Below are 50,996 nucleotides of genomic sequence, written 5' to 3' on the forward strand. Positions count from 1 at the left end.
GGGATATTGGCTGAAAAGCCTTTTTCCCGAAAACAAAATAGCTGGGCTTACTGTACATGTGGTCGCAGCCTCGGAGCTTCCCAAGAAGCACAGGGTTGTACTACACGTGGAAGACCCAGATCTAACCGCTCAAGAAGCACTGTGCTTCCTTGAGAAACAAAATGCAGGACTGCAGGCCAGAGAGTGGGTTGTCGCTCGGGGCAGTGAGAGCAGGGACGCGAAAAGTGCCCACTTCGTTGCGCTGATAGACGACCGATCACTCTCTGTTCTGAAAGCCTGCAACTTCAGACTGCACTGCGGGATTCAAAAAGCTACTGTCAAGCTGCTTGCGAAAGACCGTGGTGAAAGTCAGAAGAAGGGTACATAGAGGTACCAGGAAAGTAGTCATCATTATGGCTGCAACCCGGGTGCACATTGTACAGATAAATTTGCACCACAGCAAAGCAGCCTCGGCTACTCTAGTCAGGCTGTTAGCTGGGATGCAGACTGTCATAGCAATGATCCAGGAACCATGGATAGTGGACAATGCTATTAAGGGCCTCAGTGGTTGTGGCAGAATCTATCACGCAAACACTCAGGAAAAAATTAGATCTTGTATTGTTATTAAAGGACTAGACTCTTTCTTTTGTTCACAGGCTAATGAGGGAGACCTGGCTGTGGCACAAGTGGATCTGGGCCTGGGACAAGGCGAGGAAATGAGCTTGGTTGTAGGGTCAGTTTACATGCCCTATGACTCGGCTGAACCACCTCCTTCGAAAAAAGTAAAGGACCTATGCAACCATGTGAAGGAAAGGGGACTTGAACTCCTGCTAGGTTGTGATGCCAACTCGCACCATGTAGCATGGGGGAGCACCGGCATTAACGGCAGGGGGGAAAGCCTCCAGGAATTCATAATGGGGGCCGGTCTAAACATCCTTAATAGGGGGTCAGAACCTACCTTCATAGATCGGAGATGACAGGAGGTCATAGATATCACTCTGGGGACGGATAGAGTGGCAGACATGATTGGGGACTGGAGGGTCTCAAAGGACCTCTCAGCGTCCGATCATCAAACCATAAGAATGTCCATCCACACAGTGAAAGAAACGGAATGGGTGAGAAACCCAAGACGAACAAACTGGGGAAATTACCGAGAGAGTCTATCTGACAATCTCAGGGATATCATCCTCAGATTTAACAACAAAAAGCAGCTGGAGGAGGCTTCGATTGCCCTAAACCAGGCCATCATGGACTCCTTCGAGACAAACTGCAAGCTTATCCCGAAAGGGCAGTCTACTGAGACTCCATGGTGGTCAGAGAAACTCGGTGGACTGAGGGGCAAGGCTAGAAAAGCTTTTAACAAAGCTAAGAACATGAGAGCGGGCCCCCGTAAGGAAGACGCATGGAAAACTTACAGAGGCTTGCTCGCAGATTACAACAAGGCAATAAAGGCAGCCAAAGAGGACTGTTGGAGAGCTTTCACAAGCAACGTGGAGAGTCAATCGGAGACCTCGAGGCTGGCAAAAATCCTTGGAACAAATAAGACTCCATATCTAGGGAGCCTACAGGCACCAGATGGCAGCCACACGGAAACCATGGGAGAGACTCTGAAACTCCTAATGAACACCCACTTTCCAGGCTTCATACAGGCCCAGGAGAGAGATAAAGAAACAATGCAAAATCAGAGGGATGTCTACGAAACCCATGATTGGGCATTGGCAAATAAAGTAGTGCAGCCCTGGGGGGTCAAGTGGGCCATCAAAACCTTTGAACCCTTCAAGGCACCGGGACCAGACGGGATCTACCCAGCCCTATTACAGGAAGGGATAGAGACTATCACGGGACCCCTAACCAAGATACTCAGAGCTAGTATAGCCCTGAAACATGTCCCTAGTGTGTGGAATGAGACTAGGATAGTATTCATTCCCAAGCCTGGAAAAACCGGTTATATAAAACCAAAAGACTTCCGTCCTATAAGCCTCACATCCTTCATCCTGAAGACCCTGGAGAGGCTGGTGGATAGACACATCAAGGCCGGGCCCTTGGCTGACAGACCCCTCTCCCCCTGTCAATATGCATACATGGAGGGAAGATCAACAGATACCGCCTTACATCACCTGGTGGGACTGATTGAGGGACAACTGGCGGTCAAGGGTTTTGCCATAGGCGCCTTTCTGGATATTGAGGGGGCTTTTGATAGCACTTCGAATCCGGCTATAGAAAAAGCCATGGAAGAACGACAGGTGTCCAAGACTATCATTGCTTGGACACAAAACATGCTGAAAAGCAGAAGACTGTCGGCAGGACATGGGAGGGCATGTGTGGAGGGACGTCCGACTAGGGGCTGTCCGCAGGGGGGAGTTCTCTCGCCCCTGCTATGGAACCTGGTTGTAGATGGACTTCTAAATCAACTAAGTGAGGCCGGCTTCCACGTCATCGGTTTCGCCGATGATGTGGCAGTTGTTGTGAAAGGCGGATTTCTGAGGGTGCTAAGGGACCTGATGGCAACAACCTTCAATATCATTTCGGACTGGTGCAGGGAAACTGGCCTATCGGTAAATCCAGCCAAAACAACAGTCCTGGTTTTCACCAGAAATTATAGACTGGAAAAGATCCAACCTCTGAAGCTAAATGGCTCGGAGATAAACTACACCAGCAGAGTGAAATATCTGGGTGTCCTCCTGGATAATAAACTCAGCTGGAAAGAACATATCTGTACACAGAGAAATAAAGTGTTTGCCTCTATGTGGGCGTGCAGAAGAGCTGTGGGCAGGACATGGGGACTCAATCCTAAAATGATGCTCTGGCTCTATCGAATGGTTCTACTTCCGAGACTTGTACGCTGCGGTCGTCTGGTGGCCGAGGGTGAGTAAGACGGAAACAGGGAACCTGTTGAAAAGCCTACAGGAAACCTTCCTGAGGGCTGCAAAAGGAGCCATGAAATCGACACCTACCGAGGCGGTAGAAATAGCACTCAGTATCCCACCCCTCGACCTTAGAGTTGTGAGTTGTGCTACCACAACTGCATATAGACTAAGGTGTCAACAAGAATGGAAGATGACGGGCCAAGGCCATACAAGACAGCCTAATCAATGATCGACCCTTCATAGGTAAGACGGATAGAATTCTTAAGAAGTATCAGATGAGGAAAACTTTCAGAACGAGTATACCACCCAGACAGGAGTGGCTAAACTCGGAACTTAAACCAGGACCAAGAGAGGATTACTGGTTTACGGANTTCAATGAAAGTTTTGGGGCAGGCATCTACCGTCTGAAAGATGACTTTGGAGAGAGTTTTCCACTGGGCCACCATTCAACCGTCTTTCAAGCAGAAATGCTGGGCATACTTAAGTGTGCAGAGTATCTGAACGCGAGAGACACAAAAAGGGTGAAAATATTCATCTGCAGTGACAGCCAGGCGGCGATTCACGCCCTGGAAAAACCCACTACAGAGTCACAGGTGGTGTGGGAATGCATGTAGGCATTGGACACACTGGGTAAAAACAACCATGCTACCGTAACCTGGGTACCAGACCACCATGGGATTCTGGGTAATGAAGAGGCAGATAAGCTGGCCAAGGAGGGTACAGAAAGGGTGCCCTCACACGGCCTGCTTGGCATGCCCTTCACAGTGGGAAAAACTCTTATTAAACAACATTTTCGGCGAGATCATGTCAGGCGTTGGGAGAAAGTTGCGACCTGCAGACAAGCGAAACTGCTTATGAGGGGGCAACTAAGAGATAGAACCAGAAAGCTTCTGGAGCTGCACAGAGGGGATCTGAGGGTAGCAATAGAGCTCCTCATGGGTCATACAGCTCTCAGAGCTCATCTGTTCAAGATGAAACTTGCAGAACAAGAAGACTGTAGACTGTGCGGAGGCGATAAGGAGGGCGTCATCCACATTTTATGTGAATGCCCCCTATTAGCACTTCGTCGCTATAAAATCTGGGGCCAGGCTTTCCTGGAACTAGAGGACTTACAACAAGCGGCTGTCACCAGCCTTATTAGCCTAGTGAGAAACACAGGGCTGGGGCTGTGTGACTGACCGAAACTAAGGCGGATGTTACAAAAGATCGTATGATTTAGGTGACTCTGGGCGCTTTAAGTGACCAGCCGCGCATATTTTAATTCTAATAATTCTAAGGATATCGAAGTACTTTGTTCAAGTTAGCAACTTTTTTCGAGCAAGAGTTCAGTTTTGCCGAAAATCTTGGCTTTTCCGTACTTTTTCGGATTTGTCATTGTTGAATACTTTTTTTTAGGAATTTCTTCAATGAATATTATGAATAATATTTTATTCAATTTCACACTTGACTCTCGTTGGTCTAACCTCTAACCATCATACGGCAACGCTGTACATGTCTTCCATAAAACCTCATAAATTCGGTCTGAGTAGTTACTTGAGCGGACCCTTGTTACAATAGACGTTGGGAACGCGCGGATCCAAACCACCCAATGTGGCCGTCGTACCAATCAGGAAATTTAATTTCATTGTTTGCAATTATCGGTCCGGAAACTTATGGTTTTTCATTTCGCAAAAAATACTAGAGAGTATAACGAACAAAGTCATAGACGGTTATGCGTTAGAGAAAACGCTTCAAGACAATTATTGGATTGAATCTGGGAGTATACAGCTCTTATGGACGCAAATTTTAAATTTCATTCTTTCAAAAATCAGTTTCTAGAAACAATGTTCGGAAAATAAAGTTGATATTGTGCCTAAAAAATACTCTTAGTCTATTTTGCAAGCTGTGAAGAGGATTTCCCTCAGAAAAAATTGCCTGAAGTCCTTGCATACCCTTAAACCGTTTTACTGCTTTTCTACTGAAATGGGAGTGGAACATGACAAAAATGGGATTTAGAAGTACCAATCTGTCGCGCATTATTTATTTCAAAGAATTGAAATAGTCGTTTTTCCACGAAAGGGAAAAATCGAGTTGGGAGAAATCCATAACTAATATCCAGTTCTTACATAACGCTCTAGAAAGCCCTGATTTTACTGAGAGCTATCCCATGAGCTGCCTATTACAATCAATCACAATTTCTTTGAGCCGCTGCAGAACATTAATTTAATACAAACAAACTAATAAGTAATTTCTAAGAGAAGCCTTATTGCACCAACGTCCTTAAACAAACTGAATAGAGGGAAAAGTTTTCCCCAACGCCGCCAATCCACATGCCCCATGTTGACAGATTCTGCTCATTGATTGGATGTTCCCGTCACTGGACTCAAGGCATCATTGGGGCACTAGCAATTTACTCTAGTCCATTTTGTTTTCAGTGATTCTCTGTGACCTGTCAAGTATTATGCGTTGCTGACCATTAATTTTACAGTTTCTCCCTAGGAAGTGTCATATTTGATGATTTTCATATCGCGAGGAAGAGTTATCTTCGTGACTGATCTGTTCACCCTGTTACCTAATTATTATTCTGAATTGCGTATCATTTTGGTTCTTGAATTCTCATCGAGCGAGGTTGACGCTTCTCCATCGCAATTCAATGGAAATATTCAATGGAAAAAAAATCATTGAAATTCCTTGACGCACCTCTGGGAATTCGTTCTATGATAAATGAAAATAGCATAAGTTGGCAGTTTGTACCAAAAACTCACGAATCATAATTCGAACTGAGCATTCTTTAACAACGGAGGAAACAACCACAAGATAAGCTATTCGTTTCTTGAATCCACTAGTCAATGATACTGCCAATCATGAGGTGAGTAGAAATTTGAAAAGAAAATGTTTTTTTTAACATTGCATTTCATTAACTAAATAAGATATTTTTTTCGGGGAATGGGAATTGGTTGATGTGGGACCCTAAGAATATAAGCATATTGATCATCCAAACTATTCCACGATAATTCGTGATATTTATTGTTGATAATGCGAGCGATATTCGAGACGGGAATTTAGAAAAAAAATCTTGAAGGGAAATGTTGAGTCTTTTTGTCCGTATTCTTTAACTTATAATATTAAAATATTATAAATTGTTCTGAACAATCATTACTGATGATTGTGTCATTTAATACGTGATAAATGACGTGATTTCTCTTATCAACGGCCCAGACTTTGAATCTCTACCAGTGACAATCGATTAATTTTACAATACTATTGGATTATGGTTGTCTAGGTTTTCTCTTAATGTAGTTCTGGGCTGTTTGAGGTGATTCGAGCTATTGTATGTAGATATTTATTTGTGGGGGTGTACATGTGTGTATTTGCGGGTACATATGCATTTTGTAGTAGGGAAAGTGGTGCCTGTACCGCTCACCTAAGGAATAATGATAATTTTCGCATCCCAAATCATCATTTCCATTCTTTGGCAATTCAGCTAGATATTTATAAGTCTTGGATCCTAAATTCTTGTTTCAATTCCGATAAATTATTGAAAAATGAAGACAGAAGCTGAGTGAGCTGTACTGGCCGCACACAGCTAATACCGCTCAGTCTGATTCCTACATCGCTCAGTACCTATCGTCTCGTCAATAGCTGTCAAAATGAAACTATCTCCGATGATGGATGATTCAATGAAATGAATGAAATTCAGATTTTATTTTGAAATCCACAAGAACAAAATGATATTGCGCAAATGTGAAAATGGTGCTGCAATCATTATTCCATATTTTTTAAAGACAATAATAATAAAGTATTACGGCTCGATTTCGTTTGAACATTTTATTCTCTTTTAGAACAAGTTATACATTTGAGTATTTATTCATAATAACCATCCGAACGAGTTGCCGAACGTCTCAAACATGTATTGACGGATTATATAGGATGTCACATTCTCATTTTCAAATTCTTCTTTCATGATCCGAAAATATCTCTTAAAATAGATTTCCATAAGAGGAATGACTAATTATGTTGTACTTACATGATTCTGACCGGCTACAAACAATCAATTTTTTTGAAGACTAAATGTATTGTTGTAATTAAAATTTTCAGTCTCGTCGCACGCTTCGTATATTTGACACAAAAAAATCCTTTTTTGATAATGTTTAACAAACGATTTTTTTGGCACAAGTAAGACTTGTTTAAAAACTCGGTTGTTTTTCTCTCAGTGCAAGGCCCTGACAATTATAAAGTGCTATTTTCATCATTTGAGAATTACATACTGGTAATTGAGTTATCAGATTGAGTCAGAGACTGTAGTAAATATAAGTGGTTGTAGAAATTCAGGTGAGCAATATTGGCTTCTGAGCGGTACGGGCATCGCCTCCCCTACATGTTCACGTGGCGTCACGTAGGAAGATTTGTTGTCATCAGCAGAAAAACGCATATAACGTTACTTTTGGGTTGTCTTCGGGGATAAAAATGAACGGTACGAAGAGAGCAACACTGACAATTAATGGAAAAAAAGAATAGACTTAGAAAATTGAAGAATTCTTGCCACAAACTTTTTTTTCAAGTGATCGGGTGAAGGATTGCCTAGAAGATTGAAGCTAAGTGAAGCAATTCTCGGACAAAAATTAATAACTTGATGAGCACATATAATGATCTTTGATTCTCACAAGAATATATTGTTTATATTGTTACATGTTTGTATTCAATACAAACTTGAACAAGTTATTTCGCAAATTCTTCACTATCTGAAGAACCTTCGAATCTGCTTCAATCTTCTAAACCATGACCGCATTCATTGAAAAAAAGAATTTAGCAGCAAGTTTTTTTTTTCATTCTAGAAACTCGGGTCCTTACTTACTGCATAATACTAATGATAAAGAAATAAAATAGTTCCAAACGACGCCGCCACATTATCAATTCTTGCAAAATATCACAGATTCTAAAAAGAATAGCGAAATTTATGTATGGCTCGTGTTGTAGGTCTCCTTTTCCTCTACAAAAATCATTTTGGCAAATTATCTTAAATACCGGAATAATACCTGAGCGACTAGAATCGTTTTCCAAAATGACCACAGATCTTTTTTTCCAATAGAAGACTTTTTACAAAAAGTCCTGTCGCAAAATTGATGGTTTGGTAATTAAGAATTAACTAATCTAAAAATATTATAATCCCCTGAAATTATTTTTTCAATTGGGTTACAACACTAATTTCTTTTCCGTCGAGTGGAATGATAGAATACAAAAATTGATCCAAAAAATTTGCGTGCGTTTTCTTTTATCATGTAAAACCATGAAAAATCCAAAAGTTGTCGCCAATTGTGAAATCGTCTGCATTAAGGTATATCCCTAGACAACAGGTTTTTCTTACGGTTGTCCCCATATTTTTCATAGATAATGCTTATAATGCTCCCCAGCTGTGGAAAAAAATTCTAACTAGCTGTACTACATAGTTTAGAAGATAATAAATAATGATGCGGGTTTCTAACACACGAGACATCGGCCAAATGGGGATTATGAGGTCCCCTTGAACTCAATTTTTCCATCTTATGTCTGTTTCTTATGAATCTTCTAACCCTTCAGTGGTCGCGCCATGGAAGAATCCCAGCAGTTTTTGGATTTTTTTTTCTCACATGAAAACCCTGTAACTCAAATATTTCTGAAAATTTATTTTCCTATTCTCAACTAAACCGAATGCATTGATTATTTTTTTTGGTCCATACTCGCACCATTCAATTATCAAAATCTTCTGAAAACTCGACTCGCAGAAAATCTCCGTGTTTAACCTCTAAAAGTCAAAATTTTGTACCTAATGAAATTGAGTTGTAGGATTGATGTCCACTATTCTTATTTGATATCCCCATTTGTTTTTCCTTGAAGCTTCGAAATTACCCGTAAACTACAAATAAACCATTTTTTCCAATTTGTTTTCCAAAAAGTGTAAGGTTCGGCGCTGCGAATCGCACACCATGTGACTAACAATGTTCGGTGAAGAGCTGCGACTACTCGAGGGTTAAGGATATCCTAGTGTTTTGCCTATTTTTTTCTACAGTGAAATGCTTTTCTACTTTTTTAGTCGAACCTCAGAGCGTCATTTAAACCTCATTTCAGTCCAAGTTTCCAGACATTTTGCAATGATTCTATTATTTAAACTGTGCAGGTCTGAACTTAAATCTCGATATTGAACCGTTGAAAAATATTTTTTTAATCTGAAAAATAATTAGGAGTTTACTTTTGGATCAAGATTGAGAAATAATTGAAAAATTACAATTTTTTAAAATTACGAGTATTTTCTATAAATGATTCATAAACACTCAATTTTCCACCATACAAATCATTTGTTCGGAATCTTAACTACCTTAACTGTATTTATATAAAAAATTTAACCAAAAAGCGATTTATTGCTTAAAAAAAAGGTTTTTGAAAGTTTCAAAATAATTGAAAGGATGATTTCAATTATTTATTTACAAACAACGAGTGTTTTAAAAAAATTATAATTTTGTGCAAAATGCAATTTGAATCACGTTGAATATTCATGATTTGTTTTCTCACGCAATTTAATTGACAAAATTTGATTATTGAAAATGTTTGAATCTATAGTGTGGTCTGTACCAATCTGTCAAAGACACTTGGATATCCTTAAAAACATAATCCGTGGTAGATGGATAAATTCCGAATACGGTGAATTTTTTATAAAATTTTATAGTACACAGTTTCTGCGATATTCAACTCTAAAAAATGGAAATTTCGCGAAATCATTTGCTCTTTCATTCAAACAGTTATTGTTGCCTTCATCAACAACATATGAGGATAGAAAAACTCAATAACTTATGAAAATACAATATATTAAGTAATTTACAACTTTCCGGAAATCCATAGGGACTAATTTTTGGGTGGTACTGTCTTGGGATATACCTTAAGACCTGACAATGCTTCGTATACGCGCGGTATACACTACAATGTAGCTTATACTCATTAATTAGTCATTATTTATTCAAATTAAAAAATACGAGTCTAATATTTTTCATCCAATTTTCATACCCGGCAATAGAAAAAAATCATGCAAAACCTCAGATCTCGGTAAGGACTCGTCCTAAGTAAAAATGTCAATATACCTTTTCTGTAAAATAGAAAATTCCGCACAAAAATTTACCTAATCAACAAAACGAGAAATATTCTTTTCTCTTCTTTCAAGACAACGATTCATACTTACGTATATGGAAACGTATCAAGGATTTTATTCTGGGGCTGGGGGACATGTGTAATTATTACTTTGATAAGATGCCGTCGGTTTGGCAATATCTTCTGCTCCGTCTTCCGTCGCGAGTTATTTCTGTGTCGGGGAAATTTAGAAATTTATCAATTATGGATTAATAAATTATCATTCACTTTGATATCGCAATTGGTTTGATGTGAAATTTAGATCATTCACTTTGTCAGTTATTCAGATTTTGGAGGAGATTTTACGAGTTTAGAAATACGTGGAAGTGGTAAGGGAGTTTTTTCTCATATTTTATTCTGTATTACAGTGGGTAACGGTTACTGGCTGAAGGGGAGACGAAATTCGTAACTGAATTGTTGAATTTCTACCACTGGACCCCGTGAAAACTCGGTGAGGCAGCTTTTGGAGGATTTAGATTTCCCATCAGGTAAGAATCTTGAGATGCATAAGGGTCATTTTACTATATTTTTGTCATTCCGGCCGTAAGGCAGTGTTTCACGGACGCGGAGCAAAGCGGAGCTCTGCCTACGGCCGTCATGACAAAAAATATTGTTCGCCATACGGCCAAAAAAACTTTTGTGACGAATATGATTGCAGCCCTCGCCTTCGGTTCGTGCTGCAAACCTCATATTCGCCAGAAAAGTTTTTTTCGGCCTAATGACGAAATATACTATTATCTTCTATGAAAGTCGAATTGAGATATGTTGACCTAATTTGATTTTAGAAATTCGTACAAAAAAAATTGTTTTTTTTTTTTCACTTTTTGCTCCCGAATGGAAGCTTTGATTTTGTAATCGCTCAAATTTCAGTTTCCAATTTTTGTGTAAGGGTAACTAAATATATTCTAAATAGTCCGAATATGCGATTTTTTGGTGGTGTCTGTATGCATGTATGTATGTGGTATTTTTTCTTCAGTTTTTGTCTCGACATTTTTTATAAGGGATTAATCGAATTTCATGAATTTTTTCATGAATATAGACTTCAATAAGCTCTATGCATTGACACCAATTAAAATGTAATTTTTCATAGAGATTCGAAAATCTTCATATGTTTCCAAAAATCGATTTTTCAAGATTTTTAAGTGAATAGTTAAATAAGATTTGAAAAAAAAGAGAACCCATTCGGAAGCAAATTGCTAATTTATTAGCTACAATTACTATAGTCATAAAAAAATGCCATTACCCACTTGTTTTTATTGAAAATGTTCGTTTTTGGAACGATTATCCAGTTGAAGATGACGGAGATCAAGAAAATAAATAATTTTTCTTACAATTAGATGAAGATTTATTTGAAAAATTATCTGTACATGGAGAAAATGTCAAGAAATCGTTTATTTATTCGATGCAAATTTTTATAAAAAGTGTTTTCAATCTTTGAATTAGACAGATAACATTAGAAAATAATTTGTTAATGATGATCATCTTTGGGGGCTGAGTCACATTGATGTCAATTTTCCCAACGTTCTTTTGAAGAACTACTCTATCAATTTCATTTCAATTATCTTTTCTTAATTTATACGTGGTGCATAATTCATTTCTGTGGATCGAATTAATGTTTTGTTCCTTTTGATTACAGGTGTAGAATCTCTATGGAACTGTGGCCGTTCTTTGATGGAGTGTTACAGACTATGAGGAATTCCTAGGTAATTGTCTGCTCCAATCATATTTTATTGTTGAATAAGAGCAAAAATTTTATGGAATCTTGTGAATATAAAATGATGATCTCATCTTTCGGGACTGATTAATATTGATGTAAAATATCCCAACGTGTTCTGATAAATTCACCATACATTCATCAAATTGCAATTGCATATTCTGTACTGAAGTTCTGGAAATAATTTGGTTCTTCTAAAATTATTTCACAGGAGAGAATCCACAACGGAACTCCAACCAATATTGGAAGTTTCAACATTTGAGCTGGAGATATGAGGGATTTATTGGTAAGGCAATTGGTATTTCAATAAAGAGCAAATGTAGATGTTTCGAGAAAATTACCTGATGATCCCATCTTTCGGGACTGACTCACATTGATGTTAAATATCCCAATTTATGCTGATGAATGATATCTCATCATTTCCGTTGAAGTAATTTTTTTTTTAATTTTTAATCAATTCATATTCATGTCTATGTTACAGATTCGCGAGAGGAAATTTCACAAGTGCAGATTGGTCAACTTTTTCAGTAAGAACCTAGATTAAAGATTATTTTGTCACCGATTTACCATTGAAGAATCGGTATAAAATTAAGTGTTGAAATTTTTTAATGATGATCCCATCTTTCGGGGCTGATTAACATTGATGTCAAAATTCCCTTTTGTTACTGATAATGCAAACAATTTTTCAAATACATATTCATGGATCGAAAGAACCTATAATAACTGTTCAATGTTCTGTATTGCAGAATCGAAAAGTTTGGAGAGTTCATCAACGTTCAAGTGTCTGCAGAAATTGAGTTCTTTGGTAAGAAATTCTTCAACGAATTTATCAAATTAATTCCATAATTTTTTTCCCTCATTTCTGTATTGGAGTGATTTCGAGAGATTTAGATCGAAAATACTGTCATTTATTAGTGAGAAATTTCTGCTGGTAAAATATTTTGGCACTGGCACGCGAATTTTCATTCCTCCGACTTAGAGAAATTCTTCCATTTATTCAGTTCATCTATTCCACTCAATATGATGATCTTTGGCTAGAGTCCTGAATTGAGGATGACAACCCATTCGTTCAAAACCTGAAATTAACTTTGACAACAAGGAACGATTTTTTCATTTGTAATGAAATTATCTACAACCCAAATTTTCTTTTGTTATAGGAACCACAGACTCCAGAGTCCAAAGGAGAGGAGAGGAAACTATAATTACTGCAAACTCTCTTCATACTTGAATGTATTTGAAATGAATAAAGAAAGAGTAATTCTTTTGTTCATATGAATCATTTTTTCATTGAAAAAATCCAGTGAAACGTTTTTTGACGCCTCTATTCTAGTAATCTAACAATGTTATTTAATGCTGTATTATAGAATATACAGTAGGACGTAGCAGTTCGCATAAGGGCATTCTATGCTCTTATAAAAAATAGTATATTGTGCCCCTAGGGAGTAAAAGTATTTTCTGACTCATGTGATTATAACCCTCGCCTTCGGCTCGGGTTATAACGTCCCATTCGTCAGAAAATACTTTTACTGCCGTGTGGCACACGATATTTTATGCCTCGAGGACTGAAAATCGCGGTTTTCCGTCCCTAGAGGCATAAAAAATATAATTTTTTCATTGAAAATTGCATCCATCACAGAAGGAAACCGACGACGGTAGCCGAAGTGGTTAAATCTCTGGGTCGAATGGCGGGACCCGTAGGGAGCGGATTCGAGTCGGGCTTGGGGTAAATTGGGATTTTTAATCTTTTGGAAACCGTTGATTGGAAGTGTCTAGACACCGGAAATCATCAAGATTGAATGGTTTGGAGAACATTCTCCGATGGTATTCGGTCGATGGACGTCCATGTCGGCCAAGGTTTTCCATGGTTTCCCTTGGTCACCAGGAGAGTCTGTAGATAGAGTACAGCTCCTAGGCGGTACAGTGCGACATGGTGGGGGAGGAAGTTGGCCCATGATACCGCAACAACGGGTGGGCGGTGGGATGGGACCATCAAAAGCCTAATCGACTATATGGGCATGGAACGAAAGAAAAAAAAATATCACAGAAGGAGCACCAGAAATACTATTAACGGCCCAATTTTTTTTGTTAGAGTTATAACAATAGTAAAATTCCAGCGAATAACGAATAGACATACTTTCGAATATTTACATCTCAAAAATTATGCATTTGATCCAAAAATTGCAGAAGGGCTTTCTTTCTTAATTTAAAAACGAACACCGATAAGAAAATAATTGATAATATAATTTATTAAACAAAGTATTCACGTATTGTATATTTATTAGAATCTAGTATCACAATGAATTATGTCATAAACTACATTACTAATGACGAATGCAGTAGGATTAAAATTAAAATTCACACAACAAAATATAATTCAGGAATACAGAAATGACCAATCCTCAGAGTAACTTTGAGGAATTTGACAGTTTCTCTCTTCGATCAATCGGAATACATTGAGTTTGCGGGACATCATTAACGTGTTTGTTGAGAATTTTCAGCTGCCGACAAATTTATTATTCATATGCACAAACGGGACGATAAAATCACTCATTAGAAAAAAATTCTGCATTTCTAAAGGGAATAGTTCAATAGCTTCATAGTTTCTCATAATGCAATGCATCGACTTTGAATCAAATTTGAAATACCAGATGTGCTCATTAAGTTATGCGTATGTCTCAGAATCAGATGATTAATTACAGCACGGGCAAGAGGTTGGTTTGTAATATGCGAACGTCTAGAGCGAAAATATGCAAACAACTAGGTTCTATGCGTTTTGCCAGTTTGTGAACTGCTGGGGTTCTCATTCGCTTATTCATATTACAAGTTATTTTTCTCAGCAAATTAGAAATATTATGGCGTATTTTTGCGGTCCCAAAAACAATTAAAAAAATGTTCATAAATAATGAAGGACTTGTGACTGCGGTGGTAACAGTTGAATTTTATCGGACAACATCGCACGCTTCGGCTAGCAGTGGGGTTGTAACAATGAGATGAATGTTGTGTGTTATACGTATGTCCATATGCTTCCAGCACTGAATTATCGTCAACGACTTTACCGACCTCGATCAGCTGTTGGTGATGTCGCGTTTCTCGACTCATAATGGCGGTCAAATTTTTTTTAGAGCAATTCGAAAATCAATCGAAGATATCACGCCTACATGGCCCGGTCCCCTACTTACTCTTGCCGGCGATAGATTCTCCATAGTCTAAACTAAATGGCTTGTGATTTTTCGTCAATATCTTGAGTCACTAACCGATGCAACATCTCGATCAAAGTTCACACGGTCACGTTTCTTCCCTAAGCGTAATATTACAAGAAGTGTAACATTACGAATTTTCATAAATTAATTTCTCACTAGGATGCCCCGATGGCAGGATTACGATTATTACTAACGTGTGGCTCAAATATGAACCTGACATATGAGACAATGTCAAAATTATCGTGAATAATATGGATTTCGACTAAATATGCTTAATCCAATCTGAAAGATTAAGAAACAATTAAATAAACTAAAGAAAATCAACAGGATCTGATCTTCTAAAATTACATTCTTCGCTAGTTTACTCATTAAATTAAAAAAATTTATCGATTTTCTGGCATAATGCTAGCTGACAAAAATGAAAAATTTCTTAATTGAACTAAATTAATGGTCAATTGTAAAGAAAATCGTTTGGACATTATGTTAATTAGTAACATGAAGAATATTCTTCATGATTAGTATAATTATATAACTCTCAGCGCAACATTAATGTTTCCTGCCTTATCGACAATAAGGTTTAGTTCAGTTTGCCTACTAATAGAGCTACAGGGGGGCATCGCATTCAATGGGACAGACGAGGATAACACCAATCTGACCATCTTCGTCTAATGCATTTAACCCTTCAGAACTCGCGCTCAGCCACCGACCTTCGTTACTCGCGTGGTGAGCGCTGCGCCGCCCGTGCTTTCAGTAACGCAGCGTTGTCACGTTATTAGGTACGCGCCAAGCGTGCGGCGAGCGGGAAACAGCAACAGCGGAATTGAAAATTTTACATCCTTCGTTACTCGCACTGGGCGGCACGGCGCCGCTTTTGCGTATGAGCCTCAACAATTTATTATTTTTCGTAGCCTTGATGGATTTTCAGCGGATAAGAACCTTGCTAATACATTCTAAATGATTCAAGCTAGGCATTCTAATTTTTTCAATTTTTTGAAAGCTCAATTTTGCAAGAGGCAAGCGAAAATTTGAAAAAGGCGGCGCGGCGCTTATAGCGCGAGTTCTGAAGGGTTAAGAAATGGGCAACGTTGCCCTCTGCTGCCATCAGTTTGAGCTTTGAAAAATGATCGTAATTGACACTGATTGTAGGAAACGCGCGGATAGAGCCTCGATTACGAAGACTTGTGCACACCGTGCACACGGCCGTTCTGGTTTGTGGATGGTTGATTATCTTTTATTATGTGTCAATCAACCAATCACTAATGAAGCTACAAATTTAGAAGAGTAAAAAATAGCACAGGTTGTTAGGAGAATTTCAAACACGAATCCTTCACAATCACCAAAGAAAAAATGGATCAAGTAAGAGTCGATAAGGGCTTTGGATACTTTCAATGGTTTTACAAAAAAGAACGAAAACCATCGTTCTACGGGCATAATTAGCCGCGTAGAACAGTGACTTATTGAATGAATCACGCAATAGCCAATCATTACAATCTGGCGAGTTCTCTTGCCAGAATTATTGCTTCTCCAGAGGGTACGTATGGGTGACTTGACGAGGACTTGAATCACGTTTTGTAGCAATGCCCAATCTATTATGATGAGCGTCTAGAGCAAGGGGCCATTCATTTGGAAATCCGGTGATGATTTCATGGATTGATTTCAACTGATTTCAGTCATGAGTGACACAGTGATTTTAAAAACAAATGGCTTGAATTCGTCTGGAGCTTGTTGGTAAACTAAAAGTTAAGGTAATGTTTTCCACCTTTCGACCTAAACGGTGTCCTCCGTACACTCGACATCAGAGCAATTATGGCTTTTGATTTATTTTTGAAAAAAATTAAGTAAATCTATGAGATACGTAATTGATCTATTCTTTCACGTTTGTATTACGATCATTATTTCTCAGCAAAGTAAACCTATTAGTTTAGAATGCTTGAGGACATCCAAGTATCTTTTACAGTTTGGTACAGACCACACTATAAATTCAACCATTTTCAGTCATCAAATTTGTCAATTAAATTGCGAGATAAAAATTTGAAAAAAAATCCTGAATATTCAGTGTTATTCAAATCACATTTTGCACAGATTGATTATTTTTTTAAATATTCGGGGCTTATAACTAAATAACTGAAATAGTTTAAACTTTCGGAAACCTTATTTTTTTAGGCATGCAATCGATTTCTGGTAAAATTTAGAATATGAATAAATTTGTTAGGATTTCGTAAAAATGAATTATGTGGTGGAAAACTGGTTGTTTATTAAGTATTTATAGAAAATACTGATACTTGAAAAAAAATGCAATTTATTAAAGTACTCCATGAATCTTCCTCCAAAAATAGACTTTCTGTTTTTTAGATTTTAAAAATGTTTTCTAACGGTTCAATATCGATATTCGAAGTCAGACCTACAAAGTTTAAATAATAAAATCTATACGGTCTAGTGGGACTCAAATGAAAGCTCTGATATTCGACTACGAAACTAGAAAATCATTTCACTGAAGAAAAATAGCCAGATAAGCGGAAAAATAGCCGAAAATGACTGGTCATTTTGTCGTCTACCGTACACGACGCGTGTTAGTACCCATCGGCAATTTTTTCATACATTCAAACAGCACAAGTACTTGGATATCCTTAAATAAAAATAATCAACCAATCATAATCAAGAATCGCCGTGCGCACGGTGCACGCCGGTTGAATTCTATAGTCAATCAGAAAAAAGCCAGGATAAGTCGTGAAGGATCAATAGATACTGTGAAAAAGCTTGACAACATTTTATTATTGAACCGCAGAAAAAAGCCGTTTACACGTTTTTCCACTTGACGAGAAAAAAAATAAACAGTCCAACCATTCGTTGACAATTAACGGTAAAAAATCATTTACAATTAATTAATTGATGAAGTTCATGAATGTTGTACATAAATATAAAGTTGAGACAGCGTTACACGTGTCGCATATGTGCCAAAGCAGTACAAAAATTATTTCATATAGTTTTTTTCTTTTTTTATTAACACTCATCAAACAATTTGTTCAGTGGCGGTGGCATTTTTTTATGTTTATTTACTGTTAGGTGCGTTTTATTGAAGTCTTGTAAAAAAAATGTTCCACATCATTATTACAATTTTTGTCTATCTGACCGATTCATCGATTTGATCAAAATAAAACAAATCGAAATAATTGATTGATTCTTTCTGCTTGAATTTGACATGAAACGCAGTCTAAACCAAGTGGACAATTAATTAGACGGCCGGAGCGGGTGGAAGGAATGATTTATTGGTGTTTATTTGTTCAATTTTTTTCCGTTTCTATCAATTTAATTAATCCCTAAAATTTGTTTCATTTATCGTGATGGAAAAGTGCAACTTTTATGGTTTTCGTTTCAGCAATTTATTCAGCGCAATGAGCACTCGTCCTCTTTTCACTTTGCAACGTAGCACAGACCTAATAACAGCAGTGAAAAGATGTTTATTTATTTTTATTCTTTTTATTAATTTCAATTATCTCTGTCATCGACAGATAGAACGTATCAAGTTGATTTGTCTTATTTTTCCTCAAGTGTGAAACAATGTCGAGACTGAGTGATTATGAGAGGAAATGTTGAAAAACACTTCAAAATTTGTTTTGTTATAAATTTCATCTTTTGGCATCTCCCGGTGAAATCAATAGTTTCTGAGATAACTCCACAATTAACGGAAATATATTCAACTTGTTACGTTTTACAACTTTACTCCTGACTTTTTGTCTTCATAATTTTCATTAAATTCTCTTTATACTATTAAACGAGGCGTTTGATTCAAACTTCTATGTATACTTTGTCACAAGATTTTTCCACTCGGTATCTTTGTTCTCCTCTTTAGCATCAAAGTCATGATGCTAATTCAAAATGAGTGACTCCATTTCGATACGTCGTTTTTCTGGTGGACTTCAAGACTGAATTAATGTACATTATCAATTATTATAATATATGTTTTTTACTTGTCAATATTTTTTTATATATTCATTTTTTTCAATTATTGTAGATCACAGACACCTTGTTCTTAATTCATAAAAACAATTCAATCAATTTTTTATTTGCTTCATCTTGTTTCAGGTGGTTTTTTGCGTAGAACCTATTTCACGGATTTCAGGTGTTTCTATCTTTATTGTGTACGCTTGGGGATTTAAATTCTTCTCTGTTCCATTTGTTTTTGGGGATTTAGCGACTGTCATGTTATGAATTCAAAGCCTATTGTAGGGATGATGAATTTGAACTGCAGATGTTAGACCAGAGATTCTTTCCCAGTGTTTTTTGATCCTTTGGTAAGTACAACTCTGATTTATCAGTTGCAATGAAGATTGCATTGGATGAATAAAAAAATGCAAATTAATGTATTCTTGTCGGCGACAGTCTGGTGATTGGACGGCGATAGAGAATACAGTAGACTCCCGTTATAGCCGCACTCATGGGGGAACAGGGGAAGCGAATTCGAAGAATGGGACTGTATATTTCGCTACCCCCACCACGCGCTCACGCGGGGCGACATTTGTGAGACCTGGCTGCCAGAAAGTGAAAATATTAAGGATTTAATGTTCGTTTCATTGACTTTAACGACTTATTAAATAATTTTAATCATTACGTTGATATTTCAACGCATATTTAATTAACTTTTTTTGTAATCAACGGAATTTTTTTTTATCAAGAAACTTTTTTTCGAGTCAGGTGTATGGCCAAGTCGGTAAGGTGTCCACCTACAAAGAGAGATCCTGGATTCGCCAGTTGGCACCGGCAAATTATTTCTGGATTATTTGATTTCGTCAAATAATATAAGGACACCATTAAGAATGTTTGAAATAAAACGTTAAAATACCGAGAGAAAATAGAATTGAGCATGTTCGAATCATGTACATGCAACCTATAGTTTCACGTGTCTCGAGAACCTAACTCACTACAGTTGATCCTCACCATCATGTGTGATTGCATTCTGTGATTGCATTCTGATCATTCACCTGAAGTACCGTCATAACATCGTAAGCTATAAGTTACAGAGGAAATAGTCGTGGGCTCTAACGTCAAGAAAGAGTCGAGAGCCCGTCACTAATAATCTAGCTGTTGATGTGACGTTAAACCCCAACAAACAAACAAACAAACAAACAAATTTTTTTTCTTATCAAAGTGGTTTTGGTTTTCTAGTTTTAGTTGTAAGATTCACTTTAGTTCTCTTTTTTTGCAACTGTTATTGGTAACTGTTATTGGTAATCTTGCTGTTATTTTCTTTATTCTGATTCATTATCTAATTCACCTTATCCCAAGAAAACTAGAACCTCTCGCCATGACAGTTTAGAGGGAACTGAATTCCATGATCAAAAATTTATAATTAAAGTATTGGGAACTCTGAAGGGGGCGTGTCCAATGCCTTGCCCGCCTTGCGGCAGAAATTCGAACTAGAGTGAGCAGGTAATCACCAGTACGTTCGTATAATCTCCCTTGTAAACAATTGGAGTAAATCAATTCGAGTAATGAAAAACTGTAAGGTTTTCGTTGGAATTCCACGGGTCGTTTGATCATGCGAGAGTTGTGTCGATTTACCGTCTTTTTGGCAAATTACAAGATGGGACACTTATGGGTTTTAAGTGATCAGCTTTACGATTTTCAACTATAATTGAAACGAACAAAGTCAATTTATTTCACGAGTGATCACAGAAAAATCAACTGGCAATAGAAAATTGAATAATTTCATTACATTGTCAGCTGAGCTTTCATTGAGTGAAGAAGTCATCTTTGGTAAAATGTAATGAACACACTTTCATTGATATTGTCACTGGCTTTGCGATTCTCAAGATTTTTTTTCCAAATAATTAGACGCTCAACTGTTTCCTCTTCACCGAATTTCCTCTTTAATTTTACGAAACTCTTGTTTTTTTTAAAGGAAATCGGAAGAATCTCACTGTAGGATTACGATAGGCTGAACTATTGCAGTTGGGCACACTACAAAATTCTTTGTTTTTTGTTACTCTGATGTCGAACTCCATTTTTTAATTGAAAAATAGTATTCTCTTTGCTTTTAGGATGATTTTGAAACAGTGTTGATATGCACAAACAATATAAATCACGAGAAATTTAATAATAGCCATAAAAAAACAACTCTTTTGTATACATAAAGCCATTCAGTGGCTCCACGTTACGGCCAGGTATTTTTCGGCTTTTTTGCAATTGAGAGATAATGCCTCTCCGAAGATAACGCCGGACTGCTTACTCCGGGGTCCGTGGGTAGTAGGGTGAACAGGTCAATAGTTGGACTCCGTCTAATACCTAGACAATTTCACATTTTACTGAATATTCGATAAATAATAGAATGAAAACTGTACGGATTGTTATCATTATCAATAATAACACTTGTGTATAATCATGTGATTTTTTTCGAAATATCACATGATAAATATTTTTTGCCATCAATACATTGATGGCGGGTTTCCGAATGGTCTGAAATATTGAAAAAGTTTATAGCTTCACAGTACTAACTAGCAGCAAAAATTTCCGATGGTTACTGCCACCTCCATGGGTGCTATCAAAATTCCAATGTTTCGAATACTTCGTATGAACAGGTATACATATTTTCTGCCCAAATTTCAAGTTGATATCTCCATTTTTGCACAAGCTAGAATGTTTACAAAGTTTTTTTATGAAAAACCTAAAAAACGCGAATATCTCGAAAACTTGGTATGAACGGGTGTATATGTTTTGATTGATTTAGGTAGAAGGCATTGAAGCGAATATTTGGAAAACAAAAAAATCGAAATCGGTCTATTAGTTTTGAAGATATTTGCGGAAGACGATTAAAAAATGAATCGCTTTTTCTTAAAAACTATTAGATCGATCAAGCTGAAATTTTGCAGAGAGTTAGTCCTCATTAAGACCTATAATCTGACAAAATTTTAGATTTTTTGGACTTACTTTAGCCACTTAATTACTCAATTTTCTAAAAATCGACCACCGGGAAGGTGGTCATATATAAACATAGTTGCCAAACTTCGAATTTTTACGTTTTAGACTATTTTACATCATTTCCAATCAAAATTAGAGAATGTGAAAATCGAAGGATTGCAATGCTTCCATTCGGAAGCAAAAATATTTGGGAGTAATTTGCTAAGCCTCAGTGACAAAGTGTCGTGGAGAAAAAAAAAAGTTCTCTTTCGAAAGAGGCAGATGTGGGGAATGGCACACTATTTTCAGGAGAAGAATCACATCACGAAGATGAAGAATCTCTTTGGCCTTGTACTTCTTTACATTCAATAAAACAAAATTCACATGTTTGTATGAACTGGATGAAAATTTTATATTCCTCCAGACCATTCATGTATTGGCCATCCACCGATATTCCACTTTTCCCTCGTTTAATTATTCTTCTCATAATTTTTTCCACTTCGAATTATTGCTTTTTCCTAATTCACATATTTTTTCAGGTCTAGAACTCATTTTTGCATTCATGTCGCTACTTCATCGATTTTAAATCCTTTAACGAAGTTCAACATTTCCTTAACTGTCCAGCTATTGGCCTATTTACCCTAGAGTGGGGGAAGCGGCCGAGCGACGAAAAATGAGAATGAGGGAAAATACGACGGTAACGAGTGCGACTATAACGGGAGTCTACTGTAAAGTAGCATTGGCGAGATTATCTGGCAGAGCAGCACTCGAGATCTGTGACGAAGTGATAACAGCAGATAAATACGAATTTCCATATCGATTATTTCGCATATATCCCTGGAATAGGTGGATAAATTATTCTAACAAAATTTCACGAAAACATGTGAGTTTGAAGTTGTCAAATCCAACTAATGATTTTTTTTTTCGAATGCTTTTAGCATTCTCAGAATTGTGAATAGAGAAACTGAATTTCTGATGAATGGATTCAACTGAACATGATAAATATTTACGAAAAAATTCGAGAGATATTGTTTGCGCAATTCATCAACCATAGAAAAGGCTTTCGTGACCTTTTCCTCTAAAGTTCTTCCTTGCAAAATGAGTAACAACTACGTTGGCTCGATTTAAAATTTCATGGCTATTGCATTGCATATATAAAAATTGTAACACAAACAATAAGACTTTCTGCGTTCACGTCAATTTAGAAGTTTTGTTAAGTCTTATTTGGTTTTTTTAACCTCAATTGTTGCTTTTTTTATATCAACGTGGGACGGGTGAAAATTGTGTATTACGGCGACTACTAAAATGCAATCGTGTAGATGCGTCATGATAACACAATAAGCGAATAATTTCTATTATTTTCTCCATTATCATGTTTGCATTATTAAATTTCTCACCTTCATTCATTTAGTTTGTCTCATTTATAACTAGAAATTTTTATCAACATTTATCCTACTTTGTGGCTCCCAGAGGGCGAGTCCATCCTCCAATATTTGTTGTTGTTTTTCATCATTTATTATTGTTAGATTTATTCCACTGAAGTGAACCAGAATTTTTTATCCATGAATTTCTATCATTTTTTATATATTCTATCTTTCTGTATTGAAATAATTTTATAATTGAATTCCGATCTTTATTCATGAATTTTCACGCAATTAAAATGAATAAAATCATTCTTTTTCCAGAGGGTAAAAAATAAAGCAACTGGAAAATTTATCCAGTAGGAGTTTTGTTATAAAGAAAGAATATTTTGTTTTAATGTTTCAATTTGGACATAAAATAGATGTTTAATCTATTGAGCATTTGTTACTCTCGAGCCTTACGTATTTTCGAGAATTTCTGATTCACCCTGACGGTCGTTAGTAGTAAAGAGAGTCAGGGGCCTGTGTAGTATTGATGTAAAAAGTGGTAGTAGTCGCAAACAAGACGGTGTTGATGACCGTACATTTCCTGATTGCGACTTGTAAGCGATGATCATCTAGTGGGGCCTCCACGATATATTGTTCAACCCCTGAAAATGTCGTTTCAGACTGCTGCTGTCGGCCCAGGGGGAGTCAAGATACTCGTCGTCATCGTCTTGCTCAAGTTTCTGAAAAAAAAAAACGGAATATCCATGGTTATATTGTATAGTATTAGGCAGAGCGCGCGCATGCTTTCGTCCGCGCTCATTCTTTCCTGTATTCCAATCATGAAAATTTCATTATTATTTAATTAATGTGAAAATAAAAAAGTGAAATCCATTACACTTTATACACTCCGGAATCTCTCCATTTTATAAAAATCCAAATCGACTTCTGGTGATAAAAATTTGGTACTCGAAATTAAAACTCCACAATTAAGGGTCACAAGGGTCAAAATAAGGGTTACGAAGGTCAAAATCGTGGTCATGAGGGACAGAATAAGAGTCACAAGGGTTAGATTAAGAGTCATAAGGGCTACGAAGATCAAATTAAGGATCATAGGGGTCAGATTAAGGGTCATATGGGTCAGGTTAAGGGTTGCGAGGGTCAGAATAAGGATTACAAGGGACATATGTGGGTCGTATGGGGGTTGGCGAGCGGAGCGGACAGGGGGCGTAGCCACCTAGTACATTATAAAACTCAATGATACGTAGAAAGAAAAACCAAATTAACCCATTGCCGTGGATCACGGTTCCCCACTTTCCACTATTTTGTAGTAGTGTGCGTGCCCCGCCGTGGTTTTCTTATGGAATACCTCATATATATCCGTTCATAGAAAGTTTCCGAAATATCCCCGTTCTTTCGTTTTTTTTATTTTTCATTCTTGTACGCTCGATAACTTGAGAAAAAATGGGGATAGCAAGCTGAAATTTGATATGATCATAGCCTTTATAATACTGAAGGTTGGTAATTTGGATAGGCATAACCTGCCGAGCAGTTTCGGAGATATTTAAGCTTTTGTATAAATATTTTCCATTAAAAGGTTGAATATTTTCCTGTAGACACCGCGTAGCATGTAGTTACGGTCGTATGCTGTCACAAGGATAGAGAATTGCTACGAATCCATTCGGAAGCTTACTACAAATGGAATTGGTAGAAATAAAAAAAAAGAAAGAGACTAATGCCGCAAAAAGTAACAGTCACATGCCTTCTGTCGGATAGGCTCGAACCCCTGCTCGTTTTTTGTGAATTAATCACTTGAATACTTGGATAAATTCATTCCAATCCAACTGCTCCAATGCTCAAACTGATAAGGAATTGATGACAACTGAAAAAAGTGAACGAATCCAGAGAAATTATCTCTCATGTTCCCACGCCGCGACGGTCGCTTCGCTCTATTTCTGAAAGCAACTCTCACCTCCGACATTTCGGTATAGACCATTATTGTGAATAATTTAGATTATTTCATTGCTTAAGTCCGAATGTATAACTGACGCAGGAAGTCTCCAAATAGATTGAAGAACTGACGCGGCGAACTTCTTTATTATTCACTGTTGCAAGAATTCTTGAATCATTGAGTTGTTAAAGAACTTTTTCTGTATGGAGACAATGAGAATTACTTGTTAAGGCTTTAAATCTCTCGATAGATCACTAACTCCTGCGAAGAAAATGTTCACAGTAGAAAAAAAGTACACTGTTAAAAAATTTTCACAGAAATTTCCAGTGAGGGTCTTGGAAATTTCTATCAAGTAACATGTCCACAGAAATTTCAAGGAATTTTGTCGTTGACCATTCATAATTTCATGGCCTAAAATCCGTGGAAACTGTCAATTCCAGTTGAAATTTTAAAAGCTTAAATCTACGGGAAAATTTCCTATATATCAACGGTAAAATTTACCGTGGAGCACGTAAATAGACACTGCCATAGCAAAAATATAGGTGCTCTGTGCCATTGGTATATTTTGGATTAAAGTTTGAGTAGTTTAAAGGCGGAGCCAATGGCCTCTCACGGCTACATTAATATAAGCCAGTATCAAAGAACAATTGCTCCCCCTCTGATCACTGAGAGTGGACAATTGAGGCTCCCTGAGACAATTTTGGATGAAGTTGAAAAATATTTCTAAATAAATGAGTCAATGTTATAACAATCTATGTGTGAAATCGTTTATCTAACTTTTCTTTTCTAATATAAAGTTCTGAAATTAATTGTTATTTGTGAATTATTAGTGGAGAGTCGGGTAAAACGGACGGGTTTTCATCGTCATATTAGCTCAAGATTGGCGGAGTGACATCGTTCGTTATTATTGCCAATTTTGAGGTCCATGATTTAACACGACCCGTGGGGACAACCACCTCTATTATTTATTAAATTTATTCATCGTGATTTCAATGACATTATTTTTTCTGAAATCACTGATTTCGAATTCATGAAATCATTCGAAATCACTGAAATTCCCGCTGAAATCACCTGAAATCGACTTCATTCCAAAGTCATGATGTCACTCAATTACGGAAGGAGTAGCTCCTCGGATTTTCAAAAACCCTCATGTCAATTCAACCCCTATGACGGAAAAAATCAGATTAAAAATCAATACGAAACCACATAAAAAGAATACATCGGCAATAACCGATAAACAATAATTCCGTCATGACAGTGGACATGAAAATTCATCATTACACATTTCCCCACTGACCTACATACCCGTAAATTGATCGCCGTAAGTGCTATAACCGGCAGCAAACACATATTTCCTGATCAGAATCTACGTGACGTTTCCATACACGCATACAGCTCAATGGAACACTAGTGTAACACCAATGTCACTGTAACGTGGACACCGATCACCGCCGAGGGGATGGAATTGCAATGCAACCCCTTACGATCAAGCAATGCAATTAATTTAGCTTGTCTCCTTCTCATTCGACCCATCTCTCGTTCATTCTACCCCATTTCTCCCTCTTCTGCTCTCGACCATTTTATGTCACCTGGATTTACCGCGTATTTGGACGCATGCCGATTGAAACCCGGAATTATTCACCAAGTCTTGGAATTGATTCCATTTATGCAACAGCGACGTCGAGAGCGAAGAGGTTGACATTTGGGGAATGAAGGACTGGCCAAAATTCCTTAGGGCTTGGGGAATCTTAGAAACTGCATGGGAGCTGGGAGCATCGGGAAAAACCTCTGACATGGTTTTCGTCGTGCCCTCAGTTTCTCTCGAATCGATGTTTGCCGTCCTTGCCTGACTTTTACCACTCGCTCCGTTTTGTAGTGTTCATGTTTATATGCCGGCTGGTGTGCTGCGCGAATAGCATATGTGAGGAAGTTGGATATTCCGACAGACGAGTAAAGTCGTAAACTTGTGTTGTGGGAATGAATATTTTTCATGGAGTTATGAGAATTTTCGACAAAAGTGATTTTTTCACGTGTTATTGGAATAATCATTTTTTTATTTTGCAATTAACCCTTCTACTCCAGGCCATTATTACGGTTTTCGGCAACGTTAGAACTAAAAAAAATTAGTAATTTATTCCGGTTTAATTTGCCAACGTTTCGAGTGGTAAATCTTACTCCTCTTTAGGGCAATCTATTTCAAGCTATATAAATAAAAAAGAACACAAATATGAAATGAAAATGATTAAAATCATATCTATTGTGGTATTCCTTATTGTACGTTTAGATTAGATTAGATTCTTTATTTCCAACTATATGGCGTTTACACCTTTTACAGTTTTACAACAGCAAAATACAAAAAACAAACAGATTTTGCCAGACAACAGTGCGGACAGACGCCATCGTCACCCCCTTTTCCGCCTTTCGCGAGTAAGATTGCACTTAACAAATTGAGAAACCTTTTTAAGACATCACAGTAGAATCTAAGAAAATTTGCGCGAATTTGTGTATCTGTTTCTGATGTTCCATCCTGCTACAGTAGACTCTCGTTATAGTCGCATTCGTTATAGTCGCATTTCCCCTCATATCGATTTTTTCAAGCTCGAGCGCTTCCCCCACTCCATACCACCTCCGAGGTGTGGATTTAAATGCCCCTGTGTTTTCTCGGAATGGGCTTTGTTTTGCATTTCTAAGAAATTCGGGAAATAAAATTTAGGAAAAATGAATTTGCGAGAGAGAAATTCAGTTCACTCTTGACTGTCACGAAGAGAGGGTCTTTGCAGTGGTGCATAATCCTGCTTTTTATTTGAATGAAGTGAATAAATTTTGGAGTGTATTGAACAATGCGATGTTATTAATATTTCTATTCATTTCATTAATTTACTAAAAGTGTTCAACGCAATGCATTTTGTTAATTTAATAAAAGTGTTTAATGAAAATAATTTTTATATTTAATAAAAATGTTCAATGCAAATTGAAGAGAAAAATAATTGGAGTAAAATTTATTTTCTTATCGCTCCCGATTCCCGCAATTTAGGCTTACCGTGAGCGCCTGGTGGGGGAAGAGAAATACAGTCCCATTCTCAGAATCGGCTGCCCCTACAGCCCCGTGAATGCGACTATAACGAGAGTCTACTGTACTGGTCCAGTTCTCTGCATGTCCATTCTGAAGTCTCAGACTCGTTCCATAATTTTTTCTCTCCAAAATCCGGGATGTTCTGAGGCTTGCAAAGGGTTTAAACGGGTCGAAATTATCGTTTCAAAGCCTACAGAAATGCCCAAGTGCCCCAATTTTCAATCAATTGAGCTAACAATTAAGTTATACATAGTTGAAATATCCACAAAAAACAACGGTGGAAATAAAAAAAATACAGATTTTTTGTGTGTAGACCAATAAAAAATGGATTGTGGGAAATAATGATTTTTTGTGCAACTTTGAAAAAAAATCCACCACAATTTTTATTTCCTTGAGATAGTATATACTGAAATTGTGGCGATATTTCAGAAAATTATACCCATACTTTATATATATCATTTCTTCAATGTCCGACGACTTCCAAATTTTACGTTACACCCAAAAAAAAGTCGTCCTGAATCAAGTCAGATTTGGACAGATGCGAACCGGAATATGGGTCTATTTCAAGTCGTTTTGTCGACATGATTCAGGCCGACTTTGGTTTGATTCATGTCGTGTGTTCAACTTGATTCACGTCGATTTTTCGGCTTGATTCAAGTTGATTCTTTATCAACTTGTTGATTCTTTTCGGCTTGATTATTTCGGAGAAAAAGTACGTTAATGAGAAATTTTGCGAATTATTTTTCGGGAATTTTTATGCTAGTCCGCTGCATAATTTTAATAAGAGACCACAGGTTAAAATGAAACTGGAAAATGCACATGAATTATCCATCTCATTTTTCCCTGCTCTCCTATATGGATTTTTTACCAATAAGAATAATTGAAACAAACTGAAAAATCGGCTTGGAACAAGCCGAAAGGCAGCTTAAATCAAGTTAAAAAATCTATTTGAATCAAACCGAAAAACCGACTTGAATCAATTCGCTATGTACCACCTGGAACAAGCAGAATTTTGGCTTGAATCACTCTGCTTTTCGGTTTGATTCAAGTCGATTTTTCGACTTGATTTAAGCCGATTTTTCCGCTTGATTCAAACTGAGGTCGGCTTAATACGTGTCTTCTTAAAATAAACCACTTTTCGATTTATATGAAACTCGGAATCCGGATTGACGTAGTCCAAATCACTCGGCTTGAATCAAGCCAAAAATTGACTAGAATCAAGCCGACGTTGACTTGAATCAGTACTTTTTTTTGTGTGGCCTCCCCTTAATCCCTCACGGACGGGGTCATTTTGTTACGAAGCGTAGTGTGCGCTCAATACGACTCCAATTCAATTATTTCTAATTAATGGAAAATTATGAAACCGCTATCTAATTGAAGCTACCGTATTACGGTTTCCAATTTTGTTTGCCTGGTCAAGTTATCCTTCATAGATTTGGAAATAATCAATTTGAACAGCAAGCGTTCACATTTGCATCGGTCGATACGATGTATCGACCTCGTACGTGAGGGGTTAATGGTAGTTCGCGTTTCGAATTGGCTAGTCCGCTTGATACTGGTATTTTGTAGGAAGTATGGGAATTTCTGAATTAGGACAACAATTTTCTTTTTTTTTAAAGGGAGACTACTGTGAGTTTTAAAAGTCGTGGGTTATTGGAGTAAGACTTTTCATACGTTGCAGATCGATTTATATAGATCTGAAAACGAGTAATTAGTGAAAAAAAATTTTTTTTTATTGTTCGTTTGCCCGAAAACGCTTAAAATGCTAAAAACAGTCCAGGCCCTCCAATTTTTGAGCTACAAAAGATTTTTTTTTCAAAATTTTCGGAAAAATGTGTGGAACAAAAAAATTCACTATTTGTGTAAAAAAATACAAAAAAAGCAAATTTAGCCATGTAAGAGGTGAATTTAAGAAAAAAATAGCTCGTAATTGTTATTCCACATATTTTTCCGAAAATTTTGAAAAAAAAATCATTTGTAGCTCAAAACTTAGAGGCCCTAGACTGTTGTTGGCATTTTAAGCATTTTCGGGCAAACGAACAATAAAAAAAATTTTTTTTGCACTAATTATTCGTTGTCACATCTATATAATCGATCTTCAACGTATGAAAAGTCTCACTCCAATAACCCACGACTTTTAAAACTCACAGTAGTCTCCCCTTAAGCGGGCATTCTACGAAAGTTTTCACTAAATGTTTGGGAGACTGTGAAATTCTCCAAAATGAGACGAAAGCAATATTTATATTTTTTTGAAGGACATGAGAATTTCGAAAATTCCAGAAATTGGACATAAGCGAAATTGATGGAATAAATTGTAAAGATTTTTGGATCAGTTTTCATATGATTCTGATGTTCTTCATGAAATTTTCATCAACTTTCTGAGTTTTTGGGACTTCGTTGATGCTTTTCAGGGTTTAACAATTTTTGACAAATTTCTGGAGAGAGGCATGTCACGAATGAAAAATTCGTATAGTAATTTTCTACACGGACTGCGTATAGAACTTTTATAGGATTTCCGTATATGATATTCGGATGTTTCTGAACGGATATTTTTTATACAAATTATTTCTACACAATTCCTATAGATTTAATCCTATACGATCCACTGCCACATGTATAGAAACATTTCGTATGGAGTTGCGACATTTCTCTACGTGTTTCTCTGGAGCGTTTAGCCATCGTTCGTATGAAAACAAAAGTTTATATCAAAATTTATGTATAGAAATAATTCGTATAGAAATATCCGAATATCATATACGGAAATTCCATAGAATTTCTGTAGGCAATCCGTATAGAAAATTTCTATGCGATTTTTTCATACGTGACAACTCAAATAATGATATGCAATAATGAAAGACAATGAAATTCCACAAACATTGTTGAATAGTTCGGGAGTAACAATGAAGAACATAATTAATTATAGGATAAAAGTTTTGATTATTATTGTATTTAGAAAGTTCCGTAGAGTTGAAGTTTTCTATTGTGCTTCGCTAGAAATTGACGGAGATGGAACCTGCGCGGTAGTGCAACAGACTGCGTGGCGTCTCGACGTCTATTGTTTGCCTGGCCCCTTCTAAGAACGCACATAATCGGAGAAAATATGGGCTTTCGTTCGAACAAAAATATTACTTTCGAGTTTCACCTCTCTGAATGGTCTAAATGAAGGAAATCATTCATTTTCTTGAGAACTGAGTCATTACTTTGTAGGTCACAACCCATGCGATTCTATTAATAATATCCGATACAAATGATACGTTGCATCATGAACAATTGTCGTGCTGTGAAGTAACAAATTGCGAACACACCCTCAAATGCTTTTTTCTCATTCCGGCTGTAAGGCAGCAATTCACAGACGCATAGCTTACAGCTTTTATGACAAAAAATATTGTTCATACGATCTAAAAAAAACTTTTCTAGCTCATATGATTGCAGCCCTCGCCTGCGGCTCGGTGGATTTGCCAGAAAAGTTTTTTTTCGGCCTAAGGACGAAATATACTATTTCTGTACTGCTCTTCACGAGCGAATGAAAAAAAAATTATTTGATTCTCATGACTTCACCCTGATGGTTCCATCCCTACATTCACCCCCCTTTTGACTCTCATGCTTGAGCCTTCTTGCATTAATATGATGCATTTCTTACCCTCCGGGTTCTATCCCCACCCCCTCTTACTCCATCCCCCCCTCCTCTACGAATCTTTATATCTTAATAACTACGCATTTCATGTGGAGAACTCAAAAGGGCTTTATCGTTCGGAAAAGATGGTTAGTTATTTAAAAAAAAAATTGCTCGGAAAAAGCAAATATTGCAATTTTTTAAATAAGCCATACGAAAAACCGTTGTAATTAGGTGAGTTCTTTACTGAAAAATTTGAAAAAAAATATATGTTGAGGGAAATATTGTTCAGAAAGCTGTGTCAAAATTTTGTTTAATGACATTTACTGATAGGAAAGATATTCTTTTTATGAAGTCGCGTACTGTTCCCGCTGTTCAGTACGCTACCTAATTCAAGCGCTCTCAATCCGCTGAAACTTTGAACAACTGTAGTTTGCTCAATACTTATTTTATGGTAAAGTATGTTTTTTTGTCCTTATAAAAAAATGAGTAACCATGAACTCTTTTTTTTTTTGAAGAAAATGCCGCATTCGCTGAAGGACAAGGGAAAACCTCATTTGAGGGAAAAACCTGCCCAGGTACAGTCGTCTCTGGCGAGACTTCCACTCGACAATGAAACCGTGAGATTTAGAGTGTCACAAATTTTGGCCCCCCCAGCCGGGAATCGAACCCGGGTCTCCCTCATGCCAATCCCACACTCTAACCACACAGAAAAGAAAAAAAAAATGATTTAAAAAATCGGACAATGCATGCAAAAGGACATTGTAAACAGCTTTAGAATATGATCAGCAGATGATTATCACCATCATTCTAGTTTGTTTTTAATCTTCTCAACTATTTTATTCATATCATTGGTGAAACTTTCAGGTCCAAAAGTTGTTGACAATGATTGCTTTAAAGAGTTCATTATTTCCCTCTTCTCCGTAATGCTTCGGCCAACCCAGTTTGTTTGAAGGGGAGACTGTCGTAATACTGGTAAGGATTTATTCAGTTGATGGAGTACAGCTTGCTCTTCTGCTTCACATATATCATCTAAATGATTGGAATGCCCCGAGTAACTGGGGGCTGGCTAGTCTCTCCAGCTGATGTGACACTTCCTCATACAAATCCACGTGGCAATTTACAGCTCCTTCAGACTGATGATTGACATCCTCCTTCTTCCTCCTTCTCAGCAATGACTCATTGCCAATGAGTGACATGTGCTGCAGATAAACAGTCCATCTCCAATTTCTTCAAAAAACTGATTTCGCACATGATCACTCACACGAAACATTTGTTTGATAACTTTGCTGTGACCCGTTTTTGATAGCGGATTGCAACAATTTCTGCGCACCATGATTATTGAACCGATTCACAACGTAGTTGAGCAGTTATTCGATATTATTTCGCGATTGAAAATGAAGGTAAAATCCATCAGGATTTGGTATTTATACATTGAGAGAAAAATATAATTCTGACTATATTCCATCATCATCGAATTATAGTCAAAAAGTCCTCAACAATTTTGCATGGGTTACGGTAACTATGGCCGGAGAAGTAATTACTACAATGAAATGTAGTTATTGCAACTATTTTATAGTTACTTTTGAACTTTGGTTAGTTTAACTGCATTTTGATTTGCAAAAATTACGCTTGTGAAGTTACTATGTTATGTGCTGCATACAAAAAAAAATCGTATCGTTCACCAAAATACCTCAACTATTTTCTTATTGTAAATCGAACTTCAGATTTTTCTCTCAGTGTATGCTCAGGAAAATAGGATGTTTGCAATTTGACAGTCTGATTCTATGGGCCATTCCTTCACCCAATGAGAAGTCCTATCTTATGTGTAGCTTCTAGCGATTATGAAGTTACACTACACGGAGAGAAATTTCGATGAAAAATTCTAGTGCTAGCACTGGAAAAGTGGCGCAAAATGCAGGCCAGGGAAAAATTCCAATGCTGGCACTGGAAATTTTATTGATATTCCTGTGAAAATTTCAGCTAAGTACGCGAAAAATTCCCATTCCACCCAATAAAATTTCCAATACCAGCCCTGTAATTTTTCCCTGGTCGTCACTTTGCGCCCCTTTCCCAGTGCTAACACTAGAATTTTTCTTCGAAATTTCTCTCCGTGTAGGGAGCTCCGCCCCCTACTCGCTTTGCTCGCCAACCCGGGGGGCTTCTTGTCCCCCTCCCCCCCCCCTCCTGCGGTATACCATGTGGGTATGACCACGGAGGTTTCTTCAACAGTTTCATTATTCAAATTTGACCGTGAAATGAGATGCGCATAGAAAATTTTTAATGAGTGCATATGGAGATGCACATTTATTAATGAAACGTGAATCAAAAGGGACGATAGAAATAGTATATTTCGATACAAGTGCGACGAGTTAAAACACCCCGTATAGTTCGTGTATCCGAACTATATTTTTTGTCACTGCTGCTACGTTCAGCCCGTGTCGAAATAGTTATTTTCATCACAAGGTCCACAAAGTATTTTCTGACGAATGTGGCTTTGTAATCACATTCGTTAGAAAATACTTTTGGACCGTGTGATCAATGCAATTTTTCGTCAGAAGGCCCGTAAACTGCGATCAAATCGAGCGAAGCGAGGTTAGAATCGCGGTTTGACCGGGTCTTCTCACGAAAAGTGCCTTTTCGTTTACTAGTAAACGAAAAGTCGAGACTTGTAAACGAAAAGTCGAAACTTGTAAACGAAAAGACTTTTCGTTTACNTAGAAAATACTTTTGGACCGTGTGATCAATGCAATTTTTCGTCAGAAGGCCCGTAAACTGCGATCAAATCGAGCGAAGCGAGGTTAGAATCGCGGTTTGACCGGGTCTTCTCACGAAAAGTGCCTTTTCGTTTACTAGTAAACGAAAAGTCGAGACTTGTAAACGAAAAGTCGAAACTTGTAAACGAAAAGACTTTTCGTTTACTAGTAAGCACTTTTCGACACGGGCTGAACGTAGCAGCAGTGACAAAATATAAGAGTACAAAAGTGTTAATGTTATTGAAGAAATGAAAAAAACAGAAAACTGTTAAAGACAACAGAAATAGCAGTTCTGAAAGTACGATGGAGGTCCCCCTATGTGAGGGGGACATATATGAGGGAGGGGTCCATATTTGGCCGAACCCTGGGCCGGCATTACCACCTTGGCGTCGCTTGAATTTGAAATCTCGCCTGAATTTTCAGCGACTCCTGAATCTCAAACCTCGCCTGAATTTTTGGTCTTATTTTTTTATTATATAGAGAGATACCGAGAAAACAAACGGCTCCACCGAGCCCCCATGGATTTCGCATTGGACTAGAAGGACCCTTGACGCCCCTAAAAATTTTATACATTGTATTCCGGGTACTTGTGCTGATTTTTAATGATTTCTCCTTCCACTCATAATGTGAATCATCGTGGCATGCATTTCCTTGGAAACTTTTAGACATTACACATTACAAATCCCACCACTAGGCGTTTGTACCTCCGCGATGCCGTGTATAGGAAAAATAAAGTAAATGGCTAATTAAACTGGAGTCTCTTCTTTGTATTTTTTTTCAATGGCAGAATTTTATGTGAAATTAAGAGACATTGAGCTTCACCAGGCGTGAATTCCCGGGGAAATAGAAGTATGGCAAGCTCGAGGTAAATGGCCATTGTCCCTGTATTCCTGTAGGGAGACTATAATTGGCCCACTTGCCTCACCATACAACTCCTGTTGATTATGTACATACGTACCGGGAGTGCGACTACGTGAGCTTCGTTATCTGGTTTAATAACAATAATTTCTAAGTATGACTCGGCAAGTATCTTAATTCAATAATGATATTTATGTTACTAGGCTCGATAAACTGCGATTCTAACCTCGCTTCGCTCTGCTAGATCGTGGTTTTCGAGCTCGTAGCATAGAATGGTTTTTGTCATATCTGCACGAAAATTTCGTTTTTATCCCCAAATAACGGGAGGAAAGTGGCTTATTTAATTCCTCGGATTTTTTTTGTTGTCGACGATCCTCGGAAAGATATAAACCACCAAAAAAAACATTCCAATTTGAGCGATATGAGCCCAAATTGAAACTTATGGAAGTCTTAACTCAAAACTTTCGAAAACCTTAAATTAAGTTCTGAAACTCTCAGTTTGAGATTTTTGAAAGTCTCAATTTGAAATTTTTCAAAGTCTCAAGTTAAGACTTTCGAATATAATAATAAGTGGAGAGTTTCGAAAGTCTCAAGTTGAACCTTCCGAATGTTTCAAGTCAAACTTCCAAAAGTCTTGATTTAAGATCTTTGAAATCTAAAAATAAGGATTTTTTTTCTGTGCACATGCCTTCCTACATTTACGAAGAAAAACCGAACTTTACCGTGCAGTTATAACGAAAAATAGTATCTGCACCTAAGAAGAAAAACAGGACACCAAAACACGCAGCTTTATATAATATGCTATTACATAAACACGACCCACAAAGTACAGTATTCCCTAACGATCTGCACCTAACGTATAATTCGAGCCGAAGGCAAGAAATGTAAATGAATGATAACATCTACTTGTGCATTGTCCATTGTGTGCAAGGTTTTCATTTCTCCACCATTATTCTTTTTTTGTAATTGAAATACAGTGTTTATCAGAAAATCTACTATTCGATACTATTCGATCAACCATTTTAAAATGTATCATATGGAGATAAGGTACTTAGAAAACTCATTTTCTACATAATGAGATGCGCATTGATAATGGAGTCATCTTCCTGAGGCTTCGTCGAATGGGAGATCGACAATAGCATATTGTGCACCAAGGGAGGAAAACAGAACATTCTAACCCGCGTGTAGATTGGGATGTTCTGTTGTCTTTCCTCGGTGCACACGATATTTTCCGTCATAACTGCACGGTTAAGCTCGATTTTTCACTGTAAATAAAAGGAAGGAATGTGAATTCACGTCTGTAAAAATTCAATAGAAAACCTAGCGAATTCGCTAGAAAATTCTATTGGAATTCTATAGGAATTCTATGGGGTTTCTATAGGATTTCTATTGGAATTCTATTGAAAAAATCTATTTGTTTATTAGGTTGATTCTATTAGATATTCGATAAGAAAAAGTCAACCGATTTCGAATTTCTGTTAGAATTTTTTTCTAGAGATTTTTTCTATTATAATTATTGGGTACAAATTTTCTAAGTTTGTACCGCTGGATTTTGTTTTATTTTGCATTACAAAATCCGAGTGGAAAAAACTTAGAAAATTGATGCCGAAGCATTCTTATAGAAAAAATCTCAAGAGAAAATTCCAAACAGAAATTCGAAATGTATTGTCTTTTTCTTATCGAATATCCAATAGAATCAGCACAAAAAACAAATGGAATGTTTCAATAAAATTCCAATAGAAATCCTATAGAAAAGCCATAGAATTCCTATAGAATTCCAATAGAATTTTCTCGTGGATTCGTTAGGTTTTCTATTGAATTTTTTCATGCGTCTTATGTCATTTTGAGTATTTTCTAAAACAGTAGAAATCCGAGGAATGATATAAGCCACTTTTCTCCCGTCATTTGGGGAGGAAAATCGACCTTTCCGTGCAAATATGACCGGAAAGAGGTTTATGTAGATTCACATATGCCGAGAAATAAACTTTGTAGTTTGCAGTAAAAATCTCTGAATTTCAAGACCCTGTCGCACTAAAATGGAGCAAGCAAAAACTCTTGGAAATAAGTTGGATTTTGGTTACCGGTCAAAATAACACACATACATTTCAACACACAGATTTAACATATGTATTTTCAACGCTTGATTGAGAATTTAACATATACAAATTTAACACGTGTACAGTTGTGTGTGTATATGTATTTGAAATTTGGTGTCACCTCAATAATCCCTATATGTGATAATAATTGAGGGATTAGTAACAGGATGACTCAGAGTATTTGACTACTTCAATCGTCGGAGCAATTGTAATTGGATGCAGATTTAATACCATTTAATGAGATAATATTTTTTGCGTTTATTGTGAGTAGATTTCAAAGAAGCTGTGAAGTGTTGCGTCCAAATAATTATTTTGTTGAGATTAGTTTAATTTTAATTTGATGTCAATTTATTGAATTGGTCGATTTACTAATTTATATATTCTCATTTATTGATGCAATTCACTGTATGGTTGTTTATATTTTTTAAATTTTTCATTAAATGAATTCTTATACCAAATGAAAATGTTCATTGAATTCGAAGACTATGTTGATAATTGTGCTGAAATGGTGTTGAATGAGTGTGTTGAATTTTTTTGGGATGAATTTGTGTATTTAATTTGTTTGTGTTAACATTTACGTGTGTCGTTTTGACACTGAATCTAGATTTTTGCTTATTTTAAGAGAGGAAAGAGATCTAATCCTCAGTAGTTTTTGATTGCGACTAGTATAATTGCACAAAGTTTAAGGTATATTTTCTCTTATTTTCAGGAAATGTGGCTTCTCTAACTCAGACTTTTAGGGTTCTTAAAATAAGAACCTTAAGTTTCTTGAATCATGAACACCGGAGTTAAAAAAATTGAAAGAATTCTCTTTCGCGAATTGATGACTCTTCCTGCTTTAAAATTAATCAACTCGTTTCTAAATCCTGTGCAGTTCAAAGTAAATTACTTGACACCTTGCCTCAATTATTGTTGAATTAATGTTCAACTGTTTCAAATTTTTAGCCCTCGCGGAAGTTCTTAGTTTAAGAACGCAAATGCTCCGGAGGGGAGACCGCGGTGAAATCTCAAAGGCTTTATTGAAGCAGGGGACGAATAGAGCGACTTTTGATATATGATGGCACATGTTAAAAAGTCGGAAGAAGGGTGAATGGTACAATCGATTTTTCTCCGTGAACCAACGAAAAACAACGTTTTTCATTTTTACCTTTAAAATCGTCTAAGGGCACGGAGAGAAATGTTCAGTAAAAATTATGGAACTCACAATTCGCTCACCGATTACGGAATCGACTCAGAAAATTTAAGTGACGGTATCGGAATTTTTCACAGGAGATTCAGATAAACATTACGGAATGCTCTGTAAAAATTCCGTGACAGTTCCGTAAAATTTCCTACAATCACATTTCGCTCCGGAATTGCGGAAAAAAAACGTCATTTTTATTGAATATTTCTCTCCGTGTGCCTCAGTTTTTATCCGATTGACAATTTTGTGACGTCATGGCCGAAATAATAGGTTTTAAAAAAGGTCTGGTCATTAATCAATGATTATAAAATATCTAGGCAATATTCTCCATACGGGTTATGTAAAATGGGTGAATAGAGAAATCTGAACTTCAAGCAAGTTCTCTATTCGCTTACAAATTACTTGTGACCATGACAATCATTTGTAGTTAGAAAATTTATGCATCACATGACCGGTGCAAGATCGTCATTTTTGGTCATGTGACGCATTAAAAGAAATATGCTCATTTTGCATTTCTAGCCATCATACATCAAAATTCGCTCAATAAGTCCCCAGCTCTAATGAGGACTTTGAAATTTCGCTGCGGGCTTCCTTCATTTAAAAACCTTTAATTGAAGTGTCCTTAATTGAAAAACCAAAGGGTTCTCAATGAAAAAAAAATCATACCCAATAAGTACATTTTAAGATCGGATTTGGGAATTTTTCTTCTGAAAATGAATAACCGGTTTCTTGTCAGTAAAATGCTTTCTGATCGAATCATCGAGAGTTTGGTTATGGAAACTATTTTTTGTTTCTCTGTATACAAAGGGAGCATTTTCGATACAAAATGTTTACGGACCTCTTTTACAGTCCACATCTTATTTCACGCAAGGAAAGTTTACTGATTAATTTCCCTCAACACTCATTTTCTCCGAGTATATTTGCAAAATGACTTATAAACAAGATTATTTCAGGACTCGGTCGTTAACGCCATGGGGTTCATATGGGTTGGTCTCGCGTCCATAAAAAATACGGAATATTTGAAGCATAAAGGAAAAAATCAATTAGAAAGAGTGAACATAATAAGGAACTTGTATGAAGTTCAATTCTTTCGAATTCCCCTATTTACACATTCCTCGTACTAGCGCCGCCGCGGCCGCAAGCGGCCGCGACGTTGATGCCCTTCCGTTATGCTTTTTTCCATTTCTTCCGTTCATTTCGTTCTTTTCCAAAGATTAATTATTCATCATTATTCTTATTGTGTTGAGATTGATGGAACTAATTTATTTACTAACTTATTTACGTAAAAATTGTAAAATTATTATGTAAAAAATAATTACAGTCCCAGGGGAATGTCAGAGTGTGAGGTTAAGACGCGTCAAACCGTCATACGAAACCGAACGCCGAGTGAAAATCGCATGGGAGCGTACGGAGCCAAAGTCGGATACGCCGGTCTCAAACCATACGGACCCCACCGCACACGGAGCGCCTCCGTTCACGACGGGCTTTCATACGACCGTGCAATCCTGGGTCGAGAATAGGCTCCCTGCCTTCGTGACTATCAGCCCACCCATTACAGAAAATTTGTCTCTTTGCGAAGGAGTTGGAAAAACTCTCACCAGACAATCGCAGGACCATCAGTTCGAAAAAATATTACAATTCTAATGTGCGTGATTATTGTTTTTTTTTCTATCACTGGGAGCAATAATGTATGCTGTCAACTGAATGTATAAAATGAGAAATTCATGTAGTTATGGAATAAATTATTGAATTATTTACAAGGTTTTCTCTAGGTTTATCCGTTATTTTTATTTCACATTCCACTGCTCATTTCGTCATTCACAACAAATACCTCAATCGACTATTCCACGTAAAATCGAATTATACTATATCAGTTTTTGTGATGTCATTCGCTTTGGAGAATACTCGACATTTTGCTGAATCATCGAACATTCGACTTAGCTTGTCTTCATTATAGTCGATTTCCTCCATGTTTCAAGGAATAAATTCTCACGCACCCTCCTCCCTAAATAATAAATCCACAACCTCGGCGCTCAATTCATGGTGAGATCCCTCGGAAGATTCATAGCCCCATTGTTCATTACCCACGAGAAATTCGTCTTTAAAACCGTTCGATATCACTACATATCTATCCCGGGTGTGGCTCAATATCTAGATGCGCATGAGTTTCTCTTACGCCAGTGAAATAACACACGAACCTCCCCCCTGCCCTTCCATCGACGAGACGAAGGAGACAGCGAAAATGAGCTTGAAATCTTCGGGAGTGTAAACCAATTTTTCACGAGCCCAATACGGAGCATCTGGTCGATACTCGATAATCCTTCCTAACATGATTACGCCAAAGTATAACGCGCTTACTCCTCACGATCACTATTTTTCATGGAGATTCGAAAGCGCCGGCGCTTTTCTTTTCCTCCCAAGAGGACGTGATTTCCGGAGATTCGAACGATAATCAAGGATATTTTTTACAATGAAAGATGTTATTTTCGACCGATATATTTACATTCTGTATTATCGCCGGGCTATCTACTCGGTTGTTATGGCCGGAGATGTTGTCAGCGTCGGAGGACAACTTTTTTATTTTAATTGTTGTTATACCCTCGAACATAATGTAAGAATTATGAACAAAAGAATAATCTGAAGGAATCTTTCATCTGTTTTAGTTTTTATTATGGAGACGATGCTATACACTCCTTCCCGAGTGGAAATTTCACTCAGCTTGGATTTACATTAGTTTTAGGTTCAATACTGGTCAGAATTTATTGATTAGACTTTCGGATCAGGATCTGATGAGATTCTGAATGGAGTATCTGTATTCATTGTGGCGGAGTGAATTGTGATCCTATTCTGATCAGTCAAATCTCGACTAGATCCATATCGGATCCGGTACTGTTCAGGAAGATCGAATCCTAGAATTTTGACCAGGCATGGACCCAAACAAGCGTTACATTTCTGATCCAAAATTGATCAAAATCGGTTTTCACTGGTCAATCTCTTATTCTATCCTAATTTGAATTTCCACTCGGGTTTCTCAAGCGTAAAAATAAATTCAAGTTTTATGTAGAATCAAAAGATTGATTTGGTTTATTATATTTTTTGATCGGCTTTAATATTCTAATCGATTTAATTTTTAAATGTTCACACGTTTTCAGATTTACGGAATTATAATTTTATCAGGATTATAAATTTTACTTTCGGAATTTTAACAACATTATTATGAATGATTCTACTTGGTTGTTCCGTTCATAATAATTGATTAAGATTTTACACACTCAGAAAAAAATTACGTCTGATCAGTAGAAAAAATAGTTGTACTCAGTGCCAAGGGGGTTCTGGGGAAAAGTTAAATTTTTTACTTCCTGAAAGTCACAAAAGAACTGAAAAGCAAGTATCATGCGTCAAGTACCTGGGGTGTAAAATACTTTTTCGAAACGGTAATTCACGTTTTCAAAACCGTAATGTACAAGCTTCTCAAACGGGTAAATGACGCTCTTGAGAGCACAAATTGGGGTCAGAATAACGTGAATTACGATTTCAAGAACGTGAATTACAATTCTCAAAATTGTGAATCAATTCGGTTTCGAAAGCACCCATAAAAACCATAATCTACTGATTATTTCCTACAAAATATCTTCACCTGAATACTTCTATTCACAAAAATGCGCAGAAAGCTCATTTTTGATAATATTCGCTTTTCTCAATGAAGTAATCAATTGAAAGTACTGAAATAAAGTCATAAAAGTACTTGAGAGAAGTTCAAAAATTACTTTTCACCAGTACCTTTGGTACTTGCGAAAAGTACTAAAAGTACTAGCAGAAATGATGCTACTTTCTCGCAGTACTATTTGTACTTGATGGGCACACGTGGTACTTCATCCAAGGATACAAAAGTGCTTGGGACAAGTATATTCCGAGATTTTCACAAGTGAACTTCCCCTAAGTACCGGTCGGTACTGGGGAGAAATACAGAAAAAAATAACGAGACCATCGCTGAGATGATTTTTCTTTTAATCCAATAAGATTTACTCTACACAGAAACGCGTCGATTGCATCCAAAAAATTTCAAATCACACCATTACTCTAAGAGAAATAGTGGGAATAATGAAAAAAAACTCATTTTCGACGTTTTTTCACATATTTTTAGCGAATAACTGAAGAACCGCTGAGGCGATGGTCTTCACAATCTAATCAGTTCTAAGTTACATGGAGGTGCGTCGATTGAAAAAAAAAATCAAATTGCATCGTTGGTTCAAGAGAAATCATGTCCCAAAATTTTCGGGGTCAATACATTCGTACACACACACACACACACAAACACAAACACACATGTGTTCAAAGACATCATAGAAAGATTTCATGAGTCATGAAACGTGGAGATATTATTAAATTTCCACTTTCGATTTTCGGGGTCATTACAATAACTTCCTCCCTTCGAGTCGGGAAATTAAAAATTACTTTTGATCAGTAGAAAAAGTACTTGTACCCAGTACCAAGGGGTTTCTGGGGAAAAGGCACATTTTTGCAATTTCTCGAAGTTACAAAACAACTTGATGCAAGTATCATGCGTCAAGTACCTGTGTATTGATGAGAAGTACCTCAGTACTTGTCAGAGGTACTTTTGTTACTTGGGACAAGTAAAAAAATTACTTGTACTGAGTACTGGGCTGGATCTTTTCAAAAGTATCAAATAAACTCAATAAAAGTTGAGTATAACTCAAAAATATTTTTCTACTTCTTCTAAAAACCGAATTTCGTCAAAAATTCAAAAATCCAAATAACTTGCTTTTTGTGAGTAATAAAATTGAACAGAAATTGAAAATAATTTTTCAAAGCCTTTTAAATGTTAATAACAACATAAAACATAAAAACCTCAACAAAATTGAAATTTTGCAGGTCGGAAAGCATACCAATAATTCTCGAAAGCATCCATAAAAATTGCAATCTATTGATTTTTTACTACAAAATATCTTCGGCTGAACATTTCTATTTACAAAAATGCGTAAGAAAGCTCATTCTATCCGGTAATAATATTTACTTTTTCAATAAAGTAAGCAATTGGAAGTACTGAAATTACTTGTCTTAAAGTCCGCAAAGTACTTGAGAAAAGTTGAAAAATTACCTGAACAACCTTGGCAACCTTGGTAAGTTCAACCTTGTTGAACTTACCTTTCAACTTGAGTTCTTATCAACTAGTACCTTTGGTACTTGTGCAAAAGTACTGAAAATACTGGCAGAAAGTAGTGAATCTACTTCCTCCCAGTACCATTTCTACTCGATCGGCAGATGTGGTACTTCACCCAAGGACACAAAATGTACTTGGGACGAGTATTTTTAGAAATTTTCAAAAGTGAACTTCCCCCTAGTACCGGTCGGTACTGGGGCGAAGTACTTTTTTCTTGGGTGTACGTTTTTCTTTGGGTACAATTATATTGGAAATTATATTAATGAGTCATCAAATAAATGGATTGATCTCATCTTATCGGATTTCCTAATGTACTTTGTCACCAAGTTTGTTTAGGGTTTGGGCGTATTTTCAGATCCATGCTTATCCAGAGATGATGTTTACTTACCCTTGTGCTGAGATCGAATTTGGTATCCCATCGAGGCTTTCTCTGCTGACCTCATCAGCCATAGCGACCTTCAGCTGATGGCCGAAACTTGCGAGATCCTCTCGAAACGCTTCACTACCCGGTGTAATGGCCCCGCTTGTTGGTGGTAACGGAGTTGGATTACTACCGTCACCATCTTCACCCTCTTCTCCACCATCTTTTTCTACCAGGGCTTCCTCCTCTTCGTTGTAAATTTTGAAGTAGGCAAACGTGAGATATATCACCGAAATTATGAACGATGGGATTGGTATCGCCAGTGCGTATACGAGATTCATGTAGACCTACATTCATTCCCATAGGAAAAGACACCTTAAGTCCCCATCATTGACTCAGAAAATAATTAAAATTAAAAATTGTAACTTGATAAACATAAAAACAGCGAACGTTTGTGGTCTGTTCTTAATTAGTTGGCAACTCATTCTCGCTAGGGCGAGTGGACCAGTCACGAATATTCATAATTTTTACAGCTGATATATTTTGATTGAATACAAGTTTATGTTTTAATGGAAGTTTTATAAAAAATCATTTTCTGAAAGGTTTTAATACAAAAATTTGATTGATTTCCAGAGAATTGTTGTATGTTGACTTGTTTCACTCTAACAAATAGAAAATCGTCCCGAGAATAGATGATTTAAAAATAAACATTTACCTAATTTCTCTTATAGCACAATTGTACAACTCCGAAATAAGTCCAACGATACTTTCGGAGAAATTCCTTGTTTTTTCGATGATTGAGTAATCCATTTAATTCAACTCAAGTACTATCTACAGTTTTGTGCGAAACATATTGTAAATTCGCAAATTTTCTATTATGAAATTGAAATCTGGAAGAAAAATTAGAAAAATAGATTTTTTTTTCATTTTTCTAGGGCTTTCCTAATTTCTAAAAACCTTTGTTTTTCTATGAAATCGATCTTAGGTGACACTTTTAATAACATCAATAAATTTGGTACAATTTTCAATTGCAATAAGAAAATTGAATTCAGACTCTAAAACATTGAGATGATAAAGTAATTGACAGATGGTTAATAACTTGTGTAAGATTGGGCTTAAATGGAAGACCTGATGTTCAGCTATATAAACTTTGACAATAATTCTGATGAAAACAGAAAATTTCTCAGTATTTGGAAAATACTGAGAAAATATTGGATATTGAATATTTTTCAATGACACTGTTCGACAAAATTTGGACGTCGTCGACCTCAAAAACGAGACATACAATTTCGTTGATATTTTGATGCTGATTTTAAATTTCTTCTGGAAAATCTTTCTAGTACGTCTAGTTTTCGTCAAAAAAATGTTGAAGTGTTGAAAAGTGGCTGAAAAGGGCAATTTAAAAAATGTATAAAAAATGAATTTGGACGTGGTTTTTTCCAGAAAAAATACAATGAATTAATGAAGATGCAATTTGTTTAATGTATTTGGGTTCATCCTAATTAGTTGAGTCAAAGAGAGTGAAAAAAATCTCGAAAGATTCAAAATTTCATGATTTTTCTTGTAAAATTAAATGCTCGGAAGTTGGTTGTGCACACTTTGATACATGCCAAACTCAAATCTATCTACACACATGTGTTAACCTTGTGTGTTAATCTCTTTATTATTTATTTTTGGTTCCATATGTATACTCTCGGGTTTTTACATTTTGTTCCCTTCCCTATCTGCGATACCATGGGCCGACTTACTTTATCCCCAACTGCACCCTATTCGGGATTGGACTGCCAGGGAAACTGTTCGTGATCGCAACGTAGATGTGGGAGCCACCAAGTGGTCCCTGACCTAACTACCTTTGGCGGGCAACCAATGAGAGTCTGATGACTGAACCAATGATGAGTGTCAACCAATGAGATCTCTGGATTTTCCGTGATCTCATTGGTTACCCGCCAAGAGTAGTTAGGTCAGAGACCACTTGGTGGCTCCCACATCTACGTTGCGATCACGAATGGAGAACCTCAGTCGTACAGCCAGCCGATAATGCAGGGATTCCACTGTGTCCATTGGTCACACTGACTCAGTGGACTCTCCTTTATCCGCCGACTCCGTAATCTGCGCTCACTCCCCTCGAGGCCTGTTGGCCCTCAAAAACCTTCCACCACTCCATATCTATCGTGCATCCTTCTCTTTGACGTCATGCGCTATGAAATGCGCAGTGGGTCACAAATGTAAACCACTGCCACGATTACCCCCACTATTCCCGACCCTTTCCCTCTTCTAATGCTGCTGTAAACTGGACGAGTGGGGATGTTCCTTTATCTGCGTTTCACATGAAATGACGTCACGACCGAGTCCCGAGGCCTGCAGATAAAGGAGAGTGCACTGTATAGCCACTTTGTTAATCTCTTTATTTTCCAACTTTATTTGCAGCAACTAAACCTCTCCACAATTGAGGGTGACTTCTCATAAGAGCAATTAACGGTTACCTCGCAGGAAAGTCATCTTGAAACTTCATGTTGAGTCAAGTCGAGCTTAACACACGGGTGTAGATAGATTTGAAATTGGTGGGCATCAAAGTGTGTGCAACTAACTTCCGATAATTCGATTTCACAAGAAAAATCATGAAATTGGGAATTTTTCACGATTTTTGTCATTCGTTTTGACTCAACTAATTGGGATGATATCGAATCCTCTAAACGCATTTTCATTAATTGATAGTTTTTTTCTTGGAAAAACTACGTCCAAATTCATTTTATTACACATTTTTCAAATTGTTCATTTTAGCCATTTCTCAACATTTCAACATTTTTTCTCTTGACAACTAGACGTGCCAGAATGATTTCTCAAAAGAAATTTAAAATCAGCATTAGAACATCTATAAGATGGGGTCAGTTTCGTTTTCAAGGTCGAATACGTCCGAATTTTATTGAACCGAGTGATTTACGGAAGGAGTTATTCTCACCGTAACTGGTCCATTCATCTTTTGATTCATCCTTAATTCCTATTTTTTCCACATTCACTACATTCTCAACTAAGACTCATTATCTGGTTTTATTCTCTCACTTAACATCGTTGCATCGAGTTGGGGAGAAATTTGACCTAGGAAAAAAATCTTTTCATTCACGGCCCCAACATGTTTCGTATTCTGTACAAAATGTATTTCTTAAATTTTCTTTGTATGATGATTTTTTTTTTCATTTCAAGTATGGAAGAAAAGTAATTCATGGAGTGAGATTGCTTTGATCTTGATGTGAATGAAGAGAAAAAAATGGTAAAACTGTCGGTGAAAAGTTCTTTCTCGAATAATAGTACTGCGGCGCTTCCGGGCGTTGAACGCGATGCAAAAAAATGTTCACTGGAGAACAATTGTCTGGAACTCATTCGAAACTTTTTCCCTCTTTTCTTCCATTTTTTTCCATGTACGGATGATATATCAATGACTATTCAGAGCTTTTTACGTGCGCCATGTATATCGTAATTGAAAATCTGCATCTTTGTTTGTGTTTGGATTATTCGTGGGTGTAACAGAAGTGAGCTAAACGAGGGAAGATGTTTGCTATTGTCAATAAGATATTGAATTTCGATGAATGGAGTGAAGGATTTTTTGTCTAGAGGATTATTGAATGGCAGAAGTTTATAAATTTAACTTTACAAAGGCATACACAACTTTTCATGTAATATTTCATTTTTTTCATGGAAACTACGGTATTAATTTTCAACTTTATATTCTCCGTTGAAAGTATTGCTCTTGATTCAATAGAGAACTTTTATGTTTTTTCAGTATTTTTTTTTCCTCAAATATGTGCCTCCAAGAAACCATATTTGATAAGGAAACACACGGAAAATGGTTTAATAATTATTTATTTGCTTTTAGTAATTGCATTTTTTTAAACGTCCTAAAAAGGCCTGATGTGACGTCAACTCACCGGAGGCTAAAATTTTCGTGTGGCGCCATCAAGCGGTTTAGTACAATTGCTGAAATCTAGAAAAATCCTCTGTACATGTATTTGGCTCCAAAATGTTAGAAAATCGAATCGAGTGATGAAAGTTTCTTATAAATATTGTTTTGTACCGAAAAATTATATAAATGATTTCAGAAAATGAAGCAATTGATTTTTCTGCCTCTGGAAAGTTGAAAAATTGATCGTTATTTTAAAAAATGTTGGGATATCAATATTTTTTATCCCTATAATTTGATGTCAGTGGGTAGAAAAGAGAGCAATACAGATGAACATGTTCAACAAGAAAATACAAAAATGGGTTTTTCACTGGCTCTAGAAAATTTTAGAATGGATTAATGTTTTACAACACGAAAAAACTGTATATTCGAGTCAAGAATACGTATTTTCGATTTAAAAATACACCTATTCGATTTATATCTAGTCGATCATCCCTTTGTAAACATTTTCAATTTGTCTCCAATTTGTAATTTTTGCAATTCATTGCCATTCAGGTAATTCTATTCATTCTATCAACAGACAAGGATAGAAATCGAATATGGGTATTCTTTGATTGTTCGAAAAAATATATAAAAAATATATCAGTTTTTTAATGTCTCCGACAGATTTTCAAACTGTCCGGAGACATTAAAAAATTAATCTTGTTTGCTCTTTCCGCCCACTTTTTGCATGTTTTAAATTTCTTCTTGCTGAAATGTTGATGTCCCTCTAATACTTGAAGAAAAAAAGTGATTCAAAGTTTCTGCCGACATAAAAGAAGAAAAAAAACATTTTCTAGCCAATTATCCTTTTCTGATTCTTTTTTCATTTCCTTCTCATAATAATAATTGGATTCCGACCATAGAAATTAAGAGTACCGATATCCTTTTACCATATGTAGGGAAAAATGAATTTTAAAAATTTTCAGCAATGCATGGAGAGATTTTTCTATTACTTGAATGAGATTTCGATTGACTTTTGTTTTATGTGTTTGTTTTGATCACAAAAAAACACTTTTAATTGATCTGTAACATAATTCCTCTTCATTCAAAGTTGTAACTTGTGAATTAAGGGAAAAAAATCTATAATGAGAATAAGGATGAATAACATTAAATTAATCTAATTGTGTAGACGGAAATGGAAATAAAATAAAATAGTATAAATTAATCTAAAGATCAATTGTTCAAATAGTATGAATTGGGCGATTCGCGCCCGTCCGCTAGTGTAGTAATAATACTAAGAGTCTTGTTCTCGATTCAATTCCTCTTAAATTATCATATTCATTGGATTCGGAAAACATCATGTTCCTCAATGATCAACGCGATAAATTATCAATTTCGAGGACAATTATATATTGCACCCAACTCGACACAATGACATTGACACCCGTCACAACACCAAGATGACCTAAAATATCAGAATCACCAGACCTGCCACATATCAAGATCGCTGATGACAATTCCCGGATCCACCCTCGAGTAGTAGCAACTAAAATTCTGTCCAATGCTTGAATACTGCCTGTAGAAAATACTGCAATTCAGTATGGGTGGATATCCACATCCCTTAATATTGGGGAACAGCTTAGCGCCAGTGAAATACCACTCGGAGTCGTTCCCCATGAGACCTATGCATCATAGATCCACTCATTTAATTATCCATTGTCTAACGATAATTATTTCCTCCAGTATTACATGAACATTAGTTAGTGATCCTCAAATCCATTTCTCTTCATACATATATTTTTAACACGTTTTAGCTGTACCTGTGGGAAAAGGTTTTGGCAGCCCAACATCATCATCGTCGAATTCATCGTCGAGGTCTTCAATGTAATTATAATCCCTCGGTGAACGTTGATATCTCGGCTTCGTACGGGCCTCGTCACCCTCGACACCTCCTCCCGCCCTGCCCTCATCTCCACCAATCCTGTCTTCGTCAGTTACATTAAGAGGTAACTTGTAATTTACGCGTATTTGCGTACAGTCATACAGTTCCTTGGTACAACCTTCTCTACATGAGGTCCATGAGCAATTGCTCGCACCTTTAATTGGATTCACCGAGTGAGTGTGAGGTTATTTCATCAGACGAAATAGTTTTTTTTTGCGAGAAAGAGTTCATGCAATCACGAATACTTTTTGCTTTTTATATTAAGGATGTTCTGCAGAAACACGAGAAATGAGGAGGGATCTTAATTTTCTGGGACTGAAAATCGTCATGGATGTAAGTTCTAAGGTGGACTCATCTCACAATCTCTTTTTTCGGGAATGGACAATGAAATTATTTGGAATCGTATTCTGTAACCAAAAAAAAAAATATGGATTCAAGTCGACGTCGGTTTGATTCTAACAGATTTTTGGCTTGATTCAAGCTGACGGACTCGGACTACGTCAATCCGGATTTCGGATCTGATATAAGTCGAAAAGTGGTTTATTTCAAGTAGAAGCGTGTCAAGCCGACATCGGTCTGAATCAAACCGAACAATCGGCTTGAATCAAACCGTAAAACGGAGCGAAATTCTGCCTGTTTCAGGTTGTAGATAGCGATTTGATTCAAGTCGATTTTTCGGTCTGATTCAAGTCCATTTTTTGGTTTCATTCAAGCCGATTGTCGACTTAATCCAAGCCGATTTAGGGCTATGGGGCTTCGTCAATGGAGAGAAGGTTTTACATAAGGAGATCTTTGTGCGGGACAGGATACTTGGAGGGGGGGGGGGGAGTTGTACTGGATTATCGATGTAGAGTCCTCCCGTAGTCGACTTAGCTCGTCGGTGAGTTTTTCAAGGATATCTCCGAAACTAAGGAAGATAGCGAATTTGTACTGAAAAATTGGGGGGGGGGGGGGGGGCTCTTTATTTTTT

General features: G+C 36.7%; 2 protein-coding genes across 2 annotated transcripts in view; one reads left to right on the forward strand and one right to left on the reverse strand.

Moving 5' to 3' along the window:
* LOC107043028 (protein no-on-transient A) overlaps positions 1 to 12,970 on the forward strand; it is a 38,152-nt gene extending 25,182 nt beyond the window's left edge. Inside the window, exons 9-14 of the transcript XR_001461203.1 lie at positions 10,349 to 10,468; positions 11,617 to 11,683; positions 11,906 to 11,980; positions 12,176 to 12,221; positions 12,441 to 12,499; positions 12,852 to 12,970. The gene's annotated coding sequence lies outside the window, so the exon portion shown is untranslated. The remainder of the gene's footprint in view (positions 1 to 10,348; positions 10,469 to 11,616; positions 11,684 to 11,905; positions 11,981 to 12,175; positions 12,222 to 12,440; positions 12,500 to 12,851) is intronic.
* An 8,817-nt stretch (positions 12,971 to 21,787) lies between these two features.
* On the reverse strand, positions 21,788 to 50,180 carry LOC107043029 (protein tipE; the record flags this gene model as incomplete). Its single annotated transcript, XM_015264329.1, is given in 4 exon segments — positions 21,788 to 23,877; positions 44,235 to 44,554; positions 49,573 to 49,766; positions 49,905 to 50,180. Coding segments are annotated over 4 exon segments (854 nt in total), but the record flags the coding sequence as incomplete, so codon positions are not given.
* Positions 50,181 to 50,996: the final 816 nt, after the last annotated feature.

The sequence above is a fragment of the Diachasma alloeum genome, unplaced genomic scaffold (genome assembly GCF_001412515.2).
Source record: "Diachasma alloeum isolate Michigan unplaced genomic scaffold, Dall2.0 Dall_scaffold_00543, whole genome shotgun sequence".
Lineage (NCBI taxonomy): Eukaryota > Metazoa > Arthropoda > Insecta > Hymenoptera > Braconidae > Diachasma > Diachasma alloeum.